Source organism: Phaseolus vulgaris, unplaced genomic scaffold (genome assembly GCF_000499845.2).
Source record: "Phaseolus vulgaris cultivar G19833 unplaced genomic scaffold, P. vulgaris v2.0 scaffold_112, whole genome shotgun sequence".
In the NCBI taxonomy this organism is placed as follows: domain Eukaryota; kingdom Viridiplantae; phylum Streptophyta; class Magnoliopsida; order Fabales; family Fabaceae; genus Phaseolus; species Phaseolus vulgaris.
This window is the reverse complement of record NW_027174145.1, coordinates 15,151-81,546: the sequence shown is the minus strand read 5'-3', so window position 1 is coordinate 81,546 and position 66,396 is coordinate 15,151. Positions and strand designations below refer to the sequence as shown.

At 44.0% G+C, this 66,396-nt stretch overlaps 4 protein-coding genes across 4 annotated transcripts; 2 read left to right on the top strand and 2 right to left on the bottom strand.

Annotated features, from left to right (window-relative positions):
- The first annotated feature begins 15,029 nt into the window (after positions 1 to 15,029).
- On the top strand, positions 15,030 to 15,545 carry LOC137817538 (uncharacterized). The gene has a single exon (XM_068620823.1). It carries the CDS (start codon positions 15,030 to 15,032, stop codon positions 15,543 to 15,545), a length of 516 nt encoding a protein of 171 aa, XP_068476924.1.
- A 31,566-nt stretch (positions 15,546 to 47,111) lies between these two features.
- On the bottom strand, positions 47,112 to 48,061 carry LOC137817537 (uncharacterized). The gene is made up of 2 exons (XM_068620822.1): positions 47,680 to 48,061; positions 47,112 to 47,416 (listed from the first exon to the last, which is right to left on the bottom strand). Exons 1-2 carry the CDS (start codon positions 48,059 to 48,061, stop codon positions 47,112 to 47,114), a joined length of 687 nt encoding a protein of 228 aa, XP_068476923.1.
- A 740-nt stretch (positions 48,062 to 48,801) lies between these two features.
- On the bottom strand, positions 48,802 to 49,329 carry LOC137817536 (uncharacterized). The gene has a single exon (XM_068620821.1). It carries the CDS (start codon positions 49,327 to 49,329, stop codon positions 48,802 to 48,804), a length of 528 nt encoding a protein of 175 aa, XP_068476922.1.
- A 3,856-nt stretch (positions 49,330 to 53,185) lies between these two features.
- On the top strand, positions 53,186 to 53,764 carry LOC137817535 (uncharacterized). The gene has a single exon (XM_068620820.1). It carries the CDS (start codon positions 53,186 to 53,188, stop codon positions 53,762 to 53,764), a length of 579 nt encoding a protein of 192 aa, XP_068476921.1.
- The last annotated feature ends 12,632 nt before the right edge of the window (positions 53,765 to 66,396 follow it).

Below are 66,396 nucleotides of genomic sequence, written 5' to 3'. Positions count from 1 at the left end.
AAGAGAAGAAGACACAAGTCTCTCAATTCACTTCACCAATTGGGAAGAGGTTCAATACTCACAAAATCAATCTTATTATTTCAAAGACCTAAGCCTTCCTTTAATAGAGAGGAGGACCTGTCACAATTACAAAGGAAGCTTACAAGAGAAGCTTTGCAAGGTAGCCTTCTAACTCTTCCTATCTAGCGCCTAAAGGAGAGTGAAGAGGCACCTTCTAGATCTTTCCTAAAAACTAATGCCTAAGGTGATATACAAAGGAGGTGTCTTAGGTTTCCCTCTTTAGCACCTTCCTAAACACTACTCTATGCATTTTAAATTTTATACAAAAGAAACTATAAAAAGAGAAAACATTTGAAAACTACTACCTAATTCTTTAGCTTTTCTCCTTGTAATCCTTTGAGGTAAAAAGGATGATGAGCTAATGTGTCTTTGAGCATCTTGAACTTCAACCTCATTCTCTTCTTCTTCTTGATCTCCATCACCAACCCTTCTAACAAATCTTGTACTTGCGATTCTATCTCCTTAGTATCCTCAGAATTAGTTCTATAGGCTAGTCTATTAGGTAGACTAGCCCCCGGAACTAAATCTATTTGATGTTCTATAGCTCTAAAAGGGGGAAGTCCTATGGGTCCTTCCTTAGAGAATATATCATCAAACTCTTTTAAAAGCTCTTTCATTTGAGGAGGTAGAACAAAAGTCTCAAGATTAGTGGCAGTGTATGTAAGTGTTCCTTTACAATAGATAAGGCTTGGAGGTTGTTCAACAAGAAGCATATTTTCAAAGGTATTTTCAATTTTTTTTTCTTGTTGAATGACCTTGTGGGAAAGAACATTTCTTCTCCCACGCTTTTGCTCCCTAAGGCCTTTTTGTTTTTCTAATTTGATTTTTTTTTTCTCTTCATCCTCTTTTGTTTCATTTGTACTTGATCTTTTACCACTTGTGAATGTGATAAAGGATTGAGTATAAAATTCTTTTCATTATGAGTGAAGGTAATCTCGTTGGTTAGACCATTGTGCATGGTTTTTCTGTCAAATTGCCAAGGTCTACCCAATAAGATGTGACAAGCTTCCATGGAACTACATCAACATAAAACATTATCTTTGTAGTTACCCACAGAAAACTCGACTTTCACTTGCTTTTCTACAGTTAGTTCCCCATCTTCATTGATCCAATGAAGTTTGTAAGGTTGGATGAGGGACTAATTGTAGATTTAGCTTTTCAACCATCCTAACGCTACAACAATTACAGCATGATCCACTATCCACAATGAGAGAACATATATTTTCTAAAACCTTGCATCTTGTATGAAAGATGTTCTCTCTTTGTGTTTCTAGGTTCACACTAGTTTGGTTGTTGAGGGTTCTTCTAATCATCATTAATTCCCCCTCACATGGATATACTCTCTCATTGTTCTCCTCTTGTTTTCCCACTAGGTACATCATCACAACTACTATACTCATCTACCCCCTTAAAAGCAAAGTTCTTTGATTTGGGCATTGAGCTTGTACATGACTCTTCCATAACATTTAAAGCACTTGACATCCTAGGGCGGATAGGTGGAGTGAGCATATCTTTTCCTACACTTTTGGGAGTTTCTCTTGGTTTTTCCTTAGGTAACTCTCCTCCCTTTTAAATTCTCTTATTGGATAAGAATTAGGGTATGAATCTTCCCTACGACTTGAAGTTTCCCTCAAAGCTCTCATCATATATAATTCCATTTTTTGCCTATATTTCTCTACACTCATGGTCTTTTGTTGGAGTCTTTGGAGTTTGTCCATTAACTCCCTATTGTAATAGGAGGGAATATGGCGGCGTCTTAAAGCTCCCCTAAGATCATTCCAATATTCTATGGGAGGATCTTTATGAAGACGCCTATCTCTCTCAAGGGTTGTCCACCAATACATAGCATTTCCTTGAAAACTTAGAGTGGCTAAGGGTACTTTGTTTTCTTTGCTCACTTTATGACAAACAAACAATTGTTCTACTTTCATCTCCCAATCTAGATAGATTTCTACATTTCTTTGCCATGGAAATGAGGTAGATCTACCCTAACCTCTCTTGGACTTTCTCTTTCTTGTCTTTCTCTTCTGGTTCGTCTAGGTTGGGGTTGGTAATATTCATTGATCTTAAGACTTTCTTCCCCAAAAGATTCATGATGTTTAGAACTAGATGCATGGGAACTTTTTTTTAGATTTGCTAGAGTTTTCATCCTTTCCTTTAGCCATTTTCAACTCTTTAAGTTGCTCCTCCTGTTCTAAATATCTATATGAGAGTGATTGAAAGTCCTTTGATAATTGTTTTAAAAGGGTTTTAATGGACTTTTGATCATTTTCACTAGATCTAGAAGAATGGGCTGACATGATTAAAGTTTTGTGTTAAAAGTAATTTACCTCAAGAAAGAAAAGGAGAGTAATGAAGGTAGTTTTCCAAGAAAAAGAGGTGGATCACTAGGATCTCTTAAGTACCAAGTCTTTCCTTGCCAAAATCTATCCCTCAAAACTTCTCACAAATCTTTTTCTAAGTAATTTACTTAGATCACAATTAAGAATGATAAACACAATTTTATGCAAAATAAAACAATGTAAAGCAATTAAACAAACAAAGCAAATAAGCAATGCAAAGCAATTAACAAAACACAATTAAATTCTACTAACTAGAAAGCTTTTAAAAACTAGGTGTATCCTAAGGTGAGGCTTCTAGACACTTAGAGCCATTGAAGACACACTCACCGTCTAATGTGTAATTATTCCACTAATTAATCAAAGTTGAATGTAATTACAATTCAAAGGAAATACAATAGAACTTGAATTAGAAAAGTAAAATTCAGATTTCCTATACTATGCTCTCCTTTGCTTTTGGTATTCTTTCTTGTTATGTGATGGAGATCAAGTAGAAGAGGATTTCACTAATGGAGGAAGAGGCCATCCACCCAAGCATTTAAAGTTCTTCCTTCTAGTCTTCTAAAAAATAAAGAAGAAATTAAATGAAGACAGGACCAAGCCTAAAAGAAGACTATAAGCATTCAAGAATGGGCTCCAATTAATATCTCTCTTTGTAATTTCTTTTGTATAAATTTGTAAATAAAATAGAAAATAGCTTTAGGAAGGTGCTAAGAGGGAAACCAAAAACACACCTCTTTTGTAAAGTACCTTAGGCGCTAGTTTGTAGGAAAAAGCTAGAAGAAGTGATTCTTCTTAATTCCTTCTCTTTAGGCTCTAGTTTGGAAGGGACTAGAAGAATGACCTTTCAAGCTCTTTCTCTTTTGTACATTTGTGACCAGCCCTCTCTATTATAAAAGGGGTGCTTGGAACTTTGAAATAACAAGTTAAGATTGATTTTTTGAGAGTAAAGAACCTCTACTAAATTGGTGATTGAGTGAGAGAGACTTGTGTCTTCTTCTCTTCTAGTCTTATCTTGAGTGAATTCTTGGGCTCTCAAGTGGCGGCAACAACACTCATATTGAAGCCAACCATCCTTCAAGTGGCGTGCACAACTCCAAGAGCTACAACCACATAAGTTTCCTTGTCCTTTTCATATTCTTTTTCCATTTCCATTCCAAAACAAACTCTAAAACATGTGTTTGTTGTTTTCTTGCTGATTCAATCGGTAGAACTTGTTTAGTTTGTGTTTATGTTCGGTAGTTTGTCTTAGTTTGCTGTTCTTATGGTTTTAATTGTGTTTCTTGAAGTTTCAATCGGTGCATTTGTGTTCTTCTTTGTTTCATTCGGTTCATATGTCCAAAAATGGGTTTCTATGTGAGTTTGCCTTGGTTCTTGTGTTTTGGTGAGTTCTTGAATGATTAAGAACATTGATCCAATTCTTAAAAAGTTCCTAATCATATTCCAACTCTTATTGAATCCATAACATGTTCATATCATATCCCTATCATGTTCTTGGGATCATATCATTATGTTCCACACTTTGTATGTTTTTGTAATCTTATTTGCTGCAGCCCCTTGCTTAACCTCTTAAGGTTAGTCAATTTAAATCTTCAAAACAGTACCTACTAAGTAGGGATGGACTCACCACAAAGGTTAATTCCACATTTAACAAGCACCACTTCGAAATTCTTTCACCAACAATTAGAGGTCAACAAATATAAAGCAAGGAAGAATTCAATTTAGAAATAGGACAACAACAAATGGAGTTATTGTATGACACAACTTGAAAGAATATTGAATAAATTTGACAAACAATCAAATAAGGCACTCAATAAAAGGTGGCACACAAATTGTACCTAAGGAATGGCACTAGAATTGATTAAGAAAACCAAAACAGTATTACTGGAAATTTTAGGCACAAAATGCATAACATAGAAAATTTATGCTGAGCTGGATATTTGAAATTTTAACCACAAGCAGTTCAAGATCTTAGAAAACTTTTGGCACTGGAATAACACCAAAAAAATACACCAATTAATTGTGATAAATATTTCAAATATGTTGTCGAATTACCGTCTCTGTTCGCTCCAGAATGCACACTTTTTTCAATTGATTTATCATTTTTTTTTCTATTTTGTATTTTGTCTTTCTTCTTTTTTTTTCTTGTTTTTCTAACACATCAAACTGTGTAAATCCAGAATTTCACAATTTTTATTCAACGGATTTTAATTTGATAAGTAAAAACAGCCAGCACAGAATTAAAACAGAGTAATCCTAATCCTGGAATTAAAAACAGTTTGAAGAAACTTCAAGAACCCAATGGAATGAATATATAAGAATTTGTATGGATCTAACACACAAATATGAACTCAAATCTAAAAGAAAAATGCACCAAAGGATCAAACAATTTCAGATTAAAACTGGACTCGAAGCAAATCAAGCAACCAAAATTATCAAAAACAACACTACATGGAATTGATGACAATTTAGGAGAAACATGACTTGACAAAATACAATTGGATTCAAAAATAAAAAATGACTCAAATCAACACAATATAAACCGATTAAAATTGCAATAAAGACTCAAATAAACCAAAAACAGAACAGCAACACAAATCTATATGGAATCCTGCACAAATGTTAAAATTGGAAGCTCAAGAAAAATTTGAACACAATGCACCGATTGGATTTCTCCAAATAGCATCTAAATCAAATTAAAATGTAAAAAAACAACAAGACAATATGGAAAACTTGAAGAACAACACGGAATTAGAATGAGCACAAAAATATAAACGAAATAAGGCACTTATATGTTAAAGACCATGGCTCTAGATACCAAATGATGGAGAAATGCCTTCATGATTTGTAAAATTTGTTGATGATCGGCGGAAGCTCAATGAATTGTAAGCGAACAAGATCCTCCTAAGAGGTGTGGTGACCTTGTAGGTGCATGCTAGGAAGGGGATGAAACTGGTGAGGCCATCTCTCTTTGGTAAGGTGAGAATTGAAGATCAATAGCCTAACCTAAGAGGTTTTGGGCAAGAAGTGAAATTGGCTCAAATTTGGCAGCAATTCACTGTGTATATTAATCTTGTAAAATCATGAGCCAAGGCACTCCTTAAATAGCAAGGGAGGCCGGTTTACACCAAGGTAAAAAGAGAGGGAAATTCAAAGCTATTCTAAATGAAAATTGGCGCCTAGAATTGAGCACATGGGAGGCATGTTCTAGAATCTAGAATGTGCAATTGGTTCTAGAACTTGCACTCCAATTGGGCTAGCTTGGACCGACCTAAGTTTAATTAAGAGTTTAGGAAACTCTAATTAAACTTAGGTTGTTATTTTAGGTACCAATTCGCATTTTTAACAAAATTACAAAAGAAATATCCTATGCTAATTTTGACAAAAATTTTAAATGCTATTCTACACTAGAGGCTATGGCGTCTTTGAGCATGTATAGGTAGGTCTCTTTGCCATCAGTGGCAGTGTTCCAATCCTCTTGAAGCTTCTTAGCCATGGCCCTAGTGATTGGCCCAATTTGACATGTTGGTGGGCTTTCAATTGAGGTGGTGCTTGGGCCTCTTCCATCATAAGGGGTGGGTGCAAGATAGTATGAGTCCATATGCTATGCATGTGATTCTTGTCCTTAAAAAGGATGGGAGTTGGAGGATGTGTACGGATTGTCATACAATAAATAACATAACCATCAAGTATAGGCATCCCATTCCTAGATTAGATGACTTGTTGGATAAATTACATGGGTCTAAAGTGGGTTATAATCAAATCTAGATTAAACCGGGGGATGAATGGAAAACCGCCTTTAAGACCAAGTTTGGTTTATATGAGTGGTTAGTCATGCCTTTTGGCTTCACTAATGGTCCAAGTACCTTCATGCGACTCATGCACCATATTTTAAGGCCTTTCATTGGCAAGTTTGTAGTGGTCTATTTTGATGACATTCTTATCTATAGCTTGTCTTTAGAGGATGATGAGGAGCATGTTAGGCAAGTGTTAGAAACCCTTAGGAAGGAGAGTTTGTATGTTAATTGATCCTGCCTGTTGACCAAAACGTTGGAGCTTGCCTCGTCAAACTTGGATCGACATGTGCACTGCGTTAACCTCCGTCCTTTGTCACGATCCACCTCAAGGCGGCGGCGCTGCGGCCGATCGCACTCCAACGCCCAAGTCAGTGACTGAACCACCAAATACTTCAAGAGTAACACTCAAGAACTCTCAAGGAACCGTGAACCAGTTCTCTCTCACAGTATACTCAAGAACTCGCAAGCGTAAAGAAGACAATCTGAACGTGCGTACCTCAGAAGTTCGTTGGGGAACCCTTATATACCTGGGCACTTTCTCTCTCCTGGCAGTTACACACCTGGACACGTGGCTCGCATCCAGTCGTACACGTGCCATCATCTGGAGCCTCCTTGACTTGGGCGCTGCTTCTGACTCTCCTTTGGCTAAGTTACTTATGCATGATACTACTCAGTGCATAGCTGTCCTGGAGTGCGATCTCTACTGGATTGGCGAGCTAGGGTACCTTCGTACACACCTCGCCGGCCGCCTTCATAATCTGCACCACCTTCATCTTCGGCGATGTGCTTGCTCCGGCGATCTCTAATCACTTGGTCGCCTAGGTTTACATCTGGCGACTTCATCTTTAACCCGGTGACCGCCGGTTCTGGTGTGCTGGAGATCGGAGCACGCCAACTCAACATCTGGCGACTACACGAGCCCCCCGACCTCCTTCCCTTCTGCCAACCTGGCGTCTTATCAACACGCCTATACAATAGCTTGATGCCACGTCATCACTTCCAACTACCAGGGCGGTACACTGATCATGCTAAGTGTATGATGGAAGAGGCCCCAGCACCAATCCTATCAAAGGCCACCAAAATGCTACATTTAAGGCAATCACTAGAGTCATAGTCAAAGAGGGGTCAAGGGGACACTTTTACATGTCATAGACTCTAGTGTGAGATAGTTCTTCTTCCTTTTCTAGTTAAAGTAGCATAGTTTAAATCTTTTTGTAAATGTGATGAAACATGCAAAGTGGTACTTAAAAGGCTAAACCTAAGTTTAATTAGAAATAACCATTTCTAAGTAAACTTAGGACCGACCCAATTAGCTAGACCTAATGGGCGTAAATTCTAGACCAACCACACAAGGAATACTTCTAGAATTTACCTCCATTTAGGCGCCACTTCACCCATGTGCTCCATGTGCTTCCATGTGCTCACACTTGCATGTAATTTGGCTAGCATTTCATTTGTATTTGGCTCTTCAAATTCCAGCCCTCCAATCCTATATAAGGAGGTTCTTGGCTCTCATTTTGTAAGATTAAATTGAGTATTGTTATGCTGCAAAACATGAGCCATACTTTACTCCTTTGCCTAAGATTTAGCTCTTAATCTTCAATCCTTCACCTACCAAAGGGGGCTAGCCGAACCTCCCTCAATTTCCCTACTCTCATGCACCTCCAAGGCAGCCATACCTCCTAGGAGGGCCTTGATCCATCAACAAACCGCTAAGCTTCCGCAAACCACCCAAAAACCACAAAAGAGAATAGCTCAATGCCATCATATGGTATCTAGAGCTATGGTTTTCAAGAGATAAGTATCTCTTTTCATTTTTCTGCTTGAGTTCTTCTTATCTTCATGTTGTTCATCTTTTGTTCAAGTTGCCTTGCTGTTTTACATTTTTAATTTGATTTGGATGCTATTCTAAGCATTTCAATCGGTAGAATTGTTCAATTTGTGCTTGAGCATCTTATTTGCAATTTTGTGTAGGATTCCATGGTGAATTGTGTTGCTGTTTTTGTTTTAGGATATTTGAGTCTTGCTTGAATTTCTATTTGGTTCATATGATCTGTTTGAGTCATTTTATTTTCTGAATCTATAAGTTTTGTCAAATCATGTGATTCCAAAAATTGTCAACAAATCTTAGTAGTACTTTTCTTGTTTTGATTTGAGTGCTTAATCTGAATTCTGTTTTGATTTGATCCTTTGGTGCATTTTTCTTTTTAGTTTGAGTTCAAATTTGTGTGTAGATCCACACAAATTCCATCACATTCATTCCATTGTGTTTTTGAAGTATCTCATTCTATTTTTAATTCCAGATTTCAGAATCCTCTGTTTTCACAATTCTGTTTTGGCTGTTTTGTTTTATGAAAATTAAATACGTCATAAGAAAATTATGAGCTTCTGGAATTCAGTGGTTTGAAGTATTATCAAGAAAAGAAAAAAAGAATCAGTTGAAAAAACAAAATAGAAAAAAAAAGATAAATCACACAAAAGAAGTGTGCATTCTGGTGCTACACCTGGCGGCAATTGGACATTGTTTTTGAAAAATCATCACAATTAATTGGTGCATGTGATTGGAGTGAAACCAACGCCAAAAGTTTGTTAAGACAATGAATTGTTTGTGTTTAAATTTTCAGAAGCAAATACAAAATAGCCAGCTCAGCGTAAATCATTGAAGTCACATTTTTTGAACCACAATATTTTCAGTAGTGCTGTTTTGGTTTTTCAAATCAAATCTAGTGCCAATCTTTAGGTTCCTTTTGTGTGCCATCCTTTATTGAGTGCCTATTTTATTTGCTTGTCCAATTTCATTCTGAACTCTTTCTAGTTGTGTCATATCATTGAATCCAATTGCAATTGTGCTGTTTTTAAAATTTAATTGTTTCTTGCTTTCTTTTCTTGACCTCTATATTGTGGGTGGATAAATTTCAATTGGTGCTTGTTGAGTGGAAATTGACTTGAGGAGAGTCTAGCTCTACTTAATAGATACTGTTTTGAAGAATTTAATTACTTACATCAAAGAGGATCAAGGCAAGGGGCAGCAACAAATACAAATACCAAAATACACCATACACTTTGAAGGACAACAAAGAAGAGCCCAACAAGCCAAAAAGTTGTGCAAGCTGAAATTTAATTTTTGCAATTTAATTTCTTTGCAATTATTGAGTTGTAATTACCTTTTACTATTGTTAATTAGTGGATTAATCATGAATTAGACGGTGCGTGTGTCTTCTAAGGCTCAAAGTGTCTAAGAAGCCTCACCTAGGAACGACTAGTTTAAGCTTTGTAGATTAATTTTGTTAATTGTCTTAGCTAGTTTTCCTTACGTCCATATTTGCTTAGTTTGCTTAATTTTCTTATGCTTATCTTTGTTTAAAGCTTTGATAAATTGTTGTAGTTGTTAAATATCTTTGCATTGTTTTCTTGCATAAAATTTGATTTCTCCATCCTCATTGTGTTCTAAGTGATTTACTTAGAAAAAGAATTATGTGAAGATTTTGAGGGATAGTTTTTGGCTAAGGCAAGACTTGGTATTTAAGTAGTCCTTAGTGACTCACCTCTCTTACCTGGAAAACTACCTTCATTAACTTTCCTCTTCTTTCTTAAGGTAAAGCACTTCTACACAAAAAGTTTTAGTCATGTCTTCTCACTCCTCTAAATCTCTTAAAAGTGACGTGAAATCCTTGAAATCTCTTTTAAAACAACTTTCCAAGGATATTCAATCAATTTCATCTAAACAGTTGGAGAATGAGGCCAAAACTAATGAATTGACTACAGCAAAGGATGAAAAGTCTCAAATTTCAAAAAAATTACATTCTCATGCATATAGCTCTCAGGTTTATGATTCTTTTGGGGAAGAAAGTCTTAGGATAAATAAATATCATCAACCATCCCCTAGGAGAGCTAGAAAAGAGAGACAAGAAAACCTAAAGGAAGTTAAGAAATGAGGATGAAGAAACATATCTATATTGGGAGATGAAGGTAGAGCAATTGTTTCCTTGCAACCATGTGAGTGAAGAAAAGAAAGTACCCTTAGCTACCTTAAGTTTTCAAGGTGATGCTATGTATTGGTGGAATGCCCTAAAAAGAGAGAGGCATCTCCACAAGGACCCTCCCATTACAAATTGGAATGACCTTAGGGGAGCCTTGAGATGTCGTCATATTCCCTCACTTTACAATAGGAAGTTGATGGACAAGCTCCAAAGACTTCATCAAGGAAATATGAGTGTAGAAGAATATTGGCAAAAGATGATGTCATATATTAAGAGGGCAAGGATTAACGAAGACAACCATACCACCATAGCTAGGTTTTTAAGTGGTCTCAAACTTGAGATAAGAAACAAAGTTGAACTTTTACCTTATAGAGATTTAAATGACTTGATTCAACTCAGCATTAAAGTTGAAAAACAAATTTTGAGAAAACAATCAAGTCAAAAACAAAGTTCATACTATGTATCTTATGACAAGGATGAGTTTCCTAGACGAGAAGAGCATATAAAAGAAACATCTCTAGAACTTTCCCAAAACCTAGCCGAGCATATCTCACACACTCAAGCTAGAGCTATTCAATGTTAAGAATGTCTTGGTAAGGGCCATCTAGCATCTCAATGTTCCAATGAAGGATCTATGATCTTAAGGGACAAAGATGAGAATAGTAGCCAAGAAAAAGAAGCCAGTGAGAGTGATGAAATGTAAAAATAGAAAAGCAAGAGAAAACCCTTGGGAAGAAAACGGCGTGGGAGAAGAGTGTTCCTTCCCACATGGTCATTCAATAAGAAGGAAAAATTGAAAATACCTTTGAAAATATGCCTCTTGTTGAACAACCTAGCCTTACCTTTTGTAAAGGAACACTTGCAAGCATGGTAAAAAAAGAAGAATCCTTAAAAGAGGCTTGCATAGATAAAGATGTAGTAGATTATTTTTCATATGTGCTAAGATCTCACCAAGTGAAGGTCAAGTTATCTATAGGCCTCTACAAAGACAAATTTTTTTGTGAGGTAGTGCCTAAAGAAACTTGTCATGTCTTATTGAGACAACCATTGCAAAGAATTAAAATTTTCATGAACAAAGGTTGTATCAATGAGACTACCTTCACATATAAAAAAGAAATTCTTCATGAAGGAGAACTCATGGGCCAAATTAGAGTTGATAAAAATCTAGAGCTTTTAAAAGGAAAACTCTTGTCAACCATGAGAAAAGATGTTTAAAGACATTACCCTAGATACATTCATTGTTTTAAAAATACATCTAAGGCGATGGCTCATTGATCCTGCCGGCAACTCAAACGTGGAGGAATCGCTTCGTGGCACTCTCTGCCCTGTCTTCGCGACTGCGTCTCCTGAAGAATCACCCTCTGAACTTTTCTCTGAGATGTCTTCAAATGTGACCTGCAAAACACACAGATGGCGCCTCTAGCGGCCGTTTGCACTCCGACGATCAAGTTAGTCCAACAGAACCACCAGAAACTGGAAACTAGTAATGTGTGTGTGAGAAAAACTTGCACCCTGTTTTTCGTCTATCTTTTTTCTCCCCCGTACTCTCACTCTGATTCTCCTTTTATCTCTCTTTCCCTGCTTCTGGGCATAACAGAATTCTGTTATGCTTTTCTGGCATGTGTCAGAACCCTGTCATGCTTTTCAGAGAAAGCGTACCTTCAGAATCAGCAATGGGGAACGTGAGAGTCTGCGCATGTCTGCGCTTGGCTGCGCCTGTCTGTACCTTTAGCGGTACGGAGTGCTCTTTTGTCTGGACCGCACCCCTCTCAGATGATGACACGTGGTGGCCTGCAACTCACATCTAACCACACACGTGTCACTTACTGGAAGGGCTCTAGCGCCTCTCTTTGTCTGCCTAAGTTACGCCCTTGCGGAGTAACTTAGGATGCTTCTCTTACCTGGGTAAATTGCATACTCTTAGGAGAACGTCGGGTGTGGCTGGTCTAGGCGCACTCACCAAACGTTACTCTCTGCGTAGGCGACTTACCCTTCAGGATGACACGCACGTAATGGGTTGAGGGAATCACCAATCACCGACTGGCTTACTAGTTCCCTCAGGCCACTCTCGTGCATGATTCCTTGAGGTGTGCTCATGCGAGGTCCATGCGTAACGCTCTCGCTGGGAACCTTAGTCCCAGTTTAACTGCGTGTAACACGAGACCCCGATGACAATACACCCGATGACTGATCAGTGTTTATTCGCTACTCGCGCTCTGCCTCCAGGCGCGAGTCTGGGAACTGGTCTGCTGGTGGTCACTTGGCAATTCCCCACCGATCACCATTCTGGGTGATCTATCCCCCGACCTCTCTGCCGCCTGATCTGTCGGTGGTAACTTGGTTATTGACCACCGATCACCTTTCTTGGCGATCGTCCCCCTACCTCTCTGCCACCTGGTCCACGTGTCACCCTGCGAGTGGTCCACGTGGTTCTCTGATGCTGACGTCATCGACTACCGATGACCGATCGGATCACAAGCCCCCCAGTCTCGAGTCGAGAACTCGTTCTCAGCGAAGAGACTAAGTGGTCGTGCCTTCAGTCCACGTGGCAAGTGGGGCCGCCTCACGTGCCACCTCACGTGCTGCTTCTTTAACGTTTGGACTCCCTCTCTTAATCTCGCGACACGTGGCGCCATCGACGGCCAGCGTTGTGCGTCGCTAGCGCTTCTTTCATTCAAATTGGCACGCCCTTCCACTGTTCCTTCATCTTCTTCATTCGACTCCCAGACTCTCTGCGAACTTCTCTTCTGCGCACCCATCTTTCTTCAAATTCTCTGCTTCCCAATTCTTGCGATCATTCAAAGGTATGGTTTTTCTTTTCCCTGGCCCCTTTTTGGTCATCTTTACCGATTGCATTTATCATTCTAGTTATCATGCATCCATCTTCCCTGTTTTTCTTCTTCTCAACCCGCGCTAGGGTTTTTCTCGTGTTTCCGCCTTGACTTCTGCCTCCCCTTCTTTCTCCTTTACCTGGGCATTTCTCTCTCATTTCCTCTCTCTGTTTTTCACCGAACCATCCATCACTCTCTCCCTTTCTATTTCTGACCCTTCGTTTTCCTCCATTGCAGCTATCTCTCGATGGCTCGCTTGAAGCAGACCGCTCGTGTCATTGCCTCTTCTTCTGGTGCACAGCCCTCCGCGAGTGCACCAGCTTCGCCACCGCCTGTTGTCACCTCATTCCATGACAACGCCAAGGTCTATGACTGGGCCCCTCTGGCGTTGCTATCTGAAACGTCCATCTTGCTACCTGAGGACCATCTTAACTCACTCCTGAGCCACGACCCGGACGAACCCTCGTGTTCCATAGACAGGGAAAACGACTTCCACATCCGAGTCCGCATCCCTCCCCGAGGGATGCCCATTTGCGCTGACGACAGGGCCACCAATGGGGTGCCCTTCGTTTTTGTTTACTCCGCGATCTTCAAAAGGTTGAAGCTGCGACTCCCCTTCACCTTCTTCGAGAAAGAGCTGATGATGGAGTTGAACGTCGCGCCCTGCCAACTCCACCCCAACGCCTGGGCCTTCATCCGGGCGTTTCAGATCCTGTGCAACCACTTTGGGCACAACGCCTCGGTGGAGGTGTTCCTTTACTTCTTTGAGGCGAAGAAACCAGGGGATAGGTTTTGGGTCAGCCTGAACGGGGTTGCTGGACGGGTGCTTCTGGGCCTGTACCAGCAGTCCTTCAAAGACTGGAAGGGCAGATTTTACATGATATCCGCCACCCCACAAAGTCCTCATCTGCTCGAGGGGTACCCCCTCTACTGGGTCCCCCAGGTTCAATTTAAAAAACCCAAGGACCTCGAGACCATGGCCCCCTACGAGCGCGAGCTGTGTGGGCTGCTCCTGGGGGCTAAGTATGACTCCGCTCGCCTCATCAAGGATGAGTTTGATGTGGCTTCTCTGAAAAAATATATAGGTAGTTCTTTCTCTGCTGCCCCTTAGGACACTTATACCTCCTCATGCATGCTCTTATACGTTTCACCTTGCTTGCGTCTCTTAACTGTCTAATTTTCCCCTTTCTTGCCTATGCAGATTCAATGTCAGGGAAAGATAGGAGGTTGGCGGTGTTAGAGCTTGCTAAACGCCGAGTGACCAAAGGGATTGGCTCCTCCTCTTCCACCACTGAGCCAATTGAAGCCCCTCCACTCTCGGTCGCGCCAGCCGAAGGCCCCGAGCAAGGGAAGAAAAGGAAAAGACTGGTGAAGGCTTCTTCGCTTGTACCTGCTGCTGCTGCTGCCTCAGTGGAAGAAGAAAGCTCTGGCTCCCCCCTCATTCACCGCCAGAGGAAGAAGCCAGTGGTCGAGGGGGTCTCGTCTCTCCAGCCTGGAGAGATCGAGGTGGTGGAGGTAGAGGAAGGTTCACCACCTCCCCCTCCCTCTACTCGACCTGCCCCAGAGCCCGCATGCCCACCTTCTCCTTGCCAACCATCGCCCCCAATCTCTCAACCGCCAACTTCCCCCCCAGCAGGCCAATCACCTGGTCCATCCGCTCACCCTGCTGGGGGTGCTTCTGCTCAAAACGAGTGTGCCCCGCCTCCACTACCAATCTCCACCGCAAATGCTGAACATGGTGGGTCCGGCTCGCGCCCAAGCAACACTTGGGCCAACCATGAAAACTTCAGCAGAGTTATCTCCATGGTGCGACAGCACATCAACAACGGGGAGCTCGTCGACTGGAGCGGGGAGGAGATAGATGCACACCTTGCCAAGCAGGTGGTGCTCTCGCTGGAGTTCTCCACCCAGCATCGCAAGCAGAAAGCCCTGGAGAAAAGGGTGAAGGAACTTGAGCACGACAAGGAGTCGCTGCAAAGTGACCTTGAAGCCGCTCAGGGGTCTGTTGAGCTGATGCGAGGCATGGTGGAGAAGGCCAGGAAGGAGTATTTGGTGCAGGTCCAAGAGACCATCAAGATGGAGATCTTGATGGGGCAGACTGTTGGTCCTCTGGACTGCAAGGTGGTAGAGCTACAGGCTGAGAATTCTTCCTTGCGCGAACGGAGTCAGATGGTGGAGGAGTTACAGGCTGAGAACGCCTCCCTACGTCAACAGGATTCTCAGCGGGTGGAGATGCTCAAGTCCGCCAAAGAGGCAACTGCTGCTGCTGAAAGGAAGCTTGAGGAGGCAGTGGGCAAGCTGTCTGAAGCTGCCTCCTCCCTTGCTGCCCTCACCACACAGAGGGATGCTGCAGAGGCTTCGAGGCGAAGTCTGGAGGCGGAGAAAGAGGACTTGATGAACGTGGGCGCTGATTCCCTCATTGATGGATTCGAGCTGGCGCTCGAGCAAGTCCGCTGCGTCCTCCCAGAACTGGACCTTTCACAGTTCAGCATTCATCACTCGGTGGTAGATGGAAAACTTAGGCCTCCTACTCCCTGAATCTCTTCCTTTTTGTAAATTTGACTTCTTCTGTACAAAGCTTCATTCTGTAACCTTACGTTTCTGCACCATTCAACTCATTGTAACTGACAATTGTATGAACATCTCTGGTGATATACCTTGATTTTAACTGCTCAATTTCTCTTTGTATTTTCTTTGAACTTCACTTATCTTTATGTGCGCGACTAATTGTTAGCTAGTTTAGGTTCAGCGCGATCTTGGGCTTTACCTTTCCTTTCGCACACGACTAAGCGTTAACCAGCTTAGGCTTAGCGCGATCTTGAGCTTCGTCTTTTACTTTGCGCACGACTAAGTGTTAACCAGCTTAGGCTTAGCGCGATCTGCTTCTCTGACTCTTTGCGCGCGACTAAGTGTTAACCAGCTTAGGCTTAGCGCGATCTGCTTCTCTTACTCTTTGCGCGCGACTAAGTGTTAACCAGCATAGGCTTAGCGCGATCTGCTTGATCACGACTGGCTATTCCCTCAGCTTGGTGTTTAACAGTCCTCGTGCACTGCTTTGCACTACTAGCCAATTACCGACAACTCATCAGTGATCGCTCTTTAGTCTTTACTTAGCTTTCTCTGTCGCTCTAGCGCTAAGTGCATAAAGGACTTTGACATCGATCGCTCAAAGTGATGCCTCGTCTTGGGGAAAGAAAGTGTTTCTCGCTAACCCCTTTTCCTTTCCCCAAGGTCATCACCCTTTGGCGGGTTGAGTCGCTCATTCCCTGTCTCACTCCTGGGGTGAGAAAGGTTTCTGACTAAGAGTCTTACTGGGCCAATATTGGTGTATGCCAAGTGGGTAAGGACGTTTTGTCAAAACCTTTCCTTTCCCTCCCTTGGTCTTACTAACACCCCTGGCTTTTCAAACCTTTAACTGCTTGCGCTCACACCTGGGGTGAGGAAGACTTAGATCGGTGCCAGTACTTGCGCCTAGGGCAAGTAGGGCCTAACCAATCACCTGCACTTGCACCTGGGGCAAGGAGGATTTTAACTTTAATACTTGAGCACACTTGATATGCTGGAAATTTTTCTTTAATTGGGTGGCCTCGTTAAAAACCCTCTTTAGGGAAAAGAGTGCCCCCTTGTCTGTTCAACTGTTTCCACCACATACAAAGCATGTGTCTTTTAGCGCGAGAACGCCATTACTGTACAACTTTAACTGAAATAAAATTTTAAATGGGTGGCGTTCCACGTTCTGCGGATTGCTCCTCCTTCCAAAGTCTCTAGGCGATAGGCTCCGTTCTCTAATGTCTACACCACTCTGTACGGGCCTGTCCACTTTGGGGATAACTTGTTCTGCATGTCATTCTGATGCGCCTTTCTCATCACCAGATCACCATCCTGGAAGCGCCTGGGCCTCACTTTAGAGTTGTGCCTCCGCTCTACTCTTCTCTTCACAGCTTCAGCACTGACTCTGGCCTCTTCTCGCACTTCGTCTAGCAGATCCAGATTCACCTTACGCTCTTCATTGGACTCTTCAGCAACGAAGTTCAAGAATCTGGGGGAGCTCTCCTGTATCTCTACAGGAATCATGGCGTCTGTCCCATAGACAAGGCTGAAGGGTGTCTCATGGGTGCTGGACTGTGGTGTGGTGTGATAAGACCACACAATTCTGGGGACCTCCTCTGCCCAGCCTCCTTTGGCCTTGTCTAGTCTTCGCTTCAGCCCCCTGAGCAGCACCCGGTTTGCTGACTCCACCTGCCCATTGGTTTGTGGGTGCTCCACTGATGCGAAGACCTGTTGTATCTTTAACTCTTCACACATCTTCCTCAGCTGATGACTTGTGAACTGGGTGCCATTGTCGGAAACCAGCCTCTTGGGTATTCCGAAGCGGCAGACAATGTTCTTCCAGACGAAGTGTTCAACTTTCTGTGCGGTGATGTGTGCAACTGGCTCTGCCTCCACCCACTTAGTGAAATATTCGATGGCCACAATGAGGAACTTCATCTGCCTTGTCGCCAGGGGAAACGGTCCTAGGATGTCAATCCCACATGTATGGAATGGCCACGGGCTATGGATGGACCTCAACTCCTCAGGGGGTGCCTTGTGCCAATCTGCATGCAGCTGACATTGTTTGCATCGCTGAGCAAACCTTATGCAATCTTCCTTCAGCTTTGGCCAGTAGTACCCCGCGCGGAGTACTCTACTTGCCAAAGCGCGACCACCTACATGGCTTCCGCACACCCCCTCGTGCAGCTCAGACATGAGTCTGGTGCATTGCTCGCCGTGTACACAGATCTGCACAGGGTGAGAAAATCCAAATCTAAATAGGCTTCCATCTATGAGAGTAAACTTACTTGAACCCCTCTTTATTCTTTTTGCCTCTGCCAGATCGAGCGGGAGTACACCGTCTTCTAAGTATAGCCGGTATGGCGTCATCCAGGTGTTGGGTTCCTTCTCCGCATGAACCTCCATCGACTCATCGGTCTTTCAGGGTCGCGATCTCACCCTCGGTGCTCTTAGCGTTTCTTGGGTCAACGACCGATGACCGATCGTTAGACGCTCCATTGACTTGCATACGTGAAGCACCTGGTTGTCTGATACGAACGCGCGCGGCACCTTCAGGGTCTCCTGAATGACGGTTCTCTGCTTCCCCCCTTGCCTGAGCTGGCCAGCTTGGCAAGTAGGTCTGCTCGGGCATTCTGCTCTCTTGGCACGTGCACTAACTCAAACTCGGCGAAGGACGTCTTCAGGAGCTGCACATACTCCAGGTAGGCTGCCATCTGGGGGTCCTTTGCTTGGAACTCCCCGGTAACCTGCCCGGTGACCAGTAACGAATCGCTCTTGGCCAGCAGATTTCTTGCTCCCATTTCTCTTCCTAACAACATTCCTGCGATCAGGGCCTCATACTCCGCCTGATTGTTGCTAGCTTTGAAGGCGAAACGGAGGGACTGCTCGATCAGTACCCCATTTGGTCCTTCCAGGATGACTCCCGCGCCGCTTCCCTGCTGATTAGAGGAGCCATCCACCGATAACACCCATCGGAAATTTAGCCCTTCTGCAGGTGTCGCGATGGATGATAGCTCGACTACGAAGTCCGCGAATACCTGCCCCTTGATCGGTCCTCGGGGCTCGTACTGAATATCGAATTCCGACAATTCTACTGCCCATTTGACCATCCTGCCTGCTACATCAGGTTTCTTCAATACGTTTTGGATAGGCAGATCAGTCATCACGACCACTGTGAAGCTGTGGAAGTAATGCCTGAGTCTTCTGGCTGAAAACACCACCGCCAGAGCAGCCTTCTCGAGGGCCTGGTACCTTGTTTCAGGGCCTTGCAGCACCTTACTTACGAAGTAAACAGGCCTCTGGGCCTGGTCCTACTCTTGCACCAGGACTGAACTGACTGCCCTCTCCGTAACAGCAAAGTATAGACGAAGAGGGATGCCTACCTGGGGCTTTCGCAGGACTGGTGGGCTCGCCAGGTACCCCTTTAGCTTGACAAAAGCCTCCTCGCACTCCTGTGTCCAGAGAAATCTGCTGTTGCGTTTGAGACACTGGAAGTATGGGTGACCTTTCTCCCCACCAGCAGACATAAATCGGGACAGTGCTGCCAAGCGACCGGTGAGCTGCTGCACCTCCTTCACCGTCGTTGGGCTCCTCATTGCCACGATCGCCGCACACTTCTCCGGGTTGGCTTCGATTCCTCGCTCTGTCAAGAGGAAACCCAAGAACTTCCCAGCCTCCACACCGAATATGCATTTCTCAGGGTTGAGCTTCAGCCTATACTTGGCAATGGTGGTGAATAGCTCTTCCAGATCAGCTGCATGATGCTTCTTCTCTTGGGACGTAACCACCATGTCATCTACATAGGCGTGTACGTTCCTTCCCAGCATGGGCGAGAGCACCCTATCCATGAGCCGCTGGTAGGTAGCCCCCGCATTCTTCAACCCAAATGGCATGACCTTGTAGCAATAGCAAGACCGTTCCGTCATAAACGCGGTCTTGCATTCGTCCATTGGGTGCATCCTGATCTGGTTATACCCTGAGAAAGCGTCCAAGAAGCTGAGTAGCTTTCCCCCCGAGGCGCTATCAACTAGAGCATCTATACTGGGTAGGGGGTAAGAATCCTTGGGGCACGCCTTGTTGAGGTCAGTGAAGTCCACGCACATTCTCCACTTGCCGTTTGCCTTCTGCACCAGTACCACATTCGCTAGCCACTCGGGGTACTGGATTTCTCTGATATGCCCTGCGACAAGGAGCTTCTGCGCTTCTTCGTGGATCACCTTCCTCTTCTCCTCGTTGAATTTCCTTCTTCTCTGTCGCACCGGTCGAACCATGGGGTCCATCGATAGACGATGGCAGAGGAAATCGGGGTCGATTCCTGGCATGTCGGATGCTGACCATGCAAAGGCATTCATGTGCTTCTCAATCACACCCATGATCAGCCTTCGCTCTTCTTCAATGAGGGATCCCCCCAACTTGAATTTTCTTCCCCTGATGTCCACCTCGACCCATCCTTCTGCTGGGTGGGGCCTTCTCTCACTGGCAAGGACCGCTCTCGCGATCCCTGACCCGCGAGGAGTGATCGTGCCTTCCTCTTCTTCTTCAACTTGGGCTACCTGGGAGCCCCCCACCGCAGCGTTCTCCATCCTCTGAGCGCCTTGTGTCTCCCTGACCGCCGATCGCTCTTCGCGCACGCCTGGTGGTGGTTTTGTGGTGACATGGCACACACTTCTTTTTTGCTTCAAGCTGTTCTCATAACAGCGTCTTGCCTCAGCCTGATCCGACTTGATGGTTATCACGGCCCCTTCCATCAACGGCAGCTTCAACTTCATATGCCTTGTCGATGGTATTGCGCCCAGTCTATTGAGCGTTGGCCTCCCCAACAGGACATTGTACGCAGAAGGGGCGTTCACAACCAGGTACTTTATCTTTTCAGTGCGGGCTGTCGTTCCGTCAGTGAACGTCGTCCTCAGCTCGATGTATCCCCGCACTTCTACCTGATCCCCTGCAAACCCGTAGAGACAACCAGTATACGGTCTTAACTGATCAGGGGACAACTGTAGCTTGTTGAATGTTGGCCAGAACATGACATCCGCCGAGCTTCCTTGATCTACGAGTACTCTATGCACCCGTCTTCCTGCTGTGATGAGAGAAATGACCACAGGGTCGTTGTCATGCGGGACAACGTCCCGTAGGTCAGCTTTCCTGAAGATAATGTCCACCTCAGGGTAATGACTCTCATTCACTGCATCTACCGCCATCACAGATCGAGTGTATCTCTTTCTTTGTGAAGCTGTGCATCCCCCACCAGAGAAGCCTCCAGCGATCGTCTGCACTTCCCCATGCACAGGGACTTCATGTTGTTGCTCTCCGGTTTGGGATCCTGACGCGCGATCACCCTGCGGCTCACGCAGGTAATCTGCTAGAAAACCAGACTTCACCAACTCTGCCAGTTGGTGTCCCAGCGCCAAACAGGAATGAAGTGTATGGCCAAAGGCCTGATGAAACTCACACCATTCATTCTTCTTCCTTCCGAGTACCTTATCTGTCTTCTCTGGTACTCGTAGTCTTGCCGCTACGGCAGGAAGGGCGATGAGATCCGCCAATCCCACCATGAAGTTGTATCTCGGGGGTGCGTTATTCTCCCTTGCACGCCCCTTGCTCTGGTCTTTGCCTGGTGCATAGGGACGAGGTTTTTCCCGCACCTTCTTCCCCTCCTTGGCCTCATGCACCCTGGCTTGTTGTGGCTTTCCTTGCCCTCCACGCGGCCTGGGTGGTGCAGCACTTCCCCTCTTCTCAGAAACCTCTGTTTCTGCCACTATGTGCGCCACCGCACGTCGTCGAATCTCTGCAAAGGTGCTGGGATGGCTCCTGATGAGAGACTCGCTGAAAGGGCCAGGCAGCACACCCTTCTTAAACGCGTGGACCAGCATATCTTCATCTTTGCTGGGCAGTCTAACTACTTGTGCTCCAAAGCGGTTGAGGTAGTCTTTCAGCGACTCACCTTGGTACTGGCGCACGTCGAACAGATCGTAGGACACCACTGCAGGTGCCTTGTTGACGATGTATTGCTCAGTGAAGAGCTTCGAGAACTGAGAGAAAGACGTGATGTGTCCTTCTGGCAGGCTTACGAACCACTCCATGGCGTACTCATAAACATTTTGCAGTAGACAGCGTCTGAACCCCCAGACAGCATCATCTGGGTGTGGAACGCCGTCAGATGCGCTTCCGGGTCTTCTACCCCCTTGAACGACGCCTTGACCCCCACCAGGTTGGGAGGCACCATGGTTCCCATGATCTCAGGGGAGAATGGCATGGGAAATGCCCTTGGAGGTGAGGGCTGCCTAGACGCCCTTTCGTCAACAACGTGCTCCCTCTGCGCCTGCAGCGTCCTTCTCAACTCTTCGTTGACACGATTCAGCTCGTCGTTCCTGCTTTGCGACGCAGCCAACTCCGTCTGCATCCTTTCTTGTTCAACTTTCGACGCTGCAGCGTTATCCTGCAGCGTGCGCACCATTTCCAGGACCTGCGCCATTGTCACAGCTCCTTCGTCAGCGGATGGCGCAGGTGATGGTTGTCTGTTTCTAGGCATCTTCTCTATCAAAGAAACTGATCAAACTCTGGTGAGCTTTAAAACTGTGGTATATATGGGACAACGATTCACTCGAGCCCCACGGTGGGCGCCAAATGATCCTGCCGGCAACTCAAACGTGGAGGAATCGCTTCGTGGCACTCTCTACCCTGTCTTCGCGACTGCGTCTCCTGAAGAATCACCCTCTGAACTTTTCTCTCAGATGTCTTCAAATGTGACCTGCAAAACACACAGACGGCGCCTCTAGCGGCCGTTTGCACTCCGACGATCAAGTTAGTCCAACAGAACCACCAGAAACTGGAAACTAGTAATGTGTGTGTGAGAAAAACTTGCACCCTGTTTTTCGTCTATCTTTTTTCTCCCCCGTACTCTCACTCTGATTCTCCCTTTTATCTCTCTTTCCCTGCTTCTGGGCATAACAGAATTCTGTTATGCTTTTCTGGCATGTGTCAGAACCCTGTCATGCTTTTCAGAGAAAGCGTACCTTCAGAATCAGCAATGGGGAACGTGAGAGTCTGCGCATGTCTGCGCTTGGCTGCGCCTGTCTGTACCTTTAGCGGTACGGAGTGCTCTTTTGTCTGGACCGCACCCCTCTCAGATGATGACACGTGGTGGCCTGCAACTCACATCTAACCACACACGTGTCACTTACTGGAAGGGCTCTAGCGCCTCTCTTTGTCTGCCTAAGTTACGCCCTTGCGGAGTAACTTAGGATGCTTCTCTTACCTGGGTAAATTGCATACTCTTAGGAGAACGTCAGGTGTGGCTGGTCTAGGCGCACTCACCAAACGTTACTCTCTGCGTAGGCGACTTACCCTTCAGGATGACACGCACGTAATGGGTTGAGGGAATCACCAATCACCGACTGGCTTACTAGTTCCCTCAGGCCACTCTCGTGCATGATTCCTTGAGGTGTGCTCATGCGAGGTCCATGCGTAACGCTCTCGCTGGGAACCTTAGTCCCAGTTTAACTGCGTGTAACACGAGACCCCGATGACTGATCAGTGTTTATTCGCTACTCGCGCTCTGCCTCCAGGCGCGAGTCTGGGAACTGGTTTGCTGGTGGTCACTTGGCTACTGACCACCGATCACCATTCTGGGTGATCTATCCCCCGACCTCTCTGCCGCCTGATCTGTCGGTGGTAACTTGGTTACTGACCACCGATCACCTTTCTTGGTGATCGTCCCCCTACCTCTCTGCCACCTGGTCCACGTGTCACCCTGCGAGTGGTCCACGTGGTTCTCTGATGCTGACGTCATCGACTACCGATGACCGATCAGATAAAAAACCAAATCACCCAACTTGGCTAAGCTAAAACCCAACCAAGATCAATTCCTTTTGCAACCAAACTTTTCACACCTCATTTTTTATGCATTTGTGACAATTCCCCACCAAGATTGCACAAACACCATAACTTCACTTATTCACCAATTTTGCTACCAAGGCCAAAAAAACGCAATCCACCAAACTTACCTAAGCCAAAACCCAACCAAGATCAAATCCTTTTGCACCCAAAGTTTTCACACCTCATTTTTTATGCATTTGTGACAATTCCCCACCAAAATTGCACAAAAACCATGACTTCACTTATTCACCAATTTTGCTACCAAGGCAAAAAAAGCCAATCCACCGAACTTCGCTAACCAAAAAGTCAACCAAGATCAATTCCTTTTGCAACCAAACTTTTGACACCTCATTTTTGATGCATTTGTGACAATTCCCCATCAAGATTGCACAAAAACCATAACTTCACTTATTCACCAATTTTGCTACCAAGGCAAAAAAAGCCAACCCACCGAACTTGGCTAAGCCAAAACCCAACCAAGATCAATTCCTTTTGCAACCAAACTTTTCACACTTCATTTATTATGCATTTGTGACAATTCCCCACCAAGATTGCACAAAAACCATGACTTCACTTATTCACCAATTTTGCTACCAACACAAAAAAAAGCCAATCCACCGAACTTGGCTAAGCCAAAACGCAACCAAGATCAATTCCTTTTGCAACCAAGCTTTTCACACCTCATTTTTGATGCATTTGTGACAATTCCCCACCAAGATTGCACAAAAACCATAACTTCACGTATTCACCAATTTTACTACCAAGACAAAACAAGCCAATCAACCCAACTTGGCTAAGCGAAAACCCAACCATAGATCAATTCCTTTTGCAACCAAACTTTTCACACCTAATTTTTTATGCATTTGTGACAATTCCCCATCAATATTCCACAAAAACCATGACTTCACTTATTCACCAATTTCGCTACCAAGACAAAAAAAGCCAATCCACCGAACTTGGCTAAGCCAAAACATAACCAAGATCAATTCCTTTTGCAACCAAACTTTTCACACCTCATTTTTTATGCATTTGTGACAATTCCCCACCAAGATTGCACAAAAACCATAACTTCACTTATTCACCAATTTTGCTACCAAGGCAAAAAAACCCAATCCAGCGAACTTGGCTATGCCAAAACCCAACCAAGATCAATTCCTTTTGCAACCAAACTTTTCAGACCTCATTTTTGATGCATTTGTGACAATTGCCCACCAAGATTGCAAAAAACCATAACTTCTCTTATTCACCAATTTTGCTACCGAGGCAAAAGAAGCCAATCTACCCAACTTGGCTAAGCTAAAACCCAACCAAGATCAATTCCTTTTGCAACCAAACTTTTCACACCTGATTTTTTATGCATTTGTGACAATTCCACACCAAGTTTGCACAAAAACCATAACTTCACGTATTCACCAATTTTACTACCAAGGCAAAAAAAGCCAATCCACCGAACTTGGCTAACCAAAAAGTCAACCAAGATCAATTCCTTTTGCAACCAAACTGTTGACACCTCATTTTTGATGCATTTGTGACAATTCCCCACCAAGATTGCACAAAAACCATAACTTCACTTATTCACCAATTTTGCTACCAAGGCAAAAAAAGTCAATCCACCGAACTTGGCTAAGCCAAAACTCAACCAAGATCAATTCCTTTTGCAACCAAACTTTTCACACCTCATTTATTATGCATTTGTGACAATTCCCCTCCATGATTGCACAAAAACCATGACTTCACTTATTCACCAATTTTGCTACCAAGGCAAAAAAACCCAATCCACCGAACTTGGCTATGCCAAAACCCAACCAAGATCAATTCCTTTTACAACCAAACTTTTCAGACCTCATTTTTGATGCATTTGTAACAATTCCCCACCAAGATTGCACAAAAACCATAACTTCTCTTATTCACAAATTTTGCTACCAAAGCAAAAGAAGCCAATCCACCGTATTTGGCTAAGCGAAAACCCAACCAAGATCAATTCCTTTTGCAACCAAACTTTTCACACCTCATTTATTATGCATTTGTGACAATTCCCCTCGATGATTGCACAAAAACCATGACTTCACTTATTCACCAATTTTGCTACCAAGGCAAAAAAACCCAATCCACCGAACTTGGCTATGCCAAAACCCAACCAAGATCAATTCCTTTTCCAACCAAACTTTTCAGACCTCATTTTTGATGCATTTGTAACAATTCCCCACCAAGATTGCACAAAAACCATAACTTCTCTTATTCACCAATTTTGCTACCAAAGCAAAAGAAGCCAATCCACCGTATTTGGCTAAGCGAAAACCCAACCAAGATCAATTCCTTTTGCAACCAAACATTCACACCTCATTTTTGATGCACTTGTGACAATTTCCCACCAAGATTGCACGAAAACCACAACTTCACTTATTCACCAATTTTGCTACCAAGGCAAAAAAAGCAAATCCACCGAACTTGGCTAAGCCAAAACCCAACCAAGATCAATTCCTTTTGCAACCAAAGTTTTCACACCTCATTTTTTATGCATTTGTGACAATTCCCCACCAAGATTGCACAAAAACCATAACTTCACTTATTCACCAATTTTGCTACCAAGGCCAAAAAAACCCAATCCACCAAACTTACCTAAGCCAAAACCGAACCAAGATCAAATCCTTTTGCACCCAAAGTTTTCACACCTCATTTTTTATGCATTTGTGACAATTCCCCACCAAAATTGCACAAAAACCATGACTTCACTTATTCACCAATTTTGCTACCAAGGCAAAAAAAGCCAATCCACCGAACTTGGCTAACCAAAAAGTCATCCAAGATCAATTCCTTTTGCAACCAAACTTTTGACACCTCATTTTTTATGCATTTGTGACAATTCCCCACCAAGATTGCACAAAAACCATAACTTGACTTATTCACCAATTTTGCTACCAAGGCAAAAAAAGCCAATCCACCGAACTTGGCTAAGCCAAAACTCAACCAAGATCAATTCCTTTTGCAACCTAACTTTTCACACCTCATTTATTATGCATTTGTGACAATTCCCCACCAAGATTGCACAAAAACCATGACTTCACTTATTCACCAATTTTGCTACCAAGGCAAAAAAAGCCAATCCACCGAACTTGGGTAAGCCAAAACCCAACCAAGATCAATTCCTTTTGCAACCAAACTTTTCACACGTCATTTATTATGCATTTGTGACAATTCCCCACCAAGATTGCACAAAAACCATGACTTCACTTATTCACCAATTTTGCTACCAACGCAAAAAAAAGCCAATCCACCGAACTTGGCTAAGCCAAAACGCAACCAAGATCAATTCCTTTTGCAACCAAACTTTTGACACCTCATTTGTGATGCATTTGTGACAATTCCCCACCAAGATTGCACAAAAACCATAACTTCACGTATTCACCAATTTTACTACCAAGACAAAAGAAGCCAATCAACCGAACTTGGCTAAGCGAAAACCCAACCATAGATCAATTCCTTTTGCAACCAAACTTTTCACACCTCATTTTTTATGTATTTGTGACAATTCCCCATCAATATTGCACAAAAACCATGACTTCACTTATTCACCAATTTTGCTACCAAGGCAAAAAAAGCCAATCCACCGAACTTGGCTATGCCAAAACATAACCAAGATCAATTCCTTTTGCAACCAAACTTTTCACACCTCATTTTTTATGCATTTGTGACAATTCCCCACCAAGATTGCGCAAAAACCATAACTTCACTTATTCACCAATTGACACCTCATTTTTTATGCATTTGTGACAATTCCCCACCAAGATTGCACAAAAACTATAACTTCACTTATTCACCAATTTTACTACCAAGACAAAACAAGCCAATCCACCAAACTTGGGTAAGCCAAAACCCAACCAAGATCAATTCCTTTTGCAACCAAACTTTTCACACTTCATTTATTATGCATTTTTGAAAATTCCCCACCAAGATTGCACAAAAACCATGACTTCACTTATTCACCAATTTTGCTACCAAGCCAAAACAAGCCAATCCACCGAACTTGGCTAAGCCAAAACCCAACCAAGATCAATTCCTTTTGCAACCAAACATTTCACACCTCATTTTTGATGCATTTGTGACAATTCCCCATCAAGATTGCACAAAAACCATAACTTCACTTATTCACCAATTTTGCTACTAAGGCAAAAAAAGCCAATCCACCGAACTTGGCTAACCAAAAAGTCAACCAAGATCAATTCCTTTTGCAACCAAACTTTTGACACCTCATTTTTGATGCATTTGTGACAATTCCCCACCAAGATTGAACAAAAACCATAACTTCACTTATTCACCAATTTTTCTACCAAGGCAAAAAAAGTCAATCCACCGAACTTGGCTAAGCGAAAACTCAACCAAGATCAATTCCTTTTGCATCCAAACTTTTCACACCTCATTTATTATGCATTTGTGACAATTCCCCACCAAGATTGCACAAAAACCATGACTTCACTTATTCACCAATTTTGCTACCAAGGCAAAAAAAGCCAATCCACCGAACTTGGCTATGCCAAAACATAACCAAGATCAATTCCTTTTGCAACCAAACTTTTCACACCTCATTTATTATGCATTTGTAACAATTCCCCACCAAGATTGCACAAAAACCATAACTTCTCTTATTCACCAATTTTGCTACCAAGGCAAAAGAAGCCAATCCACCGTATTTGGCCAAGCGAAAACCCAACCCAGATCAATTCCTTTTGCAACCAAACTTTCACACCTCATTTTTGATGCATTTGTGACAATTTCCCACACAGATTGCATGAAAACCACAACTTCACTTATTCACCAATTTTGCTACGAAGGCAAAAAAAGCAAATCCACCGAACTTGGCTAAGCCAAAACCAAACCAAGATCAATTCCTTTTGCAACCAAAGTTTTCACACCTCATTTTTTATGCATTTGTGACAATTCCGCACCAAGATTCAACAAAAACCATAACTTCACTTATTCACCAATTTTGCTACCAAGGCCAAAAAAAGGCAATCCACCAAACTTACCTAAGCCAAAACCCAACCAAGATCAAATCCTTTTGCAACCAAAGTTTTCACACCTCATTTTTTATGCATTTGGGACAATTCCCCTCCAAAATTGCACAAAAACCATAACTTCACTTATTCACCAATTTTGCTACTAAGGCAAAAAAAGCCAATCCACCGAACTTGGCTAACCAAAAAGTCAACCAAGATCAATTCCTTTTGCAACCAAACTTTTGACACCTCATTTTTGATGCATTTGTGACAATTCCCCACCAAGATTGAACAAAAACCATAACTTCACTTATTCACCAATTTTTCTACCAAGGCAAAAAAAGCCAATCCACCGAACTTGGCTAAGCTAAAACTCAACCAAGATCAATTCCTTTTGCATCCAAACTTTTCACACCTCATTTATTATGCATTTGTGACAATTCCCCACCAAGATTGCACAAAAACCATGACTTCACTTATTCACCAATTTTGCTACCAAGGCAAAAAAAGCCAATCCACCGAACTTGGCTATGCCAAAACATAACCAAGATCAATTCCTTTTGCAACCAAACTTTTCAGACCTCATTTTTGATGCATTTGTAACAATTCCCCACCAAGATTGCACAAAAACCATAACTTCTCTTATTCACCAATTTTGCTACCAAGACAAAAGAAGCCAATCCACCGTATTTGGCCAAGCGAAAACCCAACCAAGATCAATTCCTTTTGCAACCAAACTTTCACACCTCATTTTTGATGCATTTGTGACAATTTCCCACCAAGATTGCATGAAAACCACAACTTCACTTATTCACCAATTTTGCTTCGAAGGCAAAAAAAGCAAATCCACCGAACTTGGCTAAGCCAAAACCAAACCAAGATCAATTCCTTTTGCAACCAAAGTTTTCACACCTCATTTTTTATGCATTTGTGACAATTCCGCACCAAGATTCAACAAAAACCATAACTTCACTTATTCACCAATTTTGCTACCAAGGCCAAAAAAAGGCAATCCACCAAACTTACCTAAGCCAAAACCCAACCAAGATCAAATCCTTTTGCAACCAAAGTTTTCACACCTCATTTTTTATGCATTTGTGACAATTCCCCTCCAAAATTGCACAAAAACCATAACTTCACTTATTCACCAATTTTGCTACCAAGGCAAAAAAAGCCAATCCACCGAACTTGGCTAAGCCAAAACATAACCAAGATCAATTCCTTTTGCAACCAAACTTTTCACACCTCATTTTTTATGCATTTGTGACAATTCCCCACCAAGATTGCACAAAAACTCATAAAAACAGCAAGAACACCAAACCAAAACTCAAGAACACAAGCTAATAAAAACAATAGAAAAAGGAGAAAGGAAGGAGAGAAGAAATGCTCATGAAGATGTAAGGAGGATGGATGATCTCGCCACTAGATGTGGGGAATGCTCCTAGATGAGAGTGATGCCGCCATTTGAGGACTCCATTGATCCATCAAGATAAGACTAGAGAAGAAGGCTCAAAGCTCTCCAAAGTTTACTCAAAATTTGAGTAGAGTTTTCTTAGATTAATTCCAATCTGAATTTTACAAAGAACGCACCTCTATTTATAGCCTAAGGTGCTGAAAAACAAAGCTAAGAGGATTCAAAATTTCTTTGGCACCTCCTATTCTACTCCTACACCTATCTACTAATACACCCCCCCTAAAGCTCCTACCTAAAGCCTAAAAGATGCTATACAAAAGAGGTTTCTAAAGTTTCCCTCTAAGCATCTTCACCTAAAGAAATTACAAAAAGAGAAAATAAATGTCCCCTAGCTCCCAAAGCTTTGAACATGCTTCTTGTAATCCTTTGAGGCGGACTTTGACCTCCATGGGCGTCTTCTATTTGTGCCTCCACCTCCTCTTGATCTTGTTCATTGGCCTCGATGTCTTCTATTTAAACCACAGACACTTTTTTTATTTTATTTATCATTTTTTGTGTACTTTGAATTTTTGAATGATTCTTTTTTCTAATCTTTTCTAACACTTTGAATATCACAAATCCAGAATTTCAGAATTTTGCAGTGATTAAATCAATTGGAATAAGGAAAAAAAGTAAGCACTTTTTTCAGAAACAGAGGAATCCTAATAGGAACAAAAAACAGAATTATGAACTAGCAAACACTACAAGAAAATAACAATTTAGTCACTGAATTTAGTGACCGAAAATAAGTGGTTGCAATTTGCGACCGAAATAGCCACCAAATACCTTCAGTGACAAATCTGCGACCGAAATAATGACCGAATGAATTGTTAATGATGTTAGTTAGTTTTGCGACCGAATCAGTGACTGAACATGAGAGTCACAAATGCATCGGTCGCTAAAGTGGTGGCTGTTTTGAATAAATTGGAAAAAATATATCTGCGACCGAATTAGCGACCAAATATGTTTATTTTTTAGCCACTGATTTTCTTTCGGTCGCTAAATATAATTGCTTATTTTCTGCCACCGAATTAGCCACCGAATATGTTTATTTTTTAGTCACCGGTTTTCTTTTGGTCGCTAAAAGTAATTGTTTATTTCTGCCACCGAATCAGCCACTAAATATGTTTATATTTTAGCCACCGATTTTCTTTTGGTCACTAAATGTAACGGTTTTTTTTTGTCACCGAATCAGCCACCAAATATGTTTATTTTTTAGTCACCGATTTTGTTTTTGGTGGCTAAATATAAATGTTTATTTTACTAATACTAAAACTAATAATAATAATAATAAAGGAAAAAGGGAATGACCATTCTCGTTCTTCCTCACTCACTCGCACTGCAACTAGAATTTTAACCGTCAAAAGGACTCAGAATGTTGCAGGCAAAGTCGCTGCTCAGCGCCTCGCTCAGGTCATGGCTTCTTAGACTGCCGCCAACGACGACGATGAGAACGCCGACGATTTATGTTTTCGCTACACTGCTCCCCCACCTCTCTCTCTCTTTCTAGGGCCTCTGCGTCGCGAACGAGAATGACGCAAATCCGTGACACACTCTCATATTCTTACACACTTCCCGCAATTTTTCACAAACTTATAGGGTTTCTTGGTTTTTATACACACAGTAGTTGTTTGCTCTTCATCTCCATATATTCTAATCTTCATCTCTCATTCGAAGCTACTTCATCTCTCAATCGAAGCTCTTATTTGGTATTCGTTTCAATTTGCCCCGATTTGGTTTCTTAAAATTGCTTTTCATTTTCCCCATTTCTCACGCCCTAGATCTCCGATCTCCATTTTCTGAACTGTGGTGCATTTATTTGATGTTTAATCGGAATGAAAGAGTTATAATGGAAGTAGATCTAGAACTAGCCAATGTTCTTTGAGTATAAAAGATCACAGCGTGTGATTGATTGTGCTTTATTTTCTAATATTTTTAACTTTATTTTTTACCTTGTGTTTTGTAGACTATACCAGTTAATCCCAAACCTGTCTTGAATAATTTGACCAGGAAGCCTGTAATTGTGAAACTCAAGTGGAGAATGGTGTACAAGGGTATGATGATTTGTTATGGATAATTTTCTCTATTGTTATTTCATTTCTAAATGCTTCCTTTCAGTTTCCTAAGGTGGTCAAATACTACATGGATTTCATTTTGTTTATTGTCTTCACTGGTTTTTTTTTCCAGGTTATCTGGTTTCTATTAATTCGTATATGAACTTGCAGGTATTCAAGTTAAATTATTATATTTTCAACATCTTGATTTAGTTAATATTTTTTTTTTAATTTTAATTTTAGTTTCTCGTATATTTTTAGTTATTATTATCTGGTGTTGCTTTGGTTTTGTAATATAACTATAACTAAAGTATCACAAACTTTGCCAGTGACAATAGTTTTGGGATCGTATGCTCCTATAATTGATAAGGAATGACATAGATAATAGTTGAAGCTTTGTTTCATGTTTAGTTTTCTTAATAATAATGAATCTTTTTTATAGACATTGGTGTGTTAGCTTTAATTGGATTGTCTAAACCCTGCATTTAGAAGCAAGTTTACTCTGCCACCATTCTTTGATTCTGATTCCATTCACATTATTTAATCTATGACTATTATAAACTATATTGAATATGAACATTGCTGCGAAGTGACATTTTCTCTGCTTACACCTTTCAATTGCATCATCTGGGTTTTCTTACCAACTATTTCCCATTATAGCTTCAGAGGTTAAACCTAATACAATTACTCTCATGCTTTCCTGAATCACTTCAATTTTTCTCCTTCCATCCTACTGAGGCCATGCTTCATATTACATGATCTGCAGACCTTATTTTCTGTAGTTCCAGATCTCAAACCTGCTGGTCCATGCCATGGGGGAGCAGCAGTACCCCCTTAGGCTAGTTTCATCCTCCCAGCTACTATGACTCTGTTCATAATTCTGCAGGAGCCAAGTTCTATAATATGCATTACTGTTCTTTTATTGTTGCATTTTAAGATTGTGATGAATTTTTAACCTACCCTAGAATGTTAATAGGGTAATTATTGCTTCAATTTTTACCTTGGGGTGTCCAGACAAATGGTTCTAATTAAATAGCATGCTTTAAAACAAGTTTCATGCATGGTCACTGTGAAATCCGCAAATTATTTTATTTGTCACTGGTTCACATTCTTTTTATGGTAGAGAATGCCTATTGATCGGCCATGCTTTCTGTTTTTGGTAGGGATTGCCTATTTATTGATCCTAAAGAGCATATGATCCTTGCAGAGCCTTCTTCAAACTCTCAATAACAGATAGAAAGGTATTCTTATTATAATTTATTGTCTAGAATTATGAGCTCATCTTAAAGTGTCAGTTCGTATAATTTGGATTTTATTATTACAGGACAACAAAGCTTATGTTTGAGAAGTACAAGGCACCTGCATTATTTTTGGTGAAGAATGTTGTTAGTGTGAGGCATCCAGTTTTATTTTTCTTGTTGTTTTCCAATGGATTAGGGAAAGATGATAGGGTGATAGTTCTCAATGACATGGAGTCTAGAGTTTTCGAGGTAGCATTGCTACTTAATTCAGTTTTAATGTGTAATCTCATACCATTTTTCTTCATTATCTAATTATTTTCTTGCATCTATTAGGCCTTGGTTCATTTTATATACAAAGACACTGTAATTCTTCATCATCCAAATTAGGTTTCTCTTTCTTGTTTGTATACAAATATGGAACCTGGATTTATTAATACTATTTTAGTGTTGTTGTTACGTCACATTGCATAACCTCTTATGCATTGAAACATGAAGACTTGGCATGATTTTAGTTATTACAAGACTGACCATTAAAACCGAATACTTGTATTTTTAAACATTTTAATTCCTTTAAATGTTCCTTTACAAAAAAAAAATAAAAAAAAATATATAAATATATATATATATATATATATATATTTAGCAATAATCAATTTGATTTCATTTCTTAAATTATGTATTTAAAGTTCATTCCTATTTAGCTTTCCACAATTTGATTTTTTTTTATAAAATGGTCAAAATACTAGTTTAAATAGATATTAATAATACATAAAAAAAAATAGCCACTGAAACCGATTTGGTGGCTATATCTACAAAGTTGTTTATCAAATATGTTGCTATAGGGATCTCCATTTAGCCACCGAATTAGCCACCAAAAGTTTTTTTTTTAATTAATCCACTAGCGACCGAAAAGGGTGGTCGCTATCACCTTTTATTTCAGCCACCGATTTAGCCACCGATTTGTTTATAAAAGTTTGGTCGCTAATTTGATTTCCGAATTTTGGTGACCAAATTTTTTGCGACCGATTTAGCCACTGAAATTTCGGTTGCTACTTTGGTTTCTGAATTTTGGTGACCAAATTTTCTACGACCGATTTAGCCACCGACATTTCGGTTGCAAATTAGCGACCACTTTATAATTCGGTCGCTACACGCTTTGCGACTAGGGTTTTCGCTTCCATCTTTATTTGGTGACTGTTTCGGTCGCAGATACGTTTAGCCACCAATTATAGTGCTTTTAGCGACCGAATTTGGTGGTCGCTAAAAGTGATTTTTTTTGTAGTGAAAGACATAATGGAAAATGATGTATTGGAACTTGTATAGGTCTAGAATACAAGTATGAACTCAATTCTAAAAAGAAAATGCACAAAGGATCAATATCAATTCAGAAAATTATATGACACTAAAGCAAGAAACAATCAAAAACAATAAAAGTACTACTAGAAGTAATGACAACTATGGAATAACATGACTAAGACAAAACTTGACATGATTACAAAATTAAAAGACATATGACAAAAAATAACAACAAGTGAAAGGAAGCTTAAGGTAAACTCTAGGAAGGAGAATGCCATTCCAAAAGAGCAACCATACTCATATGAATAATGAGTGCCATAAACCTTTTCACAAGCACTTGGTGTAACAAAAGAAAAACAGCAAGAAAACTCAATTAACACCTAAAACAGAAACTTAAATTGCAAGAATATTAAAGAGCTCTTGAAATTAAAGTGCACACAACTCAACAATTAAACAAGAAGAACCTAAGACTCATGATACCACATGATGTGATTTCACTAGCCATATAGAGAAAGGTTCTTGACCTTCTTAGGAATCACCTTGAGTTGGACATTATAGAGGCACTTTTCTTAGAGTTGGATCATTGTTCTAAGATAAGAACTCACCAAAAACTAGTACCAAATCCCAAACTCATTTGGATGAACCAATGATAGTCAAATTGAACTGAACAAATGAGCAAGAAAAGCAAAGGAACAAGATGAATGGACAGAATTATAAAACTGCCGAACCAAAAACTCATAAAAACAGCAAGAACACCAAACCAAAACTCAAGAACACAAGCTAATAAAAATAATAGAAAGAGGAGAAAGGAAGGAGAGAAGAAATGCTCATGAAGATGGAAGGAGGATGGATGATCTCGCCACTAGAAGTGTGGAATACTCCTAGATGAGAGTGATGCCGCCACTTGAGGACTCCATTGATCCATCAAGATAAGACTAGAGAAGAAGGCTCAAAGCTCTCCAAAGTTCACTCAAAATTTGAGTAGAGTTTTCTTAGATTAATTCCAATCTGAATTTTACAAAGAAGGCACCTCTATTTATAGCCTAAGGTGCTGAAAAACAAAGCTAAGAGAATTCAAAATTCCCTCCTAATCCTATTCAAAACCGGCGCCTAAACCATGCATGAGGAAGGTGTGACTCTTTCCTTCACTTTGGCACCTCCTATTCTACTCCTACACCTATCTACTAATACACCCCCCCCTAAAGCTCCTAACTAAAGCCTAAAAGATGCTATACAAAAGAGGTTTCTAAAGTTTCCCTCTAAGCACCTTCAGCTAAAGAAATTAAAAAAAGAGAAAATAAATGTCCTCTAGCTCCCAAAGCTTTGAACATGCTTCTTGTAATCCTTTGAGGTGGACTTTGACCTCCATGGGCATCTTCTATTTGTGCCTCCACCTCCTCTTGATCTTGTTGATTGGCCTCCATGTCCTCTTGAGCTTGATCTCCATCACTAATTTTGCTACCAAGGGAAAAAAAGACAATCCACCGGACTTGGCTAAGCCAAAACCAACCAAGATCAATTCCTTTTGCAACCAAACTTTTCACACCTCATTTTGGATTCATTTGTGACAATTCCTCACAAAGATTGCACAAAAACCATAACTTCACTTATTCACCAATTTTGCTACTTAAGGAAAAAAAGCCAATCCACCGAACTTGGCTAAGCCAAAACCAACAAAGATTAATTCCTTTTGCAACCAAACTTTTCACACCTCATTTTTTATGCATTTGTGACAATTCCCCACCACGATTGCACAAAAACCATAACTTCACTTATTCACCAATTGTGCTACCATAGCAAAAAAAGCCAATCCACCGAACTTGGCTAAGCCAAAACCCAACCAAGATTAATTCCATTTGCAACCAAACTTTTCACACCTCATTTTTGATGCATTTGTGACAATTCCCCACCCAGATTGCACAAAAACCATAAATTCACTTATTCACCAATTTCGCTACCATAGCAAAAAAAGCCAATCCACCGAACTTGGCTAAGCCAAAACCCAACCAAGATTAATTCCATTTGCAACCAAACTTTTCACACCTCATTTTTGATGCATTTGTGACAATTCCCCACCCAGATTGCACAAAAACCATAAATTCACTTATTCACCAATTTCGCTACCAAGGCAAAAAAAGCCAATCCACCGAACTTGGCTAAGCCAAAACCCAACCATGATCAATTCCTTTTGCAACCAAACTTTTGACACCTCATTTATTATGCATTTGTGACAATTCCCCACCAAGATTGGACAAAAACCATAGCTTCACTTATTCACCAATTTTGCTACCAAGGCAAAGAAAGCCAATCCACCGAACTTGGCTAAACCAAAACCCTACCAAGATCAATTCCTTTTGCAACCAAAGTTTTCACACCTCATTTTTTATGCATTTGTGACAATTCCCCACCAAGATTGCACAAAAACCATAACTTCACTTATTCACCAATTTTGCTACCAAGGCAAGAAAAAGTCAATCCACCGAACTTGGCTCACCAAAAACTCAACCAAGATCAATTCATTTTGCAACCACACTTTTCACACCTCATTTTTTATGCATTTGTGACAATTCCCCACCAAGATTGCACAAAAACCATAACTTCACTTATTCACCAATTTTGCTGCCAAGGCAAAAAAAGCCAATCCACTGAACTTGGCTAAGCCAAAACCCAACCAAGATCAATTCCTTTTGCAACCAAACATTTTACACCTCATTTATTATGCATTTGTGATAATTCCCCACCAAGATTGCACAAAAAACATAACTTCACTTATTCACCAATTTTGCTACCAAGGCAAAGAAAGCCAATCCACCGAACTTGGCTAAGCCAAAACCAAACCAAGATCAATTCCATTTGCAACCAAACTTTTACACCGCATTTTTGATGCATTTGTGACAATTCCCCACCCAGATTGAACAAAAACCATAAATTCACTTATTCACCAATTTCGCTACCAAGGCAAAAAAAGCCAATCCACCGAACATGGCTAAGCCAAAACCCAACCATGATCAATTCCTCTTGCAACCAAACTTTTCCACCTCATTTTTTATGCATTTGTGACAAGTCCCCACCAAGATTGCACAAAACCCATAAGTTCACTTATTCACCAATTTTCCTACCAAGGCAAAACAAGCCAATCCACGGAACTAGGCTAAGCGAAAACCCAACGAAGATCAATTCGTTTTGCAACCAAACTTTTCACACCTCATTTTTTATGCATTTGTGACAATTCCCCACCAAGATTGCACAAAAACCATAACTTCACTTATTCACCAATTTTGCTACCAAGGCAAAAAAAAAGCCAATCCACCAAACTTGGCTAACCAAAAACTCAACCAAGATCAATTCATTTTGCAACCACACTTTTGACACCTCTTTTTTTATGCATTTGTGACAATTCCACACCAAGATTGCACAAAAACCATAACTTCACTTATTCACCAATTTTGCTACCAATGCAAAAAAAGCCAATCCACCGAACTTGGCTAAGCCAAAACCCAACCAAGATCAATTCCTTTTGCAACCAAACTTTTTACACCTCATTTATTATGCATTAGTGACAATTCCCCACCAAGATTGCACAAAAAACATAACTTCACTTATTCACCAATTTTGCTACCAAGGCAAAGAAAGCCAATCCACCAAACTTGGCTAAGCCAAAACCCAACCAAGATCAATTCCATTTGCAACCAAACTTTTCACACCGCATTTTTGATGCATTTGTGACAATTCCCCACCCAGATTGCACGAAGACCATAAATTCACTTATTCACCAATTTCGCTACCAAGGCAAAAAAAGCCAATCCACCGAACATGGCTAAGCCAAAACCCAACCAAGATCAATTCCTTTTGCAACCAAACTTTTCACACCTCATTTTTTATGCATTTGTGACAATTCCCCACCAAGATTGCACAAAAACCATAACTTCACTTATTCACCAATTGTGCTACCATAGCAAAAAAAGCCAATCCACCGAACTTGGCTAAGCCAAAACCCAACCAAGATCAATTCCATTTGCAACCAAACTTTTCACACCTCATTTTTTATGCATTTGTGACAATTCCCCACCCAGATTGCACAAAAACCATAAATTCACTTATTCACCAATTTCGCTACCAAGGCAAAAAAAGCCAATCCACTAAACATGGCTAAGCCAAAACCCAACCAAGATCAATTGCTTTTGCAACCAAACTTTTCACACCTCATTTTTAATGCATTTGTGACAATTCCCCACCAAGATTCAACAAAAACCATAACTTCACTTATTCACCAATTTTCCTATCAAGGCAAAACAAGCCAATCCACGGAACATGGCTAAGCGAAAACCCAACCAAGATCAATTCGTTTTGTAACCAAACTTTTCACACCTCATTTTTATGCATTTGTGACAATTCCCCACCAAGATTGCACAAAAACCATAACTTCACTTATTCACCAATTTTGCTACCAAGGCAAGAAAAAGTCAATCCACCGAACTTGGCTCACCAAAAACTCAACCAAGATCAATTCATTTTGCAACCACACTTTTCACACCTCATTTTTTATGCATTTGTGACAATTCCCCACCAAGATTGCACAAAAACCATAACTTCACTTATTCACCAATTTTGCTACCAAGGCAAAAAAAGCCAATCCACTGAACTTGGCTAAGCCAAAACCCAACAAAGATCAATTCCTTTTGCAACCAAACATTTTACACCTCATTTATTATGCATTTGTGATAATTCCCCACCAAGATTGCACAAAAAACATAACTTCACTTATTCACCAATTTTGCTACCAAGGCAAAGAAAGCCAATCCACCGAACTTGGCTAAGCCAAAACCCAACCAAGATCAATTCCATTTGCAACCAAACTTTTACACCGCATTTTTGATGCATTTGTGACAATTCCCCACCCAGATTGCACAAAAACCATAAATTCACTTATTCACCAATTTCGCTACCAAGGCAAAAAAAGCCAATCCACCGAACATGGCTAAGCCAAAACCCAACCAAGATCAATTCCTCTTGCAACCAAACTTTTCACACCTCATTTTTTATGCATTTGTGACAAGTCCCCACCAAGATTGCACAAAAACCATAAGTTCACTTATTCACCAATTTTCCTACCAAGGCAAAACAAGCCAATCCACCAAACTTGGCTAACCAAAAACTCAACCAAGATCAATTTATTTTGCAACCTCACTTTTGACACCTCATTTTTTATGCATTTGTGACAATTCCACACCAAGATTGCACAAAAACCATAACTTCACTTATTCACCAATTTTGCTACCAAGGCAAAAAAAGCCAATCCACCGAACTTGGCTAAGCCAAAACCCAACCATGATCAATTCCTTTTGCAACCAAACTTTTGACACCTCATTTATTATGCATTTGTGACAATTCCCCACCAAGATTGGACAAAAACCATAGCTTCACTTATTCACCAATTTTGCTACCAAGGCAAAGAAAGCCAATCCACCGAACTTGGCTAAACCAAAACCCTACCAAGATCAATTCCTTTTGCAACCAAAGTTTTCACACCTCATTTTTTATGCATTTGTGACAATTCCCCACCAAGATTGCACAAAAACCATAACTTCACTTATTCACTAATTTTGCTACCAAGGCAAAAAAAGCCAATCCACCGGATTTGGCTAAGCCAAAACCAACCAAGATCAATTCCTTTTGTAACCAAACTTTTCACACCTCATTTTTTATGCATTTGTGACAATTCCTCACAAAGATTGCACAAAAACCATATCTTCCCTTATTCACCAATTTTGCTACCTAAGGAAAAAAAGCCAATCCACCGAACTTGGCTTACACCTGCAATCCCTTTTCTGGTAATCTACGAACACCTGCAAAGAAGTGAACAAATGGGCGCCCTAGCGGCCGTTTGCACTCCGACGCTCAAGTCAGCTTACAAGAAACACCAAAACTCTGCACCTTCGTATCGGAGCACCGTGAAAGACGCTCTGAAGGTGGTAATGAACTGTATATTGTGTACTGTTTTCTGGTTCTGGCAAACAATCCTTCTCTAGTCCCTTGTGCGTAACCTCAAAGCTCGAGCAAGCAACTAGAGTGTGTTCTGTGGAAAATTTGCCAAAAGTCCCATCTTTGCTTCGAACGTTAAAAAACCCTTCTAATGCCACCCTGCATTAAACACGTCTTAAAGTGCATTTAAGGCGCTTTAAGGCGCATTTAACACGTTTCCTTAAAACCTTTAATGGAGGCATTTAAAGTGATTTTGAAGCGTTTAAAGCATTAACTGGAATAAAAACATACCGGATGAGGAAACATTTAATGTTTCCTCATTTACTATCTTTGCTAACTTCTCGTTGACTCACTATCTTTTCTCTGACTTTATTACTATCACACGTGGAGGGCCTCGCGGCGGCATATCCCAATCTTAGGGACATTCTGACGCGTGAGTTCCCTTCTTCTCGAAGTGCCGCTGACGCAGGGGGTGACATTCTGGGTGTCAACTCATAAATGTTCCCCAGGTTTCAGCCACTCACCCTGGGAGTGTATCTACCTTCCTCTCACACTACGCACCTGGTTCATCACTGGGCATGACCCTCTCTTGGGTCGTAACTATCCCAGGGATCACCCTGAAGTGGCGTGGACTTCACGAGCCAGGATACTCCCCACTGGTATTGGAACTATAGCCTTGAAGCCACCTCTATTGGTATTATAATTGCGGTCTTAAAGCCATCTTTCTCCTCTCTCTATCTTGGCCTCTGGCGATTTCGTCCCATCCACAGTCTTTCCTACCCGTGGGTATCGGGGGGCGACGCCATCAGTGCCTTATACTGGCGATGCCTCATCTTGGCGATGCCTCTTCTTCTAGGCGACGCTTCATCCTCCTTCCTCGAGCCCCTCACGTGGTCCCACCGTATTTCTGACTTTGACTTTAGTCAACGCCCGGGGACGGGACGGTACACAAGCCCCCCAGTATTGAGCTGATGACCTGTCTTCAGCGAAAAGACTAAGGCTTCGTCCACGACCATCCTTGTGGCACTCTGGTGACATGTCATCATTCCCCGAACAGTTGACATGACCTTCCCTGAGCAGTTGACATGACATCTTCTTAATGGCTGATGGGACATCCTCTGAATCGGGAAAAGTGACGCTTTGGGTCATGCTTAATCGCTTGCCACGTTGTTCATCACGTGGTCACCATTCAGAGCTTCTTGCGCTACCAGGGAGCGCATGATCCTTCGACACGTGGACTTATTGAACGGTCCTGATTTAACATCCTTTGGGCTCCCTTCGTAACGTTTAAGTTACCCAGAGCCCGCGCTTGAAATCACTGTTCCATTCACTCTCTTTTGCACTTCACTGTTCATCTTCTTTCTCTGAACGCTCGAGGCTCTCTGCGATCTTCGTTTTTCCTGCACTTATCCATCTCCAACCACTCCAATACTCAAAGGTACGATCTTTTTCCCCCTCAATGACTTTTCTTATTCCCTGCCTTGCTTTATGTGTGAATGAACTGCCTAGGACTGTTTATCTTCAATCTCCTGACATGTGGTTCGATCGCACGGTGTCCCTTTTCGTGTCCTTTGGCGCCTCAACTGTAATGTTTGGGTCTTTGAAATCTCGTACTTGCACTCATCGTTTATGTGTTTTCGCATCTCCTTCGCACCGTTCCTCTTCCTTCCAAAGAGCTCTTCCTGCGTTCTTTTCTCGTTGACATTTCCCTTCTGCACTTCTACCGGATCTTTCTCCTTTGATCTTTTAGTTCCTTCACTAACAGCTTGTGCCAACATGTCTACCAATCCTCCTTCCCCTAGAGTCAACCCTAAGGATCTTTACGCGTGGGCTTCGCGCGAACTCCTCGTCGAGTGCTCTAGCTTACTTTCCGTCAGGGCCCTGAGGGAACATGTGGGGGACCGGAGTACTTATGACCACCGTGCCTTCACGAAGAGGCATGATGACGATATCGTCGTGCTTCCTTGCACCTTAGGGGAGCCGGTGTGTGGGGACGAGCGGGCTAACGACGGGGTCCCCTTTTTCTACTTTTATCAGGTAGTCTTTAAGAGCGTCAGCGTGCGCCTGCCCTTCTCTAAGTTCGAGAGGGAACTGTTAACGGAAATCAATGCTGCCCCGGTGCAGCTGTACCCTAACAGCTGGGCTTTCGTCAAAGCCTTCGACATACTATTTGGTTTCTTGGGGTGTGCACCCTCTGTGGACATCTTCCTTCACTTCTTTGAGGTGAAGAGGGAAAGGAACAACCTTTGGGTGACCCTCAGCAATGTTCCCGGCAGGATCCTCCTAACCCCCTTCCAGCACTCCTTCACAGGGTGGAAGGGCAAGTTCTTTAAGGTTTGCTGTTCCAATCTCGTGCCTTTCGCCCTTGACGACTTTCCACTGTACTGGGTGAGGGACACAAGAGCCCTGAAGTCCACGCCTCTTAAGAGGTTGCCTTTGAACGACCAGGAAGCTTGTTGGATCCTGGCTGGGGCGGGGGGTTTTGACGTTGCCGCCTTGATAAGTCTGGAGTACAACGCTGAGGCCTTGGAGAAATATATATGTACGAGAGATTACCTTAAAACCTCCCATTCTTCGCCTTGACTTGATTTTCGCATGACTTATCTTGTGGTGCCTTCACCATGCTTGTCTCTTTTGGTGCAGGTTCGAAGATAAACCGACAACAAAGGTCGCAGCTGGCCCAGGCGTTGAGGTCCGAGAACGGGGCTTCATCATCATCCCATTTAGACTCCGGAGGCCACTAAAAGGTGGCCTGATTTCGCTTTTCATATGAATATAGGGCGTGTACATGATTGCCCTTTGTCTAATCTGCAGTTATCACGAAATTTATCTATAACCCTAACTCTTGATCTATACTTTGGTTTCGTCTAAGCGCTGCCCATTTTATTTTTGCATACTTGCGTCTACTTCTGCTACCTCTACCATGCTGCGTGCGTTACCTCCGGCACTCCCCTTCATCGTTTTTAAGAGGGTTTATTTAACTTGTACTGAGTGTCCACGCTTAAAGGGGGGACCCGTTCTGGGTGCCCTTAGCGTGCCTAACACTAGGGACAAAGTCGCGCTTTGGTGCCCACGCCCATGGAGAGGCCTGTATAACAGCGCCGTATCGTCCATGGAGTGTCTCAAACACCAAGGCAACGGATCCCTTATCTCTTTGGTGCTTGGTGCCCACGCCTGAGGAGAGGCCTATTACAGCAACGCCGTATCGTCTTCAGGGTGTCTGAAAACACCAAGGCAAAGTGTTCCCATCTGATACCGGGGCTAGTTATTCATACTTGAGGAGGGGGCGTCCCAAAGGAATCCCTTGACACCTGCTCAAGGACTAAAAATCCTGGATTTTACCTTGTGTTGGACATACTTGTCATCTTGACCTCTAGGCGAACGCACGTGTTCTTACTACTTGCTTTGGATTTTGATGTCTGCTCCCTATTCAGCGATGCCTACATTTGGTGACGCCTCACGTTGGCGACTCTTTATCTTGGTGATGTTCCACCTTGGCGGCATCTCCTGTTGGCGACGCCTTGCATAGGCGATGCATACGTTTGGCGACGCCTACATTTGGCGACGCCCCCTTCTCGGCGACGCCTACGTCTGGCGACGCCTCATCTTGGCGACTCCTGACGCTGCCTTGAGTCTTTGTCTTTTATCTCTTTAACCTTTGGTCTTACACTTTGAGTGGGAGGAAAAAACTGAGACAAAATTTTCTTGAACTTCTCTTTTACTTGGGTGACCTCATTAAAAAAACCCCCGAGAGGGAAAAAGAGTGTCCCCTTTACAATTCATATTTCGTTACTCATAACTTAACTGAAATAAAATTTTGAATTGGCCGCATTCCAGCTGCGTGGAATGGGACCTCCTTTTAAAGTCTCTAGATCGTATGAACCATTCCCCTTGGTTTTGGTGACTCTGAAGGGTCCGGTCCATTTGGGAGATAACTTATTCTCTGGAATTGTCGGGGCTTCACCTTGGAGCTATACTGTCGCTCCACTCTTCTCTTTACTGCCTCGGCCTTTATTCTTGCTTCCTCCCTGGCTTCGTCTGGTAAGTCTAGGTTCACTCGCCTTTCTTCATTGGACTCTTCAGCCACAACATTCTGGTTACGTGGCGAGCTTTCGTGGATCTCGACTGGGATCATCGCGTCTAACCCATATACTAGACTGAAAGGCGTTTCCATGGTGGCGGATTGGGGTGTGGTGTGGTATGCCCATACAATCCTTGGCACTTCTTCTGCCCACGCCCCTTTAGCTTTCTCTAACCTTCTCTTCAGTCCTCTCAGCAAAACTCTATTCACTGACTCTACTTGTCCATTCGTCTGGGGGTGTTCGACTCATGCGAACACCTGCTTGATGCCTACCTCTGCGCACAGGTTTCTCAGCTGTTGGCTTGCAAACTGGGTGCCATTGTCGGACACCAATCGCCTGGGCACACCGAAGCGACATACGATGTTCTTCCAGACAAAGTGCTGCACTTTGTGCGCAGTAATTTGGGCCACGGGCTCCGCCTCTATCCATTTGGTGAAGTATTCAATGGCGACGATCAGATACTTCATTTGTCTTATCGCTAATGGGAAAAGGGCCTAGGATGTCTATTCCCCACGTATGAAAGGGTCATGGACTATATATGGATCTCAACTCTTCTGGCGGCGCCTTGTGCCAATCAGCGTGCCTCTGACACTACTTGCAACGCTGGGCGTGTCGCTGGCAATCCTCTTTTACTGTCGGCCAGTAGAAGTCGGCCCGTACCACTTTAGAAGCTAAAGACCTTCCCCCCACGTGGCTTCCGCAAATACCTTCGTGGAGTTCAGCCATTATCCTAGTGCACTCGTCGCCGCTTACGCACGTCAGGATGGGGTGTGTGAACCCGTGTCTGAACAATATCCCGTCTACCAGGTTATATCTTGCAGTGTTCCTCTTAATCTTCTTGCCTTCTTCTGGTTCCGCCGGGAGAATCCCATCCGCCAGGTATCGTCTGTATGGCGTCATCCAAGTGTCTCCCTCGGCTAAAGCATATATCTGCGTATGCTTTCCTTCCTCGGGTGCGTCCGCGTATGTGCTGGTGCGGGGTGTCTTCATCGTATCTTGAGTCAAAGAACGATGACTCCTTGGTCTCCCTCTCGCTGTACAAATATGAAGGATGTCCACCCTGTTATCTTCCACGAATATTCGCGGAGCTTTGAGCGTTTCTTGGATGACTGTCCTCTGTCTGCCCCTTTGCTTGAGCTGGCCAGCTTGGCAAGCAGGTCAGCTCTGACATTCTGCTCTCTTGGGACATGTACTAGCTCAAGAGCGCTAAATGCTCCCTTCAGCAGCTTGACGTACCTTAAATACGTCGCCGTTTGTGGGTCCTTAGCTTGAAATTCTCCCGAGACTTGCCCTGTGATCAGTTGTGAATCACTCTTCACCAGGAGGTTCTGCGAACCCATCTCCTTGGCCAGGAGCATCCCTGTGATCAGTGCCTCGTACTCAGCCTGGTTATTGCTCGCTTTAAAAGCGAAATGCAAAGCTTGCTCGATCAGCACACCATTAGGTCCCTCCAAGACTATTCTTGCTCCACTTCCTTGTTGATTGGAGGAGCCATCGACTGAGAGCAACCACTGCGATCCTGACTCCACCTCTTGGTCGCCTCCGGGTGAGAGCTCTGCAACGATATCCGCATATACCTGTCCTTTGATAGATCCTTTAGGCTCGTACTGGATGTCAAACTCTAAAAACTCCACCGCCTAGCGAACCATCCTTCCAGCAACATCAGGTTTCTGCAGTACCTTCTGGATGGGGAGGTTCGTCATCACCACTACTGTAAACTGTGAAAGTAGTGGCGGAGCCTCCTGGCCGAGAATACCACGGCCAATGCTGCCTTTTCCAGCGATTGATACATCGTCTTTGGGCGTTGTAAGGCCTTACTCACAAAATAGATGGGCCTCTGTACTTGGTCCTACTCCTGGACTAGCACAAAACTGATGGCCCGCTCTGTTACCGTAAAGTATAGTCGAAGGGGCACGCCTGCCACTGATTTGCAAAGGAAGGGTGGTGTCTGATGGCATTTTCATGAAGGTCTTCTTGAATCATGTAAGAAAGTGGTGCGGAAGCTATGAAGGTGTGTGTGCAAGATCCTCCTAAGAGTGGTGTTGATCTTAAAGGTGCATGATAGGTATGATTATAGGGAGGTTCGGCCAGCCCAAGGAGATGTGAAGGAAGTGAAGTTTAAAGCCTAGAATTCTAGGAGAAGCAAAGCTTGGCACAAAATGGCAGCATAACTTTACTCACAATAAACTTGAAAATACAAGGTGTAGGCTCCTCCTTTTATAGGCTAAGGAGGACCATAATGCAACCCTAATGCTAGCCAAATGAAATGTAAATGTGAAGCACATGGGTGCACATGGCACATGGGTGCACAAATGAGCACATGGGGAGGGGTGTGTCTAGTTTTTATGCTTACCCCCTCCATGGGCTTTCTAGACCGGCCTTGGTAAATTTAGAGGTTTTTTTAGAAACTCTAAGTTTACCTAGGTTGGTGTTTTAGGTGCCAAAATTAATTCTAAGAAAATTACAAATAAAGTTCCTATGCTAATTTTGACAAGAAATTAAAGTCTACTCTACACTAGAGTTTATGGCATTTAAACATGTAAAAGAACGTCTTCTTGGATCCTCTTGGCCATAACTCTATGGTTGGCCCAAATCTACCCTTTGGTGGGCTTGCATGTGGGCTTCTGCTTGGGCCTCTTCCATCAGTGTCGCCATGTACTCTTTCAACTTGATGAAAGCTGCTTCACACTCGTCGGTCCACGCAAAGCGACTATTTCTTTTGAGGCACTGGAAATAGGGGTGTCCCTTCTCTCCTCCTGCAGAAACGAACCTTGATAATGCTGCCATTCGCCCTGTCAGTTGCTGCACTTCCTTCACTGATGTCGGGCTCCTCATAGCGATGATGGCTGCGCACTTATCATGGTTTGCCTCAATTCCTCTTTCTGCCCAAAGACACATTTCTCAGGGTTCAGCTTGAGGCGATACTTTGAGATGGTGGCAAACAACTCTTCCAGGTCCGTTGTATGTCGCCTCCTATCGCGCGAAGTTACCACCATGTCGTCTACATAGGCTTGCACGTTCCTTCCCAACATGGGCTCCAGGACCTTGTCCATTAACCTCTGATAGGTGGCGCCTGCATTCTTTAACCCAAACGACATCACTTTGTAGCAGTAGCTACATGTCTCTGTCATGAACGCTGTTTTACCCTCGTCCCTCGGGTGCATCTTGATTTGATTGTACCCCGAAAAAGCGTCCAAAAAGATCAGCATCTCGCAACCCGAGGCACTATCCACCAGGGCGTCAATGCTGGGTAGTGGATATGAGTCCTTGGGGCACGCCTTGTTCAAGTCCGTGAAGTCCACACACATCCTCCACTTCCCGTTTGCTTTCTTCACCAGAACAACGTTGGCCAGCCATTCGGAGTACTGGATTTCCCGGATGTGTCCGGCGCTCAACAACTTCTGTGTCTCTTCCCACACCACGAGCCGCCTTTCTTCGTTAAACTTTCTCCTCCTCTGTCGCACAGGGCGAATCGTGGCGTCCATGCTAAGGTGGTGGCATAAAAAGTCAGGGTCGATGCCCGGCATGTCTGAGGCGGACCATGCGAAACATCTAAGTGACGTGAAATCACCTCCGCCACTTCGTCCTGTTCTTCTTGGCTTAACAAACGCCCCAGCTGGAACGTTTTGCTGCCAATCTGTCTCTCAACCACGTTGGCCGCCGGTTGGTCTCTGCTATCTTCCTTAGGGGGCGTCGCCCGGTAGGGATCTCCAGGCATCGCCTCTTCTACGGGCGAAGCGTCGTCATGTCTTTCCTCTGTGCGTGCGTCTGCTTTAGGCGTCGCCTTTACGGGTGCGGCCTCGCCAGGCGTTGACTCCGTAGGCGTCGCCTCGTTCAAGGGCTCTACTTCCATCACAGTGTCTGAACTCGGTGGACGTTCGAACACCATGAACACCCCTCTCTTTGTCTTTAAACTGTTTTCGTAGCATTTTCGCGCTTCTTCCTGATCTGACTTGATGACAATCACCCTGTCACTGAGATCTGGTAGCTTCATCTTCATGTGGCACGTGGAGGCTACTGCTCTCAGCCTATTCAACGCCGGTCTTCCCAACAGAATGTTGTAAGCCTAATTGGCGTTTACAACTAAGTACCGAATGCTTTCAGTACGTGAATGTCGTCCTCAACTCCAAGTAGCCACGTACTTCCACCTGGTTGTCAGCAAATCCATACAAGCACCCGGTGTAGGAGGGCCTCAAAAGGTCGGGGGACAACCGTAGCTTGTTGAAGGTCGACTAGAACATAACATCTGCAGAACTTCTCTGGTCGATCAGCACCCTATGCACCTTTCTTCCTGCTGTGACAACCGAAATGACCACGGGTTATTGTCGTGTGGGACAACATCTCGCAGGTCCGCGCTCGTGAACACGAGGTCTGACTCCCACGGGTCGCCTGAGATCTTTTCATCAATCGAATTTACTCCCCTCGCATATTTCTTGCGTTGGGATGTCGTGGGTTCCCCTTCCGAAAAACCACCAGAAATGGTGTGGACTTCGGCATGAACCGGCATCTCGTGCGCTTGATCCTCCGCTGGTTCTGGCAGGGCCGCGGTTGTGGCGGGTTCAGCGAGATAATCCTTCAAGAACCCGCTTTTTACTAACTTGTCCAACTGGTACCCTAGTGATAGGCAGTTGTTGATGTCGTGGCCGAAAGCTTCGTGGAACTCACACCAAGAGTCCTTGCGAGGCCCTAGCACCTTGTCAGTCTTCACCGGTCGCCTCAACCTTTCAGCTATATTAAGCACGGCGATTAGGTCCTTCAACTCCACCACAAAGTCGTACCTCGCTGGTCTGGCCATTTCTGTGACCGAACGATTTCCTCCCGCTTGACCCCTGTGTTGGGGTTTTCTTGCCTCGTAGGGGCGTCTCCTTTCTTGCTTCTTCCTTCCTGTCGTGGTCTCGTTGACCCTGACGGATTGAGCCCGTGTCTGTGCCCTCAGGCGTTAGGGTGCGACGCTCGTGCTCTTCTCACACACATCTCCCTCAGAGGCAATATGCTCCACCGCGCGACGCCTTATTTCAGCGAAGGTCCTAGGGCGATTGCGAAGGATGGATTCGCAAAAGGGGCCAGAACACACGCCTTTCCTGAACGCGTACACGATCATGGGCTCTTCCGTAGTACCAACCTTTACTACTTGGGCCCCGAAACGGTTGATGTACTCCTTTAAAGTCTCACCCTGATACTGTTTCACGTCAAACAAATCATATGAAACGGGCGGTGGAGCCCTGTTCGCTAGGTATTGCTCCCTAAATAACCACGACAGCTGGGGGAAGGAGGTGATATGGCCGTCTGGAAGGCTGATGAACCAATCCATGGCCATTCCCGTCAAGGTGCTCATAAAAGGCTTGCACCTCACGGCATCGGAGCCGCCTACTAGCACCATCTGCGTGTGGAACGCAGTGAGATGTGCTTCAGGATCCTCCATCCTGGTGAAGAACACCTTGGGCCCCGCGAACGTGTTGGGGATCACTGCTTCCAGAATCTCCTGCGAGAATGGTGTGGAAAACTCCCTTGGTGGGGTGAGACGTTCGGTCTCATCTAGGTCACGCCGCCCATGGTTATTGCCCAAACCACGGCGCAACTCCTCATTCATACGATGGAGCTCTTCGTTTCTCGCCTGGGAGGCCGCGAGATCCGCCTCCATACGTTCTTGCTCCGCCCTTGATTCTGCCATTTCCTTCTGCAGCCCCTGCATCATGTCCATGACCTGCTGCATGGTCATTTCCTCACTCGTAGCGCGCACGGAACCTTGTCTCGTGGCCCTTATACTTGTTGTTACGGTGGCTTTGTTAAACTCTCTGGAACTGTCGGTCTGAAACCTGTGATGGGACTGATGTTTTAAATCGGCCCCACGGTGGGCGCCAAATGTTCCTGCCGGTTGACCTGGGTACGTCTTTCTGTGCGACCTTGCCCGTATGCTATGGACACCCTTTTCTGGTAATCTGCGAACACCTGCACTCCGACGCTCAAGTCAGCTAACAAGAAACACCAAAACTCTGCACCTTCGTATCGGAGCACCGTAAAAGACGCTCTAAAGTGGTAATGAACTGTATATTGTGTACTGTTTTCTGGTTCTGTCAAACAATCCTTTTCTAGTCCCTTGTGCGTAACCTCAGGGCTCGAGCAAGCAACTACCATGTGTTCTGGGGAAAATTTGCAAAAGTCCGATCTTTGATTCGAACGTTCAAAAACCCTTCGTACCGTCCCGTACCCGAGCGTTGACAAAGTCAAGGTCAAAGTCAGCGTCAAGGTCAAAGTCAACATAAGGCGTCGCCTAGGTGAGGCGACGCCAAGTGCAAGCATCACCAAGGCGAGGCGACGCCAAGTGCAAGCATCACCAAGGCGAGGCGTCGCAAAGAGGAAGCATCGCCCAGATAAGAAGTTGCCTAGAGAAGGCGTCGCCAAGTTAAGGCGTCGCCAAGGTAGGGCGTTGCCAAGGTAAAATGTCACCAGGGCAAGGCATCCACAGTGTTGCTCCCCGATACCCATGGGTAGGAAAGACCATGGAGGGAGTGACGCCATGGGAAGGCCTCAAACCCCGATAACCCGGGGTAGCAATAGAGGGAAGAGAAAGGTGGCTTCAAGGCCATAGTACTAGCGCCAGTGGAGAGCAATCTGACTCGCGAAGTGCCCTTGTCACCCCAGAGAGGCCCTTAGGATAGATACGACTCATGAGGAGGGTCATGCCCAGGGTAGCCAGGTGCAGGGTACAAGAGGAAGGTAGATGCGCTATCAAAGGGAGTGACTAGATGTTTGGAGGCAGGAGCTGGCAACCAAAAAGTCACCCCTTGCGCCAGATGCACTCCAAGGAAGGAGGACTCACATGACGAAATACGCCTAAGTTGGGTCGCGGTGCTGTGAGGCCCTCCACGTGTAATAGCAGCCAAGTCAGAACAGCAACATCCATTTGTCAGGTATAAGGTAATTAAAGCTATTTAAAGGTAATTAAAGTTTATGTTTCGAGCGTTTTAAGGTACTTTAAATGCTTCAGGCGGTTTAAATGTCTTAAAGGTGCTGAACGTTTCATAATTAAATGCGCTTTAAGACGCTTTAAATCCTAGAGGCGTTTAAATAGAACCTTAGATGTTGGAAACGGGGGTTGGTTGGAACTTTTGGCAAATATTCGGAGAATACACTCTAGTTGCTTGCTCGAGTCTTGAGGCTACGCACAAGGGACTAGAGAAAGTTTGTTTTCCAGAAGGAGAAAAGATACACAATACACAGTTTCGTTTACCACCTTCAGAGTGCCATTCACGGTGCTCCGATACGGAGGTGCAGAGTTTTTGGTGTTTCTTGCTAGCTGACTTGAGCGTCGGAGTGCAAACGGCCGCTAGGGTGCCCTTTTGTCCTTCTTTGCAGGTATCCACAAGTAGCCAGAGGGAAGGTGTCCCTAGCTGACGGGCAAGGTTGCGCACAAAGACGTCCCAGGTCAACCGGCCGGAACATTTGGTGCCCACCGTGGGGCCGATTTAAAACATCAGTCCCATCACAAGTTTCAGGCAATTTATCGGAGCTACCATAACGATTGGGGAAGTTTCAGAGGAAAACAGTGAAGAATGAGGGGCACAAGACAAGGTTCCGCGCGCGCAGCAGGCGAGGAAATGTCCATTGCAAGATGAAATGGCGGAATCAAGGGCGGAGCAAGAGCGTATGCAGGCGGATCTCGCGGCTTCTCACGTGAGAAACGATGAGCTCCATCGTATCAATGAAGAGTTGCACCGTGGTTTGGGCGATAACCAAGGGCAACATGACCAAAATAAGACCGAGCCTCTCACCTCACCAAGGGAGTTTTCCACACCCTTCTTGCAGGAGATTCTGGAAGCTGTGATCCCTAACACGTTCGCGGGACCCAAGGTGATCTTCACCGGGATGGAGGATCCTGAGGCGCACCTCACTGGTCTCCACACGCAGATGGTGCTAGTAGGCGGCTCCGATGCCGTGAGGTGCAAGCTCTTTATGAGCACCTTGACGGGGATGGCCATGGACTGGTTCATCAGCCTTCCAAACGGCCATATCACCTCCTTCCAGCAGCTGTCGCGGTTGTTTAGGGAGCAATACTTAGCGAACAGCGCCCTGCCGCCAGTTTCGTGTGTCCCGGACCTTTTTGCGAATCCATCATTCGTAATCGCCCCAGGACCTTCGCTGAAATAAGGCGTCGCGCGGTGGAGCATATCGCCTCTGAGGGAGAGGTGTGTGAGAAGCGCAACAGAGTCGTACCCTCACGCCCGAGAGTGCAGATGCGGGCTCAACCCGTCAGGGTCAACGAGACCACGACGGGGAGGAAGAAGCCAGATGGGAGACGCCCCTATGAGACAAGAAAACCCCAGCCCAGGGGTCCAGCAGGAGGAAATTGCCTGGCCAGGGAAAGGGCCAGGCCAGCGAGGTACGACTTTGTGGTGGAATTGAACGATCTGATTGCCGTGCCCAATATAGCTGAAAGGTTGAGGCGACCGGCGAAGACCGACAAGGTGTTAGGGCCTCCCTAGGACTCGTGGTGCGAGTTCCATGAAGCTTTCGCTCATCAGATCAACAACTGCCTGTCGCTGGGATACCAGCTAGATGAGTTGGTGAGAAGCGGATTTTTGAAGGATTATATCGCAGAGCCCGCCACGTCCGCGATCCTGCCAGCACCAGTGGAAGAACAAGCGCACGAGATGCCTGTCCTTGGCGAAGTCCACACCATCGCTCGTGGCTTTTCCGGGGGAGGACCCACTGCGTCCCAACAGAAGAAATATGCGAGGGGGGTCAATTCGATTGAAGAAAGAATCTCGGGTAACCCGTGGGAGTCAGACCTCGTGTTCACAAGGACGAATCTACAGGATGTTGTGCCGCACGATAATGACTCCGTGGTCATTTCGGTCGTCACGGTCGGCAAAAAGGTGCACAAGGTTCTAGTCGACCAAGGAAGCTCCGCAGATGTTATGTTCTGGTCGACATTCAACAAGTTGCGGTTGTCTCTTGACGTTTTGAGACCCTACACAGGGTGCTTATATGGGTTCGCTGACAACCAGGTGGAAGTAGGAGGCTACCTGGAATTGAGGACGACATTCTCGGATGGAGCGGCCTCACGTACCGAAAAAATTAGGTACTTAGTCATAAACTCCAATTCAGCCTACAACATCTTGTTGGGAAGACTGGCTTTGAACAGGCTGAACGCAGTAGCCTCCACGCGCCACATGAAGATGAAGCTGCCGGATCTCAGTGGCAAAGTGATCGTCATCGAGTCAGATTAGGAAGAAGCGCGGAAATGTTATGAGAATAGCCTGCAAACGAAGAGAGGCGTGTTCATGGTGTTCGAGCGACCGCCAAGTGCAGACACGGCGATGGAGATAGAACCCTTGAACGAGGCGACACCCACGAAGTTAACGCCTGGCGAGGCCACACCCGTGAGGGCGACACCCGAAGCAGACGCGCGCATGGAAGAGGGGCCTGACGACACATCGCCCGTAGAAGAGTCGATGCCTAGAAAGCACTACCGGGCGACGCCTCTTAAGGAAGATAGCAGGGATCAGCCGGCGACCAACGTGGTAGAGAGGCAGATTGGCGGCAAAACGTTTAAGCTGGGGCGTTTGTTGAGCCAAGAAGAGCAGGATGAGGTGGCGGAGGTGATTTCACGTCATTTAGATGCTTTCGCATGGTCCGCCTGAGACATGCCGGGCATCGACCCTGATTTTCTATGCCATCACCTTAGCATGGACGCCACGGTCCGCCCCGTGCGACAAAGAAGGAGAAAGTTTAATGAAGAGAGGCGACTTGTGATAAGGGAAGACACGCAGAAGCTATTGAGCGCCGGACACATACGGGAAATCCAATACCTCGAGTGGGTGGCCAATGTCGTCCTAGTGAAAAAGGCAAATGGGAAGTGGAGGATGTGTGTAGACTTCACGGACCTGAACAAGGCATGCCCCAAAGACTCGTATCCACTACCCAACATTGATGCCCAGGTGGATAGTGCTTCAGGCTGCAAAATGCTAGGTTTCTTGGATGCTTTTTCGGGGTATAATCAGATCAAGATGCACCCGAGAGATGAGGGTAAAACAACGTTCATGACTGAGACATGTAGCTACTGCTACAAAGTAATGCCTTTCGGGTTAAAGAATGCGCGCGCCACCTATCAGAGGCTAATGGACAAGGTCCTGGCGCCCATGTTGGGAAGGAATGTACAAGCCTACGTAGACGACATGGTGGTAACTTCGCCCGATAGGAGGCGACATACAACAGACCTGGAAGAGTTGTTTGCCACCATTTCGAAATACCGCCTCAAACTGAACCCTGAGAAATGTGTCTTTGGGGTTGAGGCAGGGAAGTTTTTAGGCTTCATGCTCACAGAAAGGGGAATTGAGGCAAACCCAGGCAAGTGTGCGACCATCATCGCCATGCGGATCTCGACATCAGTAATGGAAGTTGTTCCGTCCGGTTGACCTGGGACGTCTTCGTGCACGACCTCAACCGTCAGCTAGGGACTCCTTCCCACTGGTTACCTGTGTAATCCTGCAAAGAAGGACAAAAGGGCGCCCTAGCGGCCGTTTGCACTCCGACGCTCAAGTCAGCGAGCAAGAAACACCAAAAACTATGCACCTCCGTATCGGAGCACCGCGTATGGCACTGTGAAGGTGGTAAAAGGAAACTGTGTTTAGTGTATATTTCTCCTTCTAGCAAAAATCTCTCCCTAGTCCCTTGTGCGTAACCTCAAGGCTCGAGCAAGCAACTAGATGTTGGGTTTAATAGTGCCAAAGTTCAAGAGGGGGGGTCAATTGACCTTTTAAAACTTTCTCGCAGAAACAATGTTTAACCCAGTTTTTCAGAAAATAAATCGATTTATGTGAAAATGAACAGATTTATTTTCAGCACTGTTTTTGTTTGAAACGCTTTTAATACAACAAGGTTAATCATAAGACTATGCAGATAGATTTTCCAGATGCACACACACAGATATCAGATTGAAAAACAGTGAAACACCAAAACAGCAAACTTCAGTTTCAAGCACGTGATTAAGGTTCAATTGATAGCATGCTAGTTAATTGAGTGACCTTTGCAAACAACCTGTTCCAGTGGCTTTTAACAGATTATGAGTGTTCTTCTTGATGTCAAGCAATTTTTCCAGAAATTAAGAACAATGAATCACAGAACAGCAAGTTTCAGCTTTAAGCAATTGTTTAAGGTTCAATTAATAGCATTGACAGTTTCTTGTGCAACCTATCACAGTCAATCTGTTCCAATAACTTTTAGCAGATTATATATGTTCTTATGAGATTCAAACAAGTTTTTCAGAAATCAAGAACAGTATGCACAGTGCCCAGAAAGAACAGATTTATTTTCAACTGAACAGATTTATTTCTTTGCTGTTTTATCAATTATGCAGAAACGAAATTGCAGAGAGTGAGAGAGAATGAACACAAGCAATTATACTGGTTCACTCAACTGAGCTACATCCAGTCTTCACCAACAACAGGTGGAAATCACTAACACACAGTACAACCAAGTACAATTCCCACTGTTCTTGAAACCTACAAGAACTTAGGTACTCTTGCTGAAAAAAACCTATTTCAGCAAACACACACACCCACTCTTCAAGAACACCTATCAAGAAGAGTGTTCAACCAAACTATTACAAGAAAGAGATGTGAAACGACTACACCTGATTGAGGATACACATATCTGCCTTAAACCAGTAGGCAAGATTGCTAGAACAGTAGCTGCACCTCACACCAAGCTTTTGGAACCAAACCAAGAACAAGCACTTTGTGATTTTTGAAATCTTTGAAGAACAAATGCTAATCCTTTGTAAACACTTAACTCTCTGCTGTCAAAACTTGTTTTTGCAAATGTATGAATTGTTATTAAACTCAGAAACAAGTTTGCATTTTATAGAAAACCAACTTATAACAGATTTTTGAAAAACAGTTAAGGCTGTTATAAAATGAACAGATTGAAAGTAAAATGAACTGATTTATTTTCAAAAGCAGTTAGAAAATTTGTTAAGTGAGGAGACTTAGTCAACCATTCTGGTGCTGAGATAAAACTGAAAAACGTTTAAGCTTGACATGGCACCAGAGATAAAAAGAATCTATTCATTTACAGATGAACAGATTTATTTTTCAAAACGAAAGCAGAGAAAGTTTAACAATTTAAAACCCAGTCGTTTTGGAAAGAAGAAGACTTAGTCAAAATACCTGATGCACAAAATCTAATTTTTACAAGACTTTAGCCAAGGCATCAGTGAAAAAAATGAATCTGTTTATTTAGAAAAGAACAGATTTATTTTTATGCAGTAAACGTGTTTTTGTGTAAAACATGTGAAAAACAATTTAAGAAAACTTATGCTTGTTCTTATCACATGGCCAATGGTTATGAGGTGAGTTACTTAGCAAAAAGCCCACTCTTAGACAACCTCTAAGCACTACCTAAGACATACTTAAAGCAAAGCAAAATACAAATGAAATGTACATATAAGTCTTCATCAAACACTACATATAAGCCTTCATCAAACACAATCTTGAAGGGGCAGCAACCATCTTCAACACTAGAGAGTTTCTGGGAAATTTGCCAAAAGTTCCAACCCTGTTTCCAACATTCTCAGCGCTATTTAAACTACCCAAGCATTTCAAGCGCCTTAAAGTGCTTTTAATCATAAAACGTAACGCACTCAATTAACGCGTCTAATTAGAAAACGTAGCGCATTTAAGATGTAGAAACGGTTGGGAGCCTTTATAGTACCTGAAACGCTCAAAACAGAAACTGTATTGAATGGCTTTAGGGCCTCACGACGCCATGACCCCATCTGGGAACGTTTCTGCCCATCTGGGGACGTTTCTACGTGTGAGTCCTCCTGCTGGAGTGCTACTACGCAAGGGGTGACTTTTTGGGTGCCAACTCATGCCCCAATCATCTAGTCAACTTTGAGAGCGTATCTGCCTTCCTCTCGTACCCTGCACCTGGCTACCCTGGGCGTGACCCTCCCTTTGAGTCGTATCTGTCCTAAAGGCGTCTCCGAGGCGGCAGGGGTACTTCACGAGTCAGGCTGCCCTACTCTGGTGCTATCACTATGGCCTTGAAGCCACCTTCAACTTCTCTTTATCACTGCCCCGGATCATCGGGAACTGAGGCCTTCGCACAGCGTCGCTCCCTCCGTGGTCTTTCCTACCCATGGGTATCGGGGAACCGCGCTGTGACTGCCTTGACTTAATGATATTTGCTCTTGGCGACGCCCTGGTTGGGCGACGCCTTCGCCTAGGCGACGCCCTGCCTTGGCGACGCTTCCTCTCGGCGAAGCTGGCACTTGGCGTCTCTTCGCCTAGACGACGCCTTGTGTTGACTTTGACTCAAGGCGTTGACTTTGACTTTGACTTTGACAACGCCCGGATACGGGACGGTACATAAGCCCCCCAGTCTTAAGCCGAAGACTTGTCTTCTGCGCAAAGACTAAGGCCTCGCCCACGCCGTCCACGTGTCACCCTGATGACGTGTCATTCCCTGCTGACCCAACAATTTTCGAATTGTTGACGTGACAATCTCTGAACCCTAGGGGCCCCCTTAATGGCTGATTAGACATCCTCTGAAGTGGGGAGAAACACCTTTTGGGCTACGCTTAATCGCGTGCCACGTGGATCATCGCGCGGCCACCCTCTAGAGTCCCTTGCGCTTCCCTTGGGCGCTTAATCCTTTGACACGCGGCACGATCTCACGGCTCCTGATTAGCGCCTCTTGGGTTGCAAATGTAACGTTTAAGTTACCCCAAACCCCGTGCTCACACCCACTGTTTCATTCATTCTCTCTGCATCTCCGCACTGTTCATCACCTTCAAGCCTTTCTCTGCAACTTCTGCCCTTTCCTTCGTGCTTTCCTTCCTCCCCCACTTCGACGTCAAAGGTATGATATTCGCATCTCCACGACTCTTCTTCTTCGTCGCATTGCATCACTGTATATTGAACTGCCTGGGACTGTTTATTATTTACGCATTACTGTGTTCTTCCGCTCCTCCGTTCTTCTCCGTTCCCTCCTCTTTCTTTCTGGGTTTTCTCGCGTGGGTGGTATTTCCTGGGGTTTTACTCCTTTTTCTGTCTTGGCATCACTTTGTTAAAAACCTTTTTCCTTCTTCTTTCTCCAGCTATTTATTCACACCATGACGCGCCCAAATGCGGAGTCTGATTCCTCCCCCAAGACCCCCAAGTCCAACTACAAAGCCTTCTACCCATGGGCCCCCGACGAGCTCTTGAACGAGTGTACCAGCCTGACTACCTTCCAGGACCTGGAAGCTCATCGTGGGGATCCCCACTTGTACAACTTTAACGCTTTCTGCCGCACTCACGACGCTCACATATCCGTCCGTCCCGGCAGGCCTGGGGAACCTGTCTGCTTGGACGACAAACCTAGGAAGGGGAACCCCTTCTTCTTTATGTACCAGACGGTGTTTAAACGCGTAGGAGTGCGTCTCCCATTTACCCCCTTTGAGAGGGAACTCCTCACCGAGATTAATACAGCCCCCGCCCAACTCCACCCCAACAGCTGGGCATTTGTAAGGGGTTTTCAAATTCTCTGCGGGCACCTAGGCATCCTTCCCTCCATGGATGTTTTCCTGCATTTCTTCGAAGTGAAGAAGCAGGGGAAAAGCTTCTGGGTAAGCTTTTCAGGGATCGCGGGCAGGATCCTCCTCTCCCTCTTCCAAAACTCTTACAAAAACTGGAAAGGAAAATTCTTTAGGGTGTGCAGCGCCAAGCACGACCCCACAACCTTGGATGGCTTCCCCCTTTATTAGAAGGAGCGCCCTAAGCTGCTTAGGGCCAAAGCCCTGGAAGAGCTATCCCCTGCTGACGGGGAGATAAGCAAGGCTTTGGCTGGGCTAGGGATCGTTTTTGATACATTGAAGCTTGTTGCGAGCGAATATAACGCTCACGCCCTGACCACATTGGTAAGGAGACTCTTCCCCTGTCCTCTTTTGTTGTGAGTACCTTGCTACCGAATGTTTGTTCCCACAGCCTCTTCCACTTGTTTTCCATTGTGCGATGTGATTCGCGTCTCACGTTTCTACACGTTTTGTGATTTTCCACAATTGCTTTGGCTTTGACTTCTGCTGCTTGGTTTATCTGAATGTAGGATCGGTGATGGGCGCCTCCAAAAGGACGATGCTGGCGAAGGCGATAAAGGATGCTCGTGCGGCCAAAGCGGGCGCCTCCTCTGCCCCTGCTGCTGACCCGAACCCCCCATCGACCCTGCCTCCGCCACCACCGACTCCTACTGAAGCTCCACTAGGTTCATCTTCACCGTCCCCCCCTAGCCCTGAGGCGCTTCAGACTCCTGGCTCTCCTCCGCCCATCGCCGCCGTTCCTCTTGCTGTGGCCTCGTCGCCGGCCCCAACCCCCCTCGACAAAGGGAAACGGGTCCTGGAGGTCATATCCGACGATGAGGACTCGGATGGCATAGCACCCTTCAAGAGGAGGAAATCTGCAAGGGTCCCTCTCCCCCCAGCGGCGTCGCCCCAGGGAGAGGACTCTTTCAGGGACGACCCTCCAAGCGCTACTTCCCTTCCCCCTACAACCGTCCAAGAGGATATGGGTGAAGGCGCCGAGTCTGCTCCACCCCCGCCACCGGCAGAGGTCTCTGCGTCTCCTGCCCCCGTCGCTGCCGCCCCCGATTTTATCGCCATCCCTCCTCCAATCATGCATCTGATGAGGGGCTTCAGTGGTGGAACAATGCTAGAGGGCACCGACAGGAAAGAGGGCATGCCTTTCTACTTGGGGGCCTTCTTGGCGGTGGCCCTTGAATGGCGCGCCCAGGCCAGGAACGCTGTTCTGCAGACTCAAACCCTCCAGGCCTTGGAAACAAGGGTAGCTGCTCTGGAGGAGGAAAAGAAAACCCTGGAATGCCAAAACAAGGCCTACCAAAGCACTCTGAAGCAGGCTCAAGAGGCCAAGGAAAAGGCTGAAAAACAACTGGCAGAGGCGATGGGGTTCCAGGCTGACTTCTACACTCGGGAAGTCGCCCTCCAAGTGCAGATAATGAGCCTTCAAGACTTAGTCGAAGCTGACGCGGAAGTTCAAAAGGACTTGAAGGACCGTTGCTGTGAGCAGGCTGACAAGATGGAGCGGATGGAGGGGGAAATGGCTACCCAGGCCAAAGCTATGGGCCTTCTCCAGATTGACTACGACAAACTGCAGGTCGAGGTCAGTCGACTTCGTGTGGAAAAGGAGGCTTTGGAGAAGCAGGTAGCTTCTGGGGACGCCACCATTGAGGAGCTAGAGAAGGACAAAAAGGCCCTGATCCAGGACATGGCGGGCACTTTCGAGGAGGGATTCCAGGAGGCTCTGGCCCAAGCTGTCTGCATGAATCCGGGGATCGACATTTCCAACTGCGATTCCACTCACCACATTGTTGATGGAAAAGTCGTGCCCCTGGAAATGGACGATTGAACCGCCACCCTCGATCATCACTTTACTCCTCTACAATTGTTTTAACCTTTTGATAAACATGTAATTCTTTGAATTGTCTGTACATTCGTTACAACTTTCATGCCATTTGAGATATAAAATTTTGCCTGTGTGGTTTTACTTTAGTTCTTCGCCTTCACATGCTTTGGTTGTTTTGCCTGTACTGTGCCCGTTTCTTTCACTTCGTTGGGCGGCGTTGTATGCCCGGGGAAGGTCACGCGTCGATGCCCACGCCCATGGAGAGGCTCACCTAGTGGAGCCGTATCGTCCACGGGGTGTCTCTAACACCAAAACGGTCCTTCCCTTGATCCTTAATGCCCAGCGCCCACGCCTAAGGAGAGGCCTGCTACAGCAGCGCCGTATCGTCCCCGGGTGTCTAAAACGCCGAGTGCTCTGGGGGGAGGGGGGTCGTTCCCTCCATGGTCTTTCCTTCCCATAGGTATCGAGGAACAACCCTGCCCGTGATTCGCTGGCGTTTGGCGATCTCGTCTCCCTCCACAGTCTTTCCTACCTGTGGGTATCGGGGAGGCGACGCTGCTAACTAGCTTTGCTTTCTTCGATTTCGTCTCCCTCCACAGTCTTTCCTACCTGTGGGTATCGGGGAGGCGACGCTGCTAACTAGCTTTGCTTTCTTCGATTTCGTCTCCCTCCACAGTCTTTCCTACCTGTGGGTATCGGGGAGGCGGTACTGCTGATATTTGGGTTGGCGACGCCCGCGACGTCTCACGCTGGAGTTGCCCTTTGCGTCCTTCCGGGCGACGCCTCGGGCGTCTCATGCTGGCGTCGCCTTGGGCGTCATCTTTACCTTGACATTGACTTTGACCTTGGCCTTGGTCGACGCCTGAGGACAGCGAAGAGCTCAAGGTTTTGCATGTGCCATCCACGTGGCGCTTCTTGTATGGCTGATGGGACGTTCAGTCATTCGACTTGATCCACGTGGCGCTTCTTGTATGGCTGATGGGACGTTCAGTCATTCGACTTGGTCCTGACTCCTACTGTGCCCCTGACCCTCTTTCGACGGCGCATCGTACCATTGGGCATTCTGTCGATACAACGTGTTCTGAGTTTAACCAGGGGTGACAGGGCCATCCTTCCATCTTCTGCCACGTGGCTCGATCGTGCGGTGCATCCATTCGCGTCGTTTAGTGCTCTAACTGCAATACTTCCATTTGCGTCGTTTGGCGCTCTAACCGCTATATTTAATTCTTCAAGACTTTGAAATTGCCCTCATCATTTATGCGCCTTTCGTAACCTACCTGCACCCTTTCTTCTCTCGCGAAGAGTTCTTCCAGTGTCTGTTCCCACCAGCGTTTTACCCTTGCCAAAACTTCAAACCTCCTTGATTCTGTTCAAGAATGTCGTCTTGTGCTACTCCCCCCAGGGTCGACCCTAAGGACTTGTATCCGTGGGCTTCGAGGGAGCTTCTTGACGAATGCTCCTGCTTACTCTCCACCAGGGCCATAAGGGAACACAAAGGGGATTCATGCTCCTATGATCACCGTGCCTTCACGAGGAGACACGACGACGACATTGCTGTGCTCCCTTGCACTCTAGGGGAGCCAGTATGTGGAGATGAACGGGCCAACGACGGGGTCCCCTTCTTTTACTTCTATCAGGTGGTTTTCAAAACCATCGGCGTGCGCCTGCCCTTCTCTAGGTTTGAGAAGGAACTACTGACGGAGATTAACGCCGCTCCGGCCCAGTTATACCCCAACAGCTGGGCTTTTGTCAAAGCCTTTGACATCCTTTTCGGGTTTCTGGGCTGTGCACCCTCGGTCGACCTCTTTCTTCACTTCTTTGAGGTGAAGAGGCAAAGGCACAACCTCTGGGTAACTCTCAGCAACGTTCCTGGCAGAGTTCTCCTGACCCCTTTCCAGACCTCCTTTACTGGGTGGAAGGGCCGGTTCTTCAAGGTCTGCTGTTCTGATCTCGTTCCCTCCGCCCTGGATGGTTTTCCACTGTACTGGGTGAGGGAGACGAGGGCCCTCAAATCCAAACCCTTCAAGAAGCTTCCCCCAAATGACCAGGTGGTTTGCCGGATTCTCGCTGAGGCGGGAGGTTTCGACTTCGCCACCTTGATCAGTTTGGAGTTCAACGCTGGAACTCTCGAAAAGTATATAGGTATGAATCACTGCCCTAGAAACTTCCGCCTTTATCGTTCTCTATCTGGGTGTGCTTTGCTTCATGGTGTCTCTGACACGTTCGTCTTCCCCGGTGCATGTTCGAAGATAAATCAAGAGCGGAGGCCTTCTCTTGGCGACGCCTTCTTTCTTGGCAACGCCTTCTCTCTTGGCGACGCCTTCTTTCTTGGCGACGCCTTCATTCTTGGCGACGCCTTCTTTCTTGGCGACGCCTCTTTTACTAGCGACGCTGTTGACTTTTTACGGCAAGTGCACCGCGTTTGTCAGAAGTAATAATTGTCCCTAAGGACGGATATCGATCCCACAAGGAACAGTGAATTATCGAGTACAATAATCGCTAAATATAAAAATAGAACAATTAAAAAAGTTTTGAATTAATTGTGTTGGCACTAATCAATAAGAAAACAGACAAAGAATTAGTTGTTTCAATTGGAAAAATAAGGATTAGTTTCATCTCTCTCACTCTCAAGTATTTTGATTAGCATGTCAATATTAAGTTCTTTGATTGAAATTGATGCCCGTATAAAAATCATTTATATCGATTCCTCGCATATAAAATCCTTAAGAATGTCCCCTAACTATCGATCCCTCGCATAATTATAAGAACAACTTACAACGAAGCTCGGACGTTTAATAGCAATTAACATTTCAAGTCTATTCCTAGCACTCAAATATGTTAAGTATTGTTGTTTAGGTCCGAACCCTAAAAATACCTCCCGGTCAGATTTAAGATTCTCAATTTGTCACGGAAAATTAAAAGTAAAACAACAATACCAATAATCAATCAAGAACTGAATATTAATATATAAAATATCACCTCAATACATAAGAGTTTGAGCAGATTACTCCCAATCCCAAAGGGTAGAATTAGCCACGCATACTTCTATCACCTTCCATTCTCCCAATTGGGTTACAATTCACTCTATGGTGTTTTCCTCTCAATCTGGCACACTAAGGTTGAGCCTCTAGCCCTCTATTTATCCTAGTTTTCTAGGGTTAGGTTGTTTATTGTGTCGCGCTAATGGGCTAAATGATAAAACATAAAAAAGGCCCAATCTTTCTTTGCATCTTTTCCATTCTGGGACCTTCTATCTTTATCTTTTTAGCTCAAATCATTCATCTTTAATACAAATCTCCAATCTTCCTTAGAAATCTGCAATTAACACCAAATTTGGGAATAAAATACTCTTATTCAAATAAAGATCATAAGAAATGTAAAAAGGTATAAATTCATAAATTAGGGATTATTTTATATATAAATTAGCAATAAATCCTCACAAGTGCCTATATTTTCATATGAAATATTACTGAAATTAGACACTTATCACTCTCCCCAACTTAGAATCTTGCTTGTCCTCAAGCAAAGTAAATGAATATATTTGAATTTAAATATCAAACAGCTTAATTCACTAAACAACAGATCAAATTAGAAACTTGTGATGCTTCCAAATTCAAATATATAAAATTATAGACACAATCAATTTCCAGGATCAAATCAAAACAAATAAATGACAATTCATCAAGGAATGTCTTCTCATATGCTCACGGGTAAGTGTTTCTCTCTATTTTCACTGAATCATAACAAATCACAGTTGCTTTTCATTTCATCTTCAAATCACAAACATATTAGAAACATGAATCTTTAGGTCTTTTACAGGGTTGTAATGAGGCTGGGCTTCCAAAAAATATTGGTTTTTCTTAGATAACAAAATGCACATCTTAAAGAAGAAGAACATACCTACAATTCAATTATAGAGAACATATATGTTATCTAATTACCACTTTCTTTCAATATCACCTTTTTCCTCATTTTCTTTCTTTTCATGATTTTCATGAAATTTTTCTATCTTTCTTTTCTATTTCTTTTTCTTCTTCTGTTTCTCTTTTTTTTTTCTTTCTTTTATTGTTTTTGTTTTCAATAATAGGAGAAAATTCTTCCTATTTTCAACTTTTTGAACTTTCACAATCAGAACCAACCATTCCTTTTCTATATGTATTGCATTTATGCTCTCCTTAGACATGCTAAAGGGTAGGAAATTATATCAATAAAGGTTAAGGTGCAATATTAACAAAAAAATTCTTGGCCCAAAGGGGATATTAAAAAAATGGAATTTTAATATAAAGGTTGGCTTTTTGGCCCTGGCTCCTAATTAACACAAACAAATGCCTCAAACATCTTCATGCTCTTTTATGATGCAACAAAAATAAAAATTAAGCAACCACAACTGTCAATTCATCAGTAAAACTCTCAAACTGTTTAAGGTTCACACACTCACTTGGTTTAATTGGTCTAATTCCTTTTTGTCTTGTCATTATCTGTCCTAATCAATCATCCTGTTAAATTTATGTATCATACTTTTAACTACATTTGAATAAGGATTCAATCTAATTTTCTTTTCTAACATGTGTCTAATTCATCTCACTATTTAATATTTAAACACAAATTCTTTTTTCCACAATTCAAAATTAATATTCTAGTTCCTTTTTATTTGAGAAAAATAAACCAGAAAGCAAACAAATTAAAACTGGAAATTTATTCAAGAAAGAAAATTCAAAACCTAAAACTAACAAACTATAAAAAACAACAAATTTATTCAAAATACAAAATAAGCAATTAAAACAAACTAAAAAAAAACAAATAAACAAAAAACAAAATAACCGAAAAATAAAATAAAATAAATAAAAACTAAACAGAAAATAAAATTTAAATAATTGAAAAGAAAAGAGAATTAGATAGATAGAACCATATTTTTGCTCAATCCTCTCTTCTTAAGAAGTCATCCAGCTTTTTGTTAAAATCTTTATCTATAATCTTGCTTCATTTGCTGGATCTGCCCCCTTGACTAATAGAACTTGTCCTCAGGTCAAAATACATAACCTGCAAAATGATTAGGAGGCATACAAGATTTTTTTTATATTTTTTTTTTGAAAAATAAAATAAACAAAGATAACAACATAAAACTAAAATGTGGACTGGGTTGCCTCCCAGTAAGCGCTCGTTTAACGTCATCTAGCTTGACGCCTGTTTATTTCAAGATGGAGAACTCTCTTTGTTGCATCATTCTGTACACATTCTTCTCCAGCATTAAAATTTTTATGACCATAAAAAAGATTTAAAGTTACCTCCTCATCTTGAGTTCTAACTTGAAGTTCTCCTTTGTCGACATCAACTATGATTCTAGCAGTCTTCATAAAGGGTCTTCCAAGTATCAAGGGAACCTCCTCATCTTCTTTCATGTCCATCACAACAAAATCCACAGGGAATGTGAATTTATCCACCTTGACGAGAACATCTTCAAC

Excerpts from the sequence above, each read along its gene's own strand:
- LOC137817535 (XM_068620820.1), top strand. The coding sequence starts at position 53,186 with ATGCCTGTCCTTGGCGAAGTCCACACCATCGCTCGTGGCTTTTCCGGG.
- LOC137817537 (XM_068620822.1), bottom strand. The coding sequence starts at position 48,061 with ATGCCGGGCATCGACCCTGACTTTTTATGCCACCACCTTAGCATGGAC. Across the intron at positions 47,417-47,679 it reads GATGCACCCGAGGGACGAGG|AAAGAGGAATTGAGGCAAAC; the intron begins GTAAAACAGCGT and ends GTCTTTGGGCAG.
- LOC137817538 (XM_068620823.1), top strand. The coding sequence starts at position 15,030 with ATGGTGGAGAAGGCCAGGAAGGAGTATTTGGTGCAGGTCCAAGAGACC.
- LOC137817536 (XM_068620821.1), bottom strand. The coding sequence starts at position 49,329 with ATGGCCAGACCAGCGAGGTACGACTTTGTGGTGGAGTTGAAGGACCTA.